Source organism: Hyperoodon ampullatus (genome assembly GCF_949752795.1).
Source record: "Hyperoodon ampullatus genome assembly, chromosome: 2".
NCBI lineage: Eukaryota > Metazoa > Chordata > Mammalia > Artiodactyla > Ziphiidae > Hyperoodon > Hyperoodon ampullatus.
Genome location: NC_136915.1, coordinates 97,727,431 through 97,797,669, shown reverse-complemented (window position 1 = coordinate 97,797,669; position 70,239 = coordinate 97,727,431). Strand labels below are relative to the sequence as shown.

Genomic DNA, 70,239 nt, shown 5'->3' with positions numbered 1-70,239 from the left:
ATGCTGCTTCCCTCTGCCCTGACCCTCTCTGGGGAAAGAGGAGCTCAGGGGCCCCAGGACAGAGGAGAGGCAGCAGACCTGCTGGGGCTGGACTTGGAGCCCTGGTCTCTGGGGTAGTGGGTGGGGGTGAGGGGAGAGCAATGGGGTCAGATCAGTTTCCCTCACAACACAACCACTCGGGCTCTGCCAAGACCTGGATGGGGCTGAGGATGGGAGCAGCATCAGTGCTGCCGCCCTGGGACATCCAAACCCTCTGGTCCAGATTCTCTGAAGGCCAACTTGTTGACCGGCTGTAGCCGGGCAGTTACAAAGTGTATGAAGCAGCCCTGCCTAAGACAGTGGGGATGGTGGGCTCTGTGGGGAGAGAACTAAAGAGGGGGGCCCATCCTCTCCTGCTCAAGACACTCAGAAGGTTTTTTATGTGCTATTTATGCTGGGCAAAAAAATGTCAGGCCTGTCCAGTTTGCAACCCTCCCAGCTGGTTTCATCTCCCAAGGATCCCAGCACCCACCACTCTCTGGCGGGTCCCAGGGGGCAGGGCTCCAACCTTCGGAGGAGCTTCCCGCTGCCTGGTGCCCTGTCTTTTTAAGGTGGGCATCAATTCTGAGATGGGTAATTTTTAACCCCTATTTAGCTAGTGAGGGAACAGAGTCTAGGTGAGAGGTGGTATCACATGAGTTGCAGAACACGAGGGTTGGATTTCGCTGTTTAGGGCTTGCTGCCTCTCTCAGGAAACCCAGGAAACCAACTTGGATTGTAGAGCAGTTATGCGTTTATGAGGGGATTTCCCATATCAAAGCACATCTAATCCCTTGGCTTAGAGAGGGGAAGTCTGGGATGCAGAGAGAGTAATGCCTCATCTCAAACCTGGGAGAATCAGGACTGGGGACCAGGTCTCCTCACTCAAGTTCTAAGCTCTGTTCATCTCAACCAGCCAGGCTGGCCCTGTGTGGGTGCAGCCAGTGTGGGCACTGGTCCTCTTCACCTCCCTGCTCAAGGTCACAGCCTTTGCAAAGCCCCAAACAGGAAGAGAAGATGGATGGCACCAAGGTAGAGAGTATGGTGGGCGCTGGCCTCTACATGCCACTGCGGCCCTGACCGTGAGAAAGCTGGATGGCTCCCCTGCTGGTGAGCCCCAAGTCTCAGCCTAAGTCCTGCCCAAGACAGCTCACTTTGCCCAGAGAAAAGGCCTTGGCCACTGGCTAGATTAGCCTCCCCACCCCGGCTCCAGCCAGCAGCATTCTATAGGAGGGGAGAGTACACATCCTGAAGCCCTTCATCCTGGGTTCAAACCCCAGCTCAGCTACCTGATAACTGTGTGACCTTGGGCAAGTTCTTAACCTCTCTGTGCCTCAGTTTTCTCATCTATAAAATGAGTACAGTAATATAGTACTTACTACATAAGATAGTCATGAGAAATACATGAGTTAATACAAGTAAGGTGCTTAAGACAATGCCTGACACATTGTAAGAGTTACATAAGCAGTTGATTTATTATTACAATTATCTTACTATCATTATTTTATATCCCAAGAGAGACTACAGATATCAGAGCAAGCAAAACCAAAATGCCCTTGGAGAGGTTCCATGGGAGGAAGGGAAGAGGCCTGTTATGCAAGGGACTGTCACCCTCCATGGGCAGATGGGTCATCAAGGGTGTTACATCAGGTGGAAATTGCCATTAATAGTAGTTCCCTCTTGGGCCAGTCACAAACCCACAGAGCATGAGGGAGTGAGAAATTTTACTATTGTGGGAGTGAGAAATGTTACTACGGGGTATAATTCCATTTTTAGAAAGTGGGAAGTTATTTTGAGCAGAGGGTTGATGTTTGTTACGTTTCTAATAGCCTCTACACTCTAACAATACAGACACAAAGGGGCTCTGAAGAGAAACCAGAGCACAGTGGGGTGTCTTGCTATGCTTCTGTGGTTGCTAGGCAAACCCTCTGGTCTCCCACCCCAGCTGAGGCCTAGTAGACAGCCAAGGGTAGGCTCCACGGAACCCCACGATTCCTCGTCCCAAGTGCCAGAGCCCCTTAGATGTCTCTGGGACTCTTTCAAGGGTATCCAGAGAAAGCAACCTTCTTTTCTTTTCAGCCTCAGCGGTGTCTAATTAGGCAGGCAAATCAGCAGTGAAGAGTATTTTGTACAGCTACACTTATGCCTCACTTTCTAAAGCTATGTTAGTTTCCTATGGCTGCTGTAACAAATTATCATGAACTTGGTGGTTTAAAACAACAGAAATTTGTTCTCTTATAGTCCTGGAGGCCAGAAGTCCAAAATCAGTATCACTGGGCCCAAATCAAGGTGTCCGTAGGGCTATCCTCCCTCCAGAGACTTTAAGAGAGAATCTGTTCTTTGCCTCTTGTAGCTCCTCATGGCTGCTGGCATTCTTTGGCTTGTGGCTGCATCACTCCAGGTCACATTGCCTTCTCCTCTTCTATCTGTGTCAAATTTCCCTCTGCCTCTCTCATGTAGGGACACTTGTGATTGCATTTAGAACCTATCTGGATAATCCAAAAGCATCCCTCCGTGTCAGGACCCCCAGCTTAACCTTACATCTGCTAAGAACTTTTTTCCATAGAAGGTAACATTTATAGTTTTCAAGGGATGAGGATCTGATATCTTTGAGGATCATTATTCAGCCTACTATCCAAGCCAATGTCTCCCTCCAACAAAATCGGACAGCAGGTCACCACTCAGCCCTGGCGTGCTACCCTATCACTCTCTCCTCGGCACCATACACCAGGGTAAGAACAATTGAAAACTCAGCACTGATCTGATGTCCTGCCCATCCTGGAGGTGTCTTGTATGGATCTACGAACAGGCCAGGCCTAGAGTTTCTGGGAGGAGTGGGGATGTTGGACTGTACACTCAGGCAATAAGAGCTCCCATAAGGCCTCCAGTTACCACCACAGAAGGAAATAGGGAACTATAGACCAGATGCCAGGGCCATAAAAACTCAATAAAGAAATGGAAAAAAATAGAAAATGCTAATCCTTCAAGAATCCCATCCTCCAGAGATAATAAAAAATTTGTTGTATAAAGTGATCTTCTTTCTAGAACTTATTCAATTCAGATAGACCCATATACTTATAATTCTAGCATGCAGAAGTGGGATTATACTACTCATCCTGTTCTTCAACCTGTTTTTTTCAATAAATGATATATTTGGGGTGCCTTTCATGGCAGTACATGTACCATTTCCTCCATATTTCTAAAGGCTGCTGAGGATGGACCATGAGTAGTTACCCTATTGATGGGCAATCGAACTGTTTCTAATTTTTCAGCTGAAACAAATATGGTGAGATAATTCAGTGAGATATTAATATCTGACTTGCCCACACTGCTACAGGAAGCTCACAAAGATGGGGAGGCATTTTTCTCTCTCCTTCGCCCACCATCCCAACTCACTCCAAAGCAATCAAGGCTTGGGTAAAAAAAAGTCAGGGCTTCCCTAACTCCTAGGAAGAATTAATAGGCCTTTGTTTTCTAAGACTGAGCCTCACAGAGACAAGGAACCAGTTGTCAGAGAGGGGGAGGGGCTCTGTGTTTGTGGGGAGCTTCCACTGCAAGCACACAAACATCTCCTATCCAACTGGCTTAGACAATAGAGAGAATGTATTGCTTCCTGTGTCAGAAAAGCCTAGGGGCTGAGTGGGGATTCAGGTGTAGTTTGATCCAGAGGTTCTTAATATCATTAGGTTCTGGTTCCATTCTTCTGTGGTTCTTTGGGCTCAGTCCTGCTCTATAGGTTAGCTTTGTCCACAGAATCATTTTCTTTTTTGTAGTGAAAAGACCTAGAGCAGTTCAGGGCCCACATTCACTCATGACACTATTCATAGAAAAAGAAAAATCTCTGTCCTAGACTCTGTCCAGCAAAACTCCTAGGATGCATGCTGACTGGACCAGCTTAGGTCATGTGCTCATCACTGAACCAATCACTGTGGTGTGGAGGCGGAATGTCCTGACAGATTTAGTCTAGGTCATATTTCCCTCCACCCCGAGCTCTGGAGTTTCCAGAGGGTTTAATCCTCTGGGGTTAGAGGAACAGATGGCTTTCCCAAAGTAGGGGGATTTTTTCCAATAAAAATTAGGAAGTTGGGAAAGGGGAAATAGGGAGGAGTGGGAACTGAGTAGGTAACCAGCAGGGGTTCATGAGCACCGTTAAGAGTGAATGGGGGCTTCCCTGGTGGCGCAGTGGTTGAGAGTCCGCCTGCCGATGCAGGGGACACGGGTTCGTGCCCCGGTCCGGGAAGATCCCACGTGCCGCGGAGCGGCTGGGCCCGTGAGCCATGGCCGCTGAGCCTGCGCGTCCGGAGCCTGTGCTCCGCAACGGGAGAGGCCACAACAGTGAGAGGCCCGCGTACCGCAAAAAAAAAAAAAAAAAAAAAAAGAGTGAATGGGCTCTAAGCGGCCTGGCTTAGGGAAAAACAGGTGGGTTTTCTGGGCTGTGTAATGCCCACACCCTGGTGCCTGTAGAGTCCCAAGGGGGCAGAGCCCAAGCACAAGTGCGTGAGGAGCAACTTCACACCAGCTCCCCCAAAACGCACCATGAGCATCCTGATGTGTGAGCACGTACCTGTATGCTAGGATAAATTCCTAGAAATAGAGCTGTTGGGACAAAGGGCTTGCATATTCAAGTTTTAAGAGACGTTGCTAAGGCACCCTCCACGAAGGATTTACCTACGTCTCCTCCCAACAATACAGCCTATGAAAAGACCCATTAACCCACCTCCTCGTCAGTACATACTAAATATTACCCATCTTTCTAATGTTTGTATCCCAGCAGAGTTAATTTCTTGCTTTAAAACTGTAAGGTAGAGTGAACATCTTTACACACACACTTATTAACTAATTATAATTCCTCTTCTATGGATTACCTGCTGGTCCTTTGTTCTTTTTTTTACTGAGTTATCTTTTGGTTGTTGACTTGTGAAAGCTCTTTGTAGATTAGGGGTATAAACCCGTGTTCAGTCTGTTGTAAATATTTTCTCCAGCTTGTTCTTTGTGTTTTGACTTTGTATATAGAGCTTTTGTTGTCAGAACTTTACAAATTTCTGTGGTTCAACATATCAGGCTTTTCTGGTTTTCTGCTTAAAACATCTCACTCACCCTAAAATAACAAAAAACAAATGGTCACCTGTGGGGTTTTTTTCATGGCATCTGTGGTGTCTTTTTATATTTAAATATTTCACCTATCTGGAGTTTTAAAAATTGCATTATATATGTGAAGCAGTGATGAATTTTCTTTTTTTTTAAATGGATTGTAGATTGGGATGTAAGAACTCTGTGAGATTCCAGAACTTTCATAACTTTCCTGCTGTTATCATTTCCATGGAGCAATTAGAAGAGATTAGAAGGAACATGGCTGGTGCTTATCTTCAAGTTCAGGGACAGCCAGGAAAGGGGGATGAAATGAGACTGGGATGCAGCCTTCAGACAATGTTGGGAGGATGCGGTGTAGTACCCAGAGGAGTGGAAGCAGCTGAGCCCTGCAGTGAAGAAGAAAGGAGGAAACTTGTCCTCATGCTCCTCTTGAGAAGAGTTCAGGGAGCAAGAGAGAGACCCCTGCGGCATCCACCACTCCCCAAACCCCATACCCCCTACCGGGGAGCATTCTGTACTTTTGCCACCTCTTTCTAAGCTTTCTGCCCAGAGGTCTGGGCTCATTAGCCCATTAGCCCTTCCATGAGTGTTTTTGGCCACCTACTCTGAGCCCAAGAAAGCATCACCATATCTGGTCCGGTGGTAAGGGGAGTTCATAATAATAACCCTGAGACAGCAAGGAGAATGCTTGTGGGGACTCTGCCAGGCTGCAGGAGATGGAATGTTGTTTTATAAAGGTTTCCTTCAGATGTGGCATTTAAAATTTTGTCCTTCAGATCTGAAAACTTTTTCCCTGACTCCTGGGAAAATGAAAAGGGCCATATTATTAACAGGCGTGCCCACCCGTGCCTTCCCTGAAAGGGTTATCCTGGCTGTGCTGCTCACCTGGTTTGGGAGAGGTCAGAGGTCAAGAACACCCTAAGGGAAGGGCACCACCATCAACAGCCATCCTGGCCTCCATTGCAGGGGTTGGAGGTAAAGGACCGCAAGCAGCCAGCCCCAGCAGCTTCCCAATAGTGTGTGTACATCTCTGTCCCTACATTGCCCTGGAATCATCTTTTAGGTGACCTTCCCCATGGGAAGGCACAGACCATGCAGCTTGGTGTGGTAGGTGCTCCATGAATGGCTGAATAAATGAATGAGTCAGTGATGGTGGAGAGCAGGGTATGGTGCTGGGGCCGCAGGGCTGCGTGTGGGCCAAGCCCAGCTGAGGACCACGCGGGGGCCGAGCCCCCAGCAGGCAAGGGAGGTCCGAGGGCAGCCTGTTGGGGGAGCATGGCCCCTTTCATCTGCTTCCTTGCACACAGGGTTGCCTGAGAAATGGCCATCATCCCCCAGTCCCCTGCCTGTAACCCTCCCTCCCCTGGAGGAGTGACTCCAGGGAGCAGCCCCTCACGATGAAGGGCAGCCGCTCCTCCCTCGGAAGCTTCAGCAACTGCAGGCCCCACTGGTCACCCACCCGCATTCCCTGAGCCCTTTCCTGCTGACTCACCGCACTCCCTTGTTGGTCCAAGCTTCCTGCCAGAAACCCAGCGGGGCGAAAGGGGAGGGAGCGAGGAGGCTGCGGACACTGCATCAGGACCCAGGAATGCCCTGCTGGGCGGGAAGTGGAGCCGACTAACTTCCCAGTTTCTGCTACTCTGAAGGGATGACCGGGAAGTGGACCATCTGGGGGGCTGAGTGAACTCCTCTGTCCCGGACTCAGTCACAGCCAGGCCCTCACCAACCCCCATTTCAGAGAACAAGGCTCCCCCAGCCCCTTGCCCCTGCTGCTTGTGTTAAAGCACCATCTGGGGCCTCCCTGTCATTCCGTGTTCCGTGGGATTGCCCGTGACGGTGTCTGGTTGTGTGCAGTTGCCTATGACTGTGTGTTCCACTTACCCATGAGTGTGCCTGAGTGTGACTGTGGGTGTGTAGGGTGGTATGAGTCTGTGCGTGACTGTGTGGATTCAGAATCCCTGTGTGTCACAGTATCCAGCTGTGTGTGATCACATGCAGGTGAACGGGTGAGTGCGGATGTGTGTGGTGAAGTCTCACTGGGCACAGTGTGCATGGTTTCACGTGCTCGGCTGTCCGGTGTGTGAGTGCGTGGTCACCTGTGGTGATGAGTGGCTCTGTGGCTGCGTGCTACTGACAGTCACAGTGTGTTTGTGGATGGTTGTGTGTGACTGGGTGGGCTTCGTATGAGTCTTCAAGACCACGTGTGTGTTCCACGGCACAGGCCCAGGGAGGTGAGGGGTCTGCAACCCATACTCCATGGTAGGTGAGGGAGAGGTGTGTGTGTGTGTGTGTGTCTGGTGTGTGCTTTCTTCTTTTCTAGGTTCTACCCCAGAGGAGGCTGAAACTTTTGAAAGGAAGTAAAACTAGGTTGCAGGATGTTCTTCCCCCGGGTCACTGACTGGTTTTAGAGTGTTTTCTTGGAACAGGCCAGGCTTCGAGGTAGTGCCAGCCTGTCTGAGCCCTCACAGCAGCTCCAGTGCTAACAGAGTCCCAGCACAGGCCTGGCTCAGGCCCAGGCAGCCTCCCCCGTGCAGAGCCACAGCCAGCTTCTCTCAGCCTGGACATCTGCCCCCAACCCTCCCCATACCTAATCTGGGTGTAAAAGGAAGACAGGCACCGAGCTCTCCTTCCCTTCCCACCCTGAAGACATGCCTTTCAAAGGGTTCACCCCAACTCCTTCAGGGAAAGCAGAGGGAGAAACAAAAGCATCCCACATTAGGGTTTGAGGAATGTTTCAATCCTCTACAGGCTCTTACAGTCCTAGCCACTGGGCTACTGCCTCTGGGTTTCTGGCCTCCACTTTTCTACTTGAGGAGGGTGGGTGAACCTCCCATCTGACTGGCCCAGGGCAGGTGACCCTGCTCCAGCAGGACCCCCACTCACCACCCACCTCCTGCAGCTGAGATGGGCCTTCTGCCTCTCTGAAGAGACTCCAGCTCTGAGGGCCGTGGCTTTGCCCAGAAATGACCCCTCTGGTTTGTCTTCTACAGATCTGAGTTGGGCAACAGCTGCTCGGATATGTGAGCCTCAAACTGCTTCTTCCCCTGCTGGGAAAGAATGCCTACGCTCAGGGTCTGGATGGGCTGCATGGCTGGTCTGGTGCCAGGCTGAGGATGAGTGAGGTGCTACCGAGTCAGCAGGAGTCTAGAGCACTCCCAGTGGAGAAAGTGCTAGAAGCAGTGGTAGAGGGAAAGAAGAATCGAGGGTGGGGAGCCAGAGCTCCATAGAGAGAACTGGGCCAGGGCCAAGGGTGCCCTAGCAACACCAGGGGACCACAGACCCTGAGGGAGGGGCACTGTTGAGAGAAAACCCTGGACCAGCAGCTCAGGATATGTAGGTTCTGTTCTAACTCTGCCACACAGCAGCTGTGTGACCAGAGGAAGCCGCTTCCCCTCTCTGGGCTTCCGTTTATCTACCTTGAAGATTGAAACAGAGGAAATGAAATACGTAAAGTGTGGAGCCCAGAGGCAGGAGTAGGCACTTGACAGACACGAGTCCTCATCCCGTATCCTAAAGATGGCTGTTGACCCCTTCCCAGGGGTCTAAGGCTCTTCCCAGCCCAGATGCTCTATGTCTCTGAAGGAATTCCTCTTTTCGTCCCCCATTAAAACCTGCAGGGCACACCACACCCAGATTCCAGGGAGACCCTGCTCGGAGTGGGCGAGGCGGGGTGGAGGTGTGGGAGGGGAGCTGAACGCTAAGAAGGGAAGAAAGCCTGGGGTGGAGGCAGGTGGGCAAACATGGCAACAGGAGCTGGGGGCTCCCCATAGCAGGGCCTGACATGTACTTACTTGTCCTTCCTGACTTGTCCATCCAACCTGCTCCTGTTTCCTCCCTCCCACCAACTACCACGTGCCCTCGGGGGCTATAGCTCGGACTCAAATCGTTCTGGTTAGTGCTGTGGCTCAACCCTTGTGAAACATTCAGACTAAACTCAACATCTTAAACCCAAAAAGCTGAGCACCAGAGGCTAGAAAAGTTAATAAGATACAGAACTTATCTTCCAAGAACTTTAAACTACAATAATAAGAACACCTATTGATCATACTAGCCAACACCACATGACAAATTCAACTGCCTTCAAGATCCAGACAGATGATATAAATGGCTGAAGCAGCCTGATGGAAGACAATAGGACATGGTGGAGCCTGGGGACCAATTATGGATCAACATTTCCTATTTCCAAGTGGGCCAAAGAAGAAACAGCTGCTTCTAGCTGCCTTTTATGGCACTTTCTGAGTTTTCACTAAGTGCCAGGCACTGTGTGAAGTTCTTTTGTGCTTTCTTTCATTTAACTCCCTCACGAATTCTGAGCAATTAATATAGTAGGAGACAGATTCTAAGGTGATCCCCATGATCCCCATATCCCCACGTTCATTCCCTTATGTAATCTCCTCCCCTCGAGTATGGGCAACACCTGGGACTTGTTTCTAATCAATGGAATAACCAGTATGCCAGTATCTAACCAATATTGGCAAAGGTGATGGGATGTCCTTTCCCTGATTACATGTTGTAAAGACCCAGTCTCGCCAGCAGACTGGTGCTAGAGACTTCCTCTCTCGCTGACTTTGAAGACGTAAGCTACCATGTTCTGAGAGGGCCTATAGAGAGGGTCATGGCAAGGAACCGTGGGTGGCCTCTAGGGATTGAGAGCAGTCCCCCCACCACCACCAACCAGCAAGATTTCAGTCTTTTACCACAAGGAGATGAATTCTGCCAACAACCTGTGTGAGCCTGGAAGTGAATCCATCCTCACTAAAATCTCCAGATGAGAATGCAGCCCTGGCAGCACCTTGACTGCAGCCTTGCAGAGGACCGAGCTAAGCTGTGCCCAGCTCCTGACCCATGGACACGGTGGATAACAAATGTGTGCTGTTTTAAGTTGGGAAGTTTGTGATAATTCGTTATGAAGCAGTAGAAAACATTAATGTCAATATTAGCCCCATCTTACAGAAAACCTAAAGCCCAGAGGCTGATCAGAGTCCCCAACTTAGTATAAGGCACAGCAGGGACCAGAGCCCCGCCTCCAGCCTCCTCGGGCTGATGTTCTCTCCAGGACCCAGCCTGCCACGCTGGTCACTGTTCTCCTAGTGTCCACCTAGATACAAGAGGAATAATCTGCATGGTATTGATTGAAATATTGTTTTTCCATTTCAATTCAACAATCTGCTGAACCCTTACTGTGTGCCCTGCACTGTGCCAGATGTTGGGGATACAGCGGTCAGCAGTGCAGACACAGGGTCTCCTTTTAGGGAGAGGATGGAGCAGTGGAGGATGTAGACAATGGACAAGGGATATCGCTGTGATGAGGGTTACAAAACGAGGAGGGATGGGATGTGCTGGGAACACGTAGTGGGACAGCCAGCCTCAGCCAAGGGCCAGGGATAGAGTCCATGAGGAAGTGACATGCAGTTCCCTTGGGGGTGGGCTTGGTAGGGAGTCAGCCTCTGTATTGCAAGTGAGTGAGTGAGTGGGTGAGCTTTCCTGATCGAGGGTCCCCAGGGAAGAGGCCTCTTCCAGCAATGTGAAGTCACCCTGTTTCTGTGCACTGGCTTCCAAGACACCTTGGCCCAAGGACTCAGGGTCTGTCTGACTGGCCTGTGACGTCCAAGACCTCAGAGCACTACTTCCTGGATGTATCATGGGTAGACAGGGTAGGCGTGAAAGTTGCTTAGCTGTCACTCTCATCCCTTAAACATCCCCAGACCTCTGACAGGGGAAGAATGACAGGTGAGGGCTGGAGGCAAAGCAAGCAGATAGGGGAGGGGGGAGGGTATGAGCAGAGGCAGAGAGAAGGAATTAGAAAGCCCCCCCCGCACCCCCCACGGGCCCAGCTGCAATCTGTGATGACTCAGCAGACCCAGGGATCCTTGCCGATGAGCTGGCAGGATGGTATGGTTCAATCAGGGTCCCGGCAGGAAGCATACTCAAACTGGACCATTTGAGGAGCATTCAATAAAGAGATTCTTTTCAAAGGTAAGGGCAAGCTGTAGGAAAGGAATGCAGGAACCTGGACCAACAGCAGCCGTCTGTTCCACTGCTAAGCCTGATGGGGCTGGGGAGGTGACCAGAAGGGGCCTGAGGGGAGAGGCTGCCTGAGAGTATCTAAGGCCTCAGTTGAGGGATACAGCCAGACAGTGGCAACCCCACAGGGGGCATTAGGGGGAGTAAGTGCCCTTGTTCTCTCCCCTCTCTGCCTTCCATAAGCTGGCGGTCCTCCCCACTGGTCAAGGCAGAGAGTAAGTGTACCACTGAAGCAGTCCCACAGGTCAGCCTCCCAGGACCCTGCAGAGCAGCGTGGAGAAGCTGGGGAGCAGACCCGGAAGTGAGGAGAGGCCCAGTCCCAACTCCACTCCTTCCCAGTGGGGGAGTCTGGACAAGCCACTCAACTTCCCTGGGCCTCAGTTTCCTTCTCTGTAAAAAGGACAGTGAGTGTGTCCCGAATTTGAAATTCAGTGATGAATTTAAGAATTCCAGATTGGAGCCCCGCATGCATTGGCTGGCTGCCAGCACTTGGTTTCTAAGAGGCAGCAAAGGGAACACAAAATCGAGGCCACTGAGGAGCCAGACACCCTGCGCATCCATCTCAGAAACCCTGGGCATCCAAACACTGCACTATGAGAGGCTTGATCAGCAGGTCTCGGAGGCCCTGCCAGGACTGGAACCCAGAAACTCTCTCTCTCTCTGCAGGGGCCTGAGTGGCACACATGCCCCCCCCCACACACACACATACACACACACACAGCAGCTGCAGGAAGGGCAGTGTCTCGCCACCTGGCCCCTCTGGAGAGAAGCAGCAGTAGGCCTGTCGCAGCCCAGGGTCTGCCCTCGGGATGGCTGAGGTCGGTGGAAGGACAGACAGCAGGACCGGGCCCCGAAGCCCTGCCCGTGGAGCCCAGCTAGAAGGGAACTTGGCAGAACAAGTGCACCTCCCTGTGTGGAAATCCTTCCAGGTACCCTAGGCACGAGTCATTTAGGTGGGACCCCGGCTGCAATGCGAGGGAGCTCACCACCTCACAGGGCACCCCGGGCAGCCACCTGCCCCTTGATGTCCAGGCCCCGTCAGGACAGTCTTCGGAGCCTCAAGGACAGACTCCAGGCCCCCACCCCACCTCTGTCTGCCTGTGACATTGCTTCTGTGCCCAGAACAAAGGCAGCTGGTGAAACCCACAGCCCTCTGCCCTTTATTTCTTTATCACCCGCAAGTTCACAGGAAGAGGGTTTTCAAAGCCTCAGACTCAGGATGGCACTGCGGTCAGTATTTTCAAAAGAAAGGAAACCAAAAAGGATCACAGAACTGCAGGTACAGCAGATTAAGGCCCAGCAGGGTGGGAAGGGACCAGGGGGCAGGGAAGGGTGTGCATGCGTGCGCGGTGAGCCCGCTGCTTTCCCAACTCTCCAGGGCAGGAGCGGGAGAAGGGACAGAGAGGGAGGCCGCTGAGGGAAAGGAGAGCAGGGCTGCCCCACTGCTTTTTAGGTTGAGGGGGCAGCTCGCGTGGCCAGGGCACTGGCCAGCTCTTGCCTCCGCTGCGACAGCTCCTAACGTTCACCCGCCTCCAGCCTCGCGCCACGGTGGCACGTTTCCTTTTGCTGAGCGACGCCATCTCTTGTGCTCCTGGCGGCTCAGGTGCATCCTGAGCTCGGCGTGGGAAATGTGTCCACATCTCCGATGAGACTGTGATTGAATCTACCACGTTGCTTATAAAAAGTGTGGGCCGTGAAGTCGTTTATTTTACGGCCTGTGTTTTCCTTTTGCTTCATTTTTCTGGTTTCTTTTTCATTGATGTTATCTTGTGTATTGAATGAATCCTTTTTAGAAAAAAAACTTTTTTAAAGTTGTGAAATGTTTTTAAAATATGGAAAAGCAGAGGGAATTATAAAATGAACCCCCTAGTACCCACCTACCAGCTTTACCAATTCTTAACAGATTGCCACAGTTTTTCCTCATTTTGTTGTGTTCAGATACACTGACACAAAATTTACCGTTTTGACCATTTCAATTTCTTTTAGAAACATAACATTATACATACAGTTAAAGGGCCCTATGACCTCTCTCCCACGCCCTTCCCTTCTTCCCTAGAGGTGCCCACTATTCTGAATTTGATTCCCCTAAAAAAGTGATATATGGGTATTGTAAAGCAATCCATATAGTGGGAAAGGGTATAAAGGAAAATGTAAAAATCTTCCTGCTACCGCCAGCCTTAAAGTCACTCCCCCCTGAAGTAACTATTGTTAAAACTTTCTATGAATATTTCCAGGTATCTTTTAATACATATGAATATATTATTTTGTTTCCTTTCTTTATACATGTGAACTTACACTATGCATAATGTTCTCCAACATGCCTTTAGTTTCCAGTTGTCACTGTTCCTTGGACATTTTTCTGTGTTAGTACTAATAAATCTACTGTGTTCTTTTTAACAGCTGCATGAGATTCTACTTTACTTGATAGTTTCCCACGGATGGGTATTTAGGTGGTTTCCAGAGACTTAGCTATTCTAAACAAGCCTACATTGAACATTTGTGACATATAGTTTTGCTCACTTGCGGGAATACTGTATATCTGTAGAATAAATACCTCAAAGTGGAGTTTCCAGGTAAAAAATACTGAACATTTGACACCTTGAAAGATAATGCCAACCCTCCGTCTAAATATGATCAACTCAAACACCAACAAACAACATGTGAGAGTTTCTGTCTCCCCACATCCTTGAGAACACGACTTTTCATACCACTATTGGCCTTTTGTTTATTTTCTCCTGTAAGCTGTCTGCTCCTACCCTTTTTGAACCCTAGCATTTTGTGGGCTTACTTTTTACATTTGAATCTTTGATCCATCTGGAATTAATTTTAGATGCTGTGTGAGACAGATACTCTTTTCGATGAACATTTTTTTATATTCCTGCTCCGTAAGTAGATTGAATTAAGTACTGACATAAAAGGAAAAGCAGATTTCTCTTCATTCCTAACAGGCCACAGCTACGTGGTTTTGCCTCCCCACTTAGAACTAGCTGACATCAAGGCTCTAGGTTAAGAAATGGACCATCCATAATGGATGGGTGAACACAGAGGCTCTGCAGACATTCAATCACTTAGTTGTTCAACAAATAGGCAACGGTGGATTCAGTCACTGGAACTTTGGTTTTTTCCTGAGGAGAGCTGTATTGCATGTGGGAAGAGGAGTACACACATATTTGGTAGCCAGAGTAGACCGTGGCCGACTACAAAGAGTCCACCCAAATCCATTTTCTCTCTTCTATTATAACGGGCTTGAAGCTGGGCGCATGGCTGCCTGACTAGGGACAGCGTTTCCCAGCCCTGTGTGTTTAGAAGGGACCATATGACTGCATTCTCACCAGGGCAATGTGAGTAAAGCTGACATTAGCCCCTCCAGATATAATGGTTTTAAAACATGACACAAAGTCTTTGACTCTCTACCTGCCAAGTGGTAGGTGTCTGTGACCCCTCTATTTGAACCTGGGCAGTCTTCACCCAAGAGGAAAGTGGGAAGCAATGTGATTTCCGAGGCTAGGGCATAGAAGGCTAGGCAGCTTCTACTTTGTGGGAACACTCGCTCTTGGCGCCCTGAGCCTCCATAAAAGAAGTCCAACTCCCCTGAGGCCACCAAGTTAGAGAGGCTCCATGTCAGTGCCCTGGAACAAGCCCTGCTGAGCCCAGTCTTCTAGCCAAGCACCAGGCAAGTGAAGGTGTCTCCTGACAGTTCAGCCCCCAACCATCTGAGTCACCCCCAGTTACCTGAGTCTTCCCAGCTGAGGCCCCAGACGTTGTAGAGCAGAGAGACAAGCCATCCTCCCTGAATTCTGTCCAAAATCCCCAGCATTCCTCTCAGACCCACAGAACCGATGAGGATAATGGAATAGTTGATATTTTATAGCACTATTTTGGTGTGGTTTGTTATTCTATAGTAGATAACTGGAGCTAAGCCAAAACCTAGAAAACTCTTCCCCCTTTCTGCTGGCTCCAACTCAGATGTGGCAATGACCCAGCCTCAACTATGCAGATGACGACTCCTAGGAATGACAGAGCCACAGGATGGAAGGAACTTGGGTCCCCAAAGGACAACGTGGAACACTGCTGCCCACTGATAAGAAACACTCACCTTGAGGGTTATATGTGAGAGAGGAATACATGTCTTTATCCCTTAAGCCAAACAAACAATACATACTGTACACCTGAAACTAACACAACATTGTTAATCAACTATACTCCAATATGAAACAAACAAACGAACAATAGCATACAAAGATATAGTAGTGAGCAAGGTACACCTGGTCTGAGGAGGAAGGTGGAGGGAGGGGTCACAACAGCAGATCAACCCCCCCAAAAAAAACAATGCGATAGGTTATTTAATGACAGTTGTAATCAGTTCTTAGCAGAGATATACAGGGAGCTGTAAAAACAATTCACAGGGGCTCTCACCCAGTGTGGATGGACATGGAAGGTAGCCCTGAGGAAGTGATGCTGCTTTGAGACCAAAAGGGTGAGTAGAAATTAAGTAGGATGATAGGGAGGGAGGAGAGGAAGAACGTGCAGCCGCTGAGGGTGGGTGGAGCATGTGCAAAGGCTCTGAGTCAGGAAGGAGATGGTGAGTTTGAGGAACTGGAAAAAATAAAAGCCAATGTGGGTCTTGTGGGTCAGGCTGAGGATCTCAGATCTGACCTCTAAGAAATAAGAATCCATGGGATAGTTCTCCAGCAAGAGAGTGACTTGATCAGGTCAGCCTCTGGAAGCTGTAGGGGGAAAAGGCCAGGGGCAGGGAGACCACCAGGAAGCTGATGAAGACCCTGTTTGTGGTGGGGGAAGTAAAGTGATTGGGTCTGAGAGATATTTGGAAGGCGGTCAATAGTATTTGGAGGGTAGGGGGAGCTTGTTGAGAGAGGGAGGAGTCAAGGATGAAATACCAGGGAGATGTCTGATCTATGAGTAAGTTATGATGTCATGGCCAGAGGAAATCTAGACATGGCCAAGTCCAAAGGTAGCTCAGAGCAGGAGAACGGAGACTGGATTTGTTGGTGGGTGCCTTTGAACAAGCCATTTCTCACATCTTTATATCTTTTCTATAATATGGAAACAACCTACTGCACAGGATGGCTCTATGTATAAGGACAATGGCTGCCTTCATTCAACCCAAAACACTTAGTGAGTGGTGCCTACGATGTGCAGTAAATAAGATAAATACATAAAGTACATGGTGTGTTAGTGAAAGTGCCAAGGAGAGCAAATAAAGTAGGGAAAGGAGACAGAAGGAAGAAGCAAACTTTTAGATAGGATGTTTAAGTTATACACTCATGAACAGGTGATCCAGGTTCTGTGGAACCTGAGGGAAGCCCTCCTCTAGAAGATAAAAATTAAAACATCTTATTTTTTCAAATTTCACAAAAATATGTGGCCATGTGAATAGATTTCTAGGGCTTGGAAGGGGCAGCTGTGAGTAAGGGGACCCAGAGCATAAGCATCAAGGGTTGCTCAGTGAATCCACCTACGCTCATGAGTAACAGAGCTGTGGGAAGGGGAGGAGGATGACTGTGGGTGTCACCAAAAGAACCTGTTTTATGAAACTTATGGTAAGTCATTCAACTACTCTGACCCTCAATTTCCTGATCTGTAAATGTCCTTATAAAGTTTTAAGGAGTGAATAGAGGCATATAAATCAAGTTCCTGGCTCAGAGTAATAAGTGGTCGCTATTACTTTAATTTGCATTCCTACCATGGAGAACCATGGTCTCAGCCTTGGGGAGGGACCAAAATAAAAAAGGGATTACGAGCCCCAATGGCAGGCAGGCCCCACACTCCCTGTGAATGCTGGGGTCAGTGGCTCCCCTATGGAACTGGTGTGCGGCAATGGCCCTCATGTGCTACACTCTGGAGAACAGCCTTATGGAGATCACACATCTCATGAAGGCCTAGCTGTCCCTATGGACTTGGATGCGTGAACAGGATGAACAGAAAGAGAGGAGGCTGGACACATGGCTGACCTTGTATCCTTTGCACGGCCGTTACAACTGTCCCCAAAGCCTTCTCTCTCCTGTGCACAATGGCATCTCTTAAGGAAAAACTGATTGCGCTGGTCGCAGAAGAAGAGGCAACAGCCCCAAATAATAAAATCATTGTAGTGGGTATTGGACATGTAGGTATGGCATGTGACATCAGCATTCTGGGAAAGTCCCTGGCTGATGAACTTGCCCTTGTGGATGCTTGCAAAGATAAACTCAAAATAGAAATGATGCAGCTGCAGCATGGGGACTTCTTTCTTCAGACACCAAATTTGTGGCTGATACTGTTTACTCTGTGATTGCCAATTCAGAGATCATGAGGGTAGCTGCAAGTGTGCACCAGTGAGAAGGAGAGAGGCATCTTAATCTGCCGCAGAGGAATGCTGTCTTCAAATTCATTGTTCCTCAGATCATCAAGTACAGTCCTGATTGCATCATAATTGTGGTTTCCAGCCCAGTGGATATTCTCACATACGTTACCTGGAAAATGGATTACTTAAGCACCGTGTGATTGAAAGTGGGTGTCAAATGTGGATTCTGATAGGTTTCACTATTTTATGGCTGAAAACTTGGCATTCATGCCGGCAGCTGTCATGGATGGATTTGGAGAGAACACGGCAACTCAAGTGTGGCTGTTTGAAGTATATGTGGCCAGCGTTTCTCTCCGGGAACTGAGTCCAGAAATGGGAAAGAACAACAATAGTGAAAATTGGAAAGAAGCATACAAGACCGTGGTGGAAAGTGCGTGTGAAATCACCAAGCTAAAAGGATAACCAGCTGGTCTATTGGATGAAATGTGACTGATCTCATTGAATCCATGGTGAAAAATCTATCCAGGATTCAACCAGTGTCAACAATGGTGAAGGGGATGCACGACATTGAGAATGAAGTCTTCCGGAGCTGTTCATATATCCTTAATGCTTGGGGGTTAACCAGTGTTATTAACCAGAAGCTGAAGGCTGATAAGTTTTCTCAACTCAAGAAAAGTACAGATACCCCGTGGGACATCCAGAATGACCTATAAGACCTGTGGCTTCTGGGTTCTAGGCTGTAGAAATTTTACAACTCCAGTGTGAGGGACATCCCTGGCAGTCCAGTGGTTAGGACTCTGCGCTTCCACTGCAGGGGGCACGGATTCCATCCCAGTTGGGAAACTAAGATCCCACTTGCTGCACGGAGGGGCCAAAAAACAAACAAACAAACAACAACAGCAAGAAAAACTCCAATGTGATTAGCCATGATCCTTTGGTTTTCATCCATGTACATGGATCACAGTTTGCTTTTCTCTTCCTAGATGTGTGAATTCAGGTTCCCAGAATCAAAGCCCATGTTTGGTTTTATGTTTGCAATAGGAGCCCTTGAACTAAGAATACTGACTATTAAAAAAAGAAAAAGAAGACATGAAGGAAGGAAGGATGGAAGGAAACAAAGAAAGGATGGAGGCTGGGGGCTTGGACAGGTCCTGATTCCAATCCTGCCTCTGCCAACCTGTGGCCATGGCTGGTGGCTTCACCTGCTTGAACTGCCGCTTCCTCGGCTGTCACACGGCAGGACAGTCCTGATACCGCTGCACAGGGGGGTTGTGAGGACATGATGTGCAGGCACGCACAGGGTGAGGGGCCACAGCCCCGCCCTCCTCCTCTTCCAAGTCAGACACACAGTCTGGGACCTGTACCCGGAGGAGACGAGGCTGTGACGACGGCCTTGGGCACCTGGTGACTGAAAGCTCTCCCGGGCCCTGGGTGTGTGGCTGCCACAGCAAATGCTCTCAGGCATATAACAAAGCAAGCTTGGCTCGTGGTGGATACTGGTGACGTTCGATGACCTAAAGCAATGAAACCCATAATCAGAGAGTGCTCGGACTTGGCTGCTGTGGGTTTGTTTGCCCACGCACGAGGTACAATCATCTCGCTTGGAGTTACATCGGCTGTTAGCCCTCAATTCTGTTGCTAAGAAATTATGAGCCAAATGATGTTTCCAAAAAATAACCACTACAGGATGTTTCAGAAGAGAACCATAATAACAGCCCAAACAGAACGGATATGTTGTTATTGATAAATCCTCATGAAGAGCCGAGGAATGGGGTGACTGGGGGGATAGCCTGCCCATACACCTTCTATGGAAATTGCCAAGGTCTTGAATATAACAAAATAAACTCAGGGATAAAACTGTAAGGGACATAATATAATGTCTTCATGATTCTGAAATCAATCAACCAAGATGTATTTGTTGGGGGCCTATTTGCCTGTTCCGTGCATGTTTATGACCATCTTAGCCACATTAAGTTGCAGGCAGTGACTAAGTCTGGCATAGCTGTAACCACCCCTGTCTGGCAGGGTGCCTGTGTGTCACAGTTGATTAAGTGATTTAACAGCCGTTTGCAGCCACCTCCTCCACTATTGCTCTGTTGCTGGGGCAACAGGAACCAGTCAACTAACAGAAGCCCACGTTAGAGCAGGACAAGAGATTCCATCAACAGGGAAGTCAGAAAACAGGGCCCTTGCAAGGAATTGATTGTCATCTGGTGCCTAGACCTGTTCTGCCCATGGGATTTTCCTGGGAAGATGCAGCCGTTCTGCTGTGGGTCCTCACCTCCAGGTGATCTCTATGAGGCAGATGAATTAATGCAAAGCAGCTGCCATCTGTTAAGAAAGGAACTCCTGATCTCTGCCCGCCTCTTTCCTGACCAGGGAGCCAAGCCGTGTGATGCCAGCCCCGCCTACCTCTTCCCCTCTGGACGCCCCAGTCAGGCCCTCTGCTTGCTGTCTGGCTGGCTCCCCTGGCTGCAGTGGCCTTATGGTCTATGGTTTATCTCACTGGGCAGGTAACGGAGGGCAAGTCGTTGTGTTCTTCCTTCTCATTTAACAGGTGAGGGAGCCAAGGTCAGAGGGACAGAGTAAAGTGTCAAAGCCGCACAGCTAGTAAGTCAAGGGCAGACTCGTGTCGTCTAGCCCCAAATCCCAGGATCCTCACTGCTCGCCAGACCCCAAGAGCCCAAGATGCTTTGCATAGGAAACTGCCAAGTGTTGCAACAGCTCCCAGAAAGGGGTCAGTGTTTCCATGGGCCAACCCTGGTGACCCTCTGTCACTGTGTGGCACCCAGGGAAGGGGGCAGAGCCATAAGCACTCTGCCTTCCTCTTTCCCCCAAGGGGCATAAGAAGGGGGTCATGAAATCAAGCCAATCATTAAGATCCCAGACTTGGAAGTTTATTCTGCCACTTAGTACCTGGGTGACCTCAGGCAAGTTAATCTTCTGCAAAGCTGTTTCCTTTCTTAAAATTAGGAGCTCAGTACATACGTACTTTATAGGGTATTTATGAGGAATGCGTGAGATTAAATAGGTAAAAATGGTTAGCAGTGTATGTGCGAAACACTTGATGAATTCTAACAGCAGCAGCGGCTGGGGCTATAACAATATCCTCATTTTCACCACTACCATCATCCATTTCTGCTCAGGACCTGGGATGCAAGTGGGCAGAAGGCTGGCACCAATTAGAGTGCCATTATACTCCCCAGTAGTGACTGGCCTGTCCCATGAAAGCTTTTGGTGACAAAGGGACACATTTCCCAGGGTTCCTGGTGATAGAGGCTTCATTTTTCAGAAGCTGGACTCAAGGAACGGAAAAGCAGCTTTGTGGGTTTCCATGCCTGTCTAAACACATGTGCTTCCAATTGGCTCTGCTGGGCTGGAATTCCCCGGTGCCTGGCCCAGGCCAGCTCCTTCCACTGCCCAGTGCCCCCCAACTTGAGTCATGCTGGGCGCCTGCCCTTGGCCAGACCTGGGGGCCTCAATGGCAGATTGCTTCCTCCCCATCATTTCTTAATTCCATCCCTTGGAGTGGGAAGAGCTGGGGGCCCCCGGTCCAGTCTGTCTGAAAGTTGTTACTCTGAGAGTCTGAAGACCGCAGCCCAGAGAAGGGCATCTAAAGGCGGGCTGGGGGGAGGGTGGAGATGAAGGCTGAGGTGGAGGGGTCATAAATTCACCAGCCCTGCCGCTTGGCATCCACCCCCAGTGCAACGGCTCCAGTTATCCTGTGGGGTCAGGATGCTGTTTCTGCCGAGTCATCCTTTCTTGCCCAGAGGGATCCTGGCCCAAAGCCACATTCCTGGTGGGGTCTGAGTGCCACAGAGCACGGAAACTTCCTTTCTCACCAGCCTCCCAGCTCTCCAGCCCGGCACACAGGTCGGTCTCTCAGCAGCCTCTGCCGGCAGCAAACATGCTCCTCCAAGTCTGTGTGTGTCCCCCCAGAAGTCCAGCCCACCCCAGAACCTGAGCTCCGGGAGCGAAGAACATCCCACAGGGAGGAAAGTAGGTAGTGTGCCAGTACCTGAGGGAAGGGAGGAGAGGCAGGGCCTAAGGGGAGGGGCCCAGAGGGGGATTGAGGAACTATTTAAAATTCCTGCCTGTCCACCTGGTGGGCCCTCCTGCCAGTGGGGGTCCAGCAGCCCCACTGAGAAGGAGACTACTGTCCCAGGACTGGCTTGGGCAGGGACCAAATCTCAAGCCAAAGAGGCAATGAGACAGTGTAGGCTTCAGCCCTGGGCCCATACTTCCCCCCACCCAGTAAGTCCAGCTTCCCCTGATCGTGCAAAATTTCAGTGTCCCCAGATAAACAAGCTGACCACACCTTCTGCAGAGCCTAGGTTTCAGGAACACCTTTGAGTACCCACAATGTGCCAGGCACCGTACTAGACGCTCGCCCTACCACAGAGGACAAGGTAGATGTGCCCAAATCCCTGACATCTTTTCCAGGCCCACTGCCTTTGCCTCCACCCATGTTCTCATCGCAGACTGCTTGGGTTACAATCTTGGTTCCCCACTTCCAGCTGTGTGATCTTGAGCAAGTTACTTTACCTCTCTGGGCCTCCATTGCCTCAGCTGTAAAATGGGGGCAAGCTAGTATCTACTTTATAGGGATATTAAGAGAGAGAAATGAGTTCATGTATGTAAAATATTTAAGACAGTGCCTGGCACAAAGAGCTCAACAGATGTGTGTGTGTGTGTTCCTGACTCTGAGCATTTGCTCAGGCTGTCCTCTACCTAGGATGCTTTTCCCCTTTTCTGTGGGAACCTGCAAATTCAGACTTGGCATTTTCCACAAGGGAGGACCAATGGGTCCTAAGGTCAGGCCACGGCCAGGTGAGGGCCACTAATACTTGCAGAGCATTTTCCTGTTTGAAAAGGGTTTTACACCCCTGTAAGGCAGATGAGGGAAGGGGGCTCGGGGAGGTAAGACACCTGCCAGAGGTCACAGCCCTAGTCTGCATTGGAGCTGAGCTTGGAGGCTGGGAATTCTGACTGCAGGTAGCACTGTCCCTGCCCCACTTCACAGTGCTGGTCCCCGGGAACCTTCAGACACCCTGAGGCCATCGCCAGAATCTCAAAGCTCCGCCAAGGCTCAGCGCCCAGAGGACAGGGCCTTCCTGGCCCTTCAGAGACCCTGGGGTCAGTAGGCTTTGTCTCTCAGAGCCAGACAAGGCCAAAGCAGCCCTCAGGACAGGGGGTGCTGGCCTGGCAGGGGTGCTGGCCTGGCAGAGCCCTGAAGAGGGCCTTGCAGGAAGAGCTCAGCTAAGGAAACTCTGAGCAATGCCAGCAGACCACAGGGCCCCCAGGCTTCCTGCTCTCTCCACACAGGCCTCCCTGTCAACGTCAACGGGTTTGTGAAACCCTGCCGGGCGGGCAGTGGAAACTCAAGGGGCCCCAGGGTTCACTGGCTGTGGTCACCCTGTTCCTTCGCGGCCCAGGAGAAGGTTGCTTTCTAGAGGAGGCCATCCACACTGTAATAGAATCCAGCTGTGGGAGACAGGCACCTGACAGTGGCCCCATCATGTTAGGTCCTGGAGCCTCCAGACCCCAGGACTCCTGCCTGCAGGCCCAGATCTCCTGGGACCCCCACAGATGGGAACCCCTAGATGCAGATGTAGGGTGGGATCTGTGGTTGAAGGATTCTGGAGTGAGAGATAATGTGGATTATAAACCCAGTTCATAGCTCTGCTAGCTGTGTGACTTTGGGCAAGTTGATTAACCTCTCTGTGCCTCAGTTTCCTCATGTGTAAAATGATGATAAAAAGCACCTCTCTTGTTTTGAGGATCAAATAGAATAATGTATATGGAAGGTTTGGCATATATGTGGCACACAGTAAGTTCTTGGAATATAGAAGCTGCTGTTTTATTTAGTAACCTTGATGAGTGGCAACAGAAAATTGGGGTACAAATACTATTGCATTTGTTTGATTTTGGAATTTTAATTAAAACCATCCAGACCCAGTCTACTATACTTGAAGGAAATCTATACCTTCCTCCTGAAGCTTCCTCTCCCTTTGAATTGTCCAAGAACCCCAAGTCTTATGTGCTCCGAAGTGGGTGGTCAACTTCCCAAAGGGGGCCAGGAGCCCTGGAACTCTGACCAGTCCCGCTGCCTGTTGACACTATTCCCACATGGTCAGAAGGAGAAGCTGGTCCTGTGCCACCCAGAGCCCCACAGGCCACATGGATCTTCCAGGGGGATAACTCCAGGTAGGGCCCAAAGCGCCCCCAGTCCTGCTCCCAGAGTTACTACCCACTCTCATGTTGTTCATGCCCATACACCACCATTCCCATGCTGAGTCTGCAGGGCTCCTGGGTCCACTCTCCACAGATTGGAGTTTAGTCCCTTTTCCTTCCCCAGGATCCGTGCTGGGGCTGGGGCTACTTCTCATTTCCAGACCCTAAAGCACAAACGATCTCGCTACTCCTCTGTGTCTGAAAGTCCCCAGAAAGCAGCACACCTTGGCCAACCTCCATGGTTAGCCTCAGTGCTGATTCACCTGCCCACAGACCACCAAGGTAACTCTCACACAGAACAAAGAAAAAAGTGGTCTCCATGGGGCATCATTTTTCTTCTCAGTATCTAGACAGCAGGGAGAAGCCAAAGCTGAGGCCAGGGAAGCAGGGGAGACTTTTCTCCTCATGCTCCAGGAGCACCAGATGTGAGCTCCTGGAACAGGGCGGGAGAGGGTTGTGTTCTGGTATCCCTGGTGGCTGGCTCCAGCACCTGAGCTCTTGTCAGTTTGTCCATATGGCTCAATGAGTGCTTGTTGACTGACTGACCGACTGATTGAGAGCAGAAAGACCTATCTGAAGGAGGGGATCCAGCAGAGATGCTGGGTTGGACAAAAGAGGGGGAAATGGACAAGGGAAACCAGGGTAATGGGGGAACAGACGGGTCCGCGGGAGGGGTGGGCAGCCTTGTGGGAGCAGAGGAAAGAGGACGCATTTCTAGGGTGGCCTAAGAGCGAGGGGCAGTCAGGGTGGCACTAGGTTTGCTGAAAGACCCACAAGGCATCTCTGGGAGATCCCTAAATTCCTCCAGGTGCACCGTAGGGACTGGGGAGTGTGATGGCAGGACCTAGCGAAGGGGACGTGTGCCAGAGGTGCTCCCAGGGGGATTCAGAAGCAACCATCAAAATTGTAACTCCCCTCTCTGAAGGGACCACTGGGCATGGTTCAAACTGAGTCAACAGCAAGCATACTGCCCTTGACAGTGCCCAGAGCTCAGGCTGCTTGAGAGAGGGGCTCCCACCGCACAGAGGCTGCTGCAACATTCTCTGGGTCCATCTCAGTGCCCTGTGCTAAGACCTCCAGGAGCCTCTGGGCCTTGAGCAGCCTGGAGCTGAGCTGGGCTCCCTCAGGAGCAGCAGACACGGGGAGTGTCTGAGGGTACAGGAACAGCCAGAGCCCACTGGACCACTGGAGTCACAGCCTTTAGAACCTAATACCTGGGTTCAAACCCCAGCTCTGCCATCTACCAGCTATGTGACAAGCACCCTCTCTGAGCCTCAGTCATGCACCTTGCCAACAGTATGGACCTCATGGAGCTGTTTGTGAGGATTTAGTAGGAGAACGTAAAGCATTTAGCCGAGAGCCTAGCCCGAGGCACATAGGAAAATGGTGCCCCAATTGGCATGACACTGGTACAGGTGTGCTGAGGAACCAGGTAAGGGTGACAGGGACCTCTCCCAGACTCGTGCCTTTCTAAGAACCTTCTTGGCATCTCTCCCTCCTCCAGCCGGGGCTCCAGGCCCAATTAGAGGAGGCTGGGCCTTGGCCCAGGAGAACAGGAGGTTTCTCACCGTGGCAGGGAAATTGCTGGGTTGGGGGTGTGGGCAGCCACAGTGACCCTCTCTGTGCAGGACGGATGCAGCTTTGCTGACAGAGAGTCTGCGGCCTGGACATGCCAGCGGTGCAGGTCTGAGGTCAGCAGTGGGGAGCCAGCCTCACCGCTGCCACCAGGGCCACACCAGGGCAAGGCATCTGCTTTCAATCAGCTGCCCCTTGGTTCAGGGAGGGGGCAGGGGCTGAGACCTCCTCCCCAAGCCCAGTTTCTCATCACACAGAGTGGACACTGAGGGCAAAGAAGGCAGGCAGCAGCTCCAGGGGCCCAGGACAAGGAGATAAGGGTTGGAGATCAGGTTTATTGTTGTTAGGTCACTTAAACTCCTTCGCTAGCTCCCTTTCGCAAGGCCATGCCTAACCCAGCTGTCAGTCCTCCCTCCCCCTCATGTCCTGTCACAAGCCTCTGGCTCACTCCCCACTCCAGGGCTTTGCATTTACACCCTGTACCTGAGGGCCCTTCCCTGCCCTGTACATGGCTGACCACCCCCATCCTTCAGCTTAAGCTTAAATCCCATTTCCTCAGGAAAACCTCCCTGACCCCACGTTTGGTCCCGGTTAAACAATCTTGTAGGGCACGATTCATTTTGTACTTACGTATTTATCTGTGCCACTACTTCACGCCCGCCTCCCCTGTAGACTCTAAGCCCCATGCAGGTAAGAACTGTGTCTGTCTTCCTGGGAACTGTATTCCTAAAATCCAGTGCACGGCCTGGCACAGAGTACGTGCTCAATAAATACCTGGTGAATCGCACCTCAAAAGATTTCTAGCAGTTTCCTTCTGTAATCTTCAAGTTTTTGATCTGTACTAAGTCCCTGCAGGATAGTCAGTACTTATGCCCATTTTACAGGCCCAGAGTCGAGGTCATGGGTGAGTTCCTGGATTAGGACCCACTGGCTCCTAATCCAGTGCTCATCCTTTGTCCGGAAGGAGAAGGGAGAGGCATGTGCCATGGACTCAGAGACCTGAGAGAGGGCTGGGCGAGAGCCTGAGGGCATTGCTGGACCCCTCCAGCAGCCAGGCTCTCCCACAAATAATGTATCAGTCAGCTTGAAGCACTCCTCATTTCCAGAAAAGTCCAGCAGATGCCACGGGGGCTGTGCCTCAGCAGCTCCCCAGCTCTCCCACCCCACCCCTGAAATAGCCTCCACCACCACCTCAGGCTGGCTCTCAGCTGACTCCCCAAGCCTCAACCCCATGAAGGAAGTGGGCTTGGCAGTCAACCACCCTGTGTTGCTGCAGCTGACAGCTGTGCCATCTCAGGCTGGTTACTCACTTCTCTGAGCCTCAGTCTCCTCACCTGTAAAATGGTAGAATAACAGGGCTGACCTTAACGGGTTGTGGTGAGATTCCATGAGCCCATGCAGGTCAAATGCCTAGCACTAAGAATTGGGTCTCTGCTCTCCCACAGCCCTCATTGGCTCATGGGGACCATCTCTCAGATATTAAGTGGTTTTTCTGTTGGTGGTGGACAGGCCTTACTCTCCTCTCCTGGGACTGCCTTGAGGACAAGGACCAGGTCTCGCGTGGGCACTCCTAGACTAGCATAGGCCCAGACTTGTTGCTCAGCTAGATGCATGAATACAGGCATTGTCTGCTCGGGTCCAGAGTAAAAGCTCTGCTACTTTCCTGCTGATGCGAAGACTGGGGAACAGGGAGAGAGGCCCCTCCCCCACCGGGATCTAGTCACTGGAGGATGAGCGTGGAGGGCAGAGCTATAGTGCAAAGGGGAGCTTTCAGAGAAACTGTGAGTTCCAAAAGAGGCAGCGATAAACTCCAAAGGGAAGGGGGGTACAACCGGAGTGGAGGCGCAATGCAGAAAATAGGCTGTGATGGAGCCTCTGCCGAGGGCGGTTTTGACCTGGGACCCAAAGTATAGCCCCAGGGCCCACAGAGACAGGAAAGGATGTCTGGGAGGGAACAGAAGAGTTAGCCTGGACCTGGGCCAGCAGGTGGGGAAATGAGGCTAAAGGAGGCATAAGAGTCCAGAAAACAAAGACACCAGCGTGCAACCTTGAAGGCTGGAGCCCTCTGGGTGCCTGTAGTACTCTTAACTAGGACGGAGCTCCACCTCTGGGCGTCCCCTTAGCAGCACCGCCCAGAAGGGTGCCTGCCCTGAACACGTGCCCAATCAGCATTCGGTAAATGTATGAATAGAGAGGAAGGAGATTTTTCTCTCAGCTTCTCAGCTGGTCTCTCGGCTTACCTGCACCCTGCCCTCCTTACGGCCGTCTCCAAGATGCCTCCACAGCAAAAACAGGCTCTGACCCCATCGCTCCCACTCAGGACCTCGGGTGCTTCCCCTCCCACTGCGGGCTGGGGTCACACTAGCGGCCTCTGAGCCACATCAGGATCACAGACCTTTCCTGTTTGACCTGCATGTGTGTTTTTGTTTCGTTATGTGTTACATCTGAATTAATTACTAACATCTAAAAATAAAAGTGCCACATAAAAATATGGGTTTCCAGCTTCTCTGAAGACTGAGCTGGGCGACACATCGACTGGGTGTGCCGGCCCACCTTGGGGAGAAGACCTGCCCTCCGCAGAGCAGCCTCTTGCACGGGCATCTTCACACACCCCGCCCCCAATCCCCCGCCCTGCAGGCCGCTGAGCAGGTGACCCCTGCCGTGGACTAAAGTCCAGACTCCTCCGCCAGGCCCCAGAAAACTCAGAGAAGTAACCCTCAAGATGAGCATCTTCATCTGTCTGTCTCCACGCTCTCTGTCCCCAAGGTCTGGCCACACCACACTACTTCTAGTTCTCTGACAGCCCAGGCTCTTTCACAACCTCTGGCACAAGTGGGACCTCAGGCCAAGGAGCCTGTCTGCACCATGGGGACCTCGCTGATGCTCATCCATTCTTCACTGTAGGCTCAAGGCCACCTTGGAGGTGGCGCCTCCAGCTGCCCATCCCAGGCAGAACGAGCAGCCCTCTGTGCCCCTGCAGCCCGTGGCCCAAGCTATCCCAGCGAGCCTCCCTGCTCTCTGCAGTGCACCTCTGGCTGTGGGCTCAGGGGCCACAGGAGCCACGTCTTATTATCCCTCTATCTCTGGGACCCTCAGGCCCAGTCTCTGACCTAGGGTACAGTCTCCTGGGCCTTGCTCAATACATTCCTTGAGGAAATGAATTAAATAGAAGCTCTTGATTTCACGGGTGGCAGAGGCATAAAAAAATTCCCAAAACAACACCAAAGAAATTGAGAGGCCTTTGTTGTGGCTTTATCGAGAGCCACATTTAATCACATCCAGCCCAATACACACACATACTGCCCTGACAGTTCCAGGACAGACCCTGCCCCAATCAGGCCTGCTCTAGAAAAACAGGAAAATGCGACAAATGTTGTTTTTAAAGATATACACACACAAAACCACACACAAACACATACATGTACACATGCACGCACACCACTACACACATGCACACACATGTCCCGTGTTAACTACCCTCAAGCACCTCCTCCCTCACCTCCAGCTGGGGGCCCCATGTCTCCTTCACGTTCTAGGCCTTTTCTGACACCCCAAAGGATCCACCTTTCTTCCCCGCAAACGGCTGTGTCCTGAGTTCCCAGCCTAGGCCTACTCTTTGAACCTGGCCCACTAAACTGATCGTGGAGTTGGACAGCCCAGACCTGGAGCTAGTGGTAGTTTCGGGTATCAGACTTAAGAGCTGAAACGGATTTCAAGACCCGTTCATGTTCTGGATGAGATCAACCAGCCTAGAGTCAGACTCCTTCTCCCAGCCAGCTTAGGTGGGCAGGGCCTGGCTGGGACAAGGAGAAGGGCCCCTCAGCCCTCCGCTGAGCACTGCACACCAGGGTGACCTGACCCTCACAGGAGCAGTGGATCCTGCCAGGCCCCATGTGTAGATGTGGAACCAGCCCACAAAGCCTGCTCCGGTGAGGCAGGCCCTCTCCTCATCTGTCTGGTTCTGGCTCTGGTTCTGAAGCTGCATTCTTCACCACCATGTTCTGAATGTCATTGTTATCCGAAAACTGGGTTCACCTCTCAGTAGGTGTTGAACCAAAAGACACAACCAAGCCAAAGGTCAGGAGAAGGAAGGATTTATTGTTACTTGCCGCAACTAAGGAGAACACCGGGGACCTTTCCCAAAGCCGTGTCCCCACCGAACAGCAAATTAGGGAAGTTTTAAGCTAGGGGTGCATGCATATTCATGAAGGGGCTTGAGCAGAGGAGAATTCAGCATAGAATTGGGGCAAAGGTCAACAGAGTCCAGGCTTTAGTTGACTGAAGTCAGGAGGGTCAACATCAATCTGTCCTCCGCCTGCGTGGGGGGCCTTAATTCCTGCAGAATTAAAGACAGGTATCAGATTGTAATGTATATCCTCGAGGAGGAAGTAGGACTTTGTTGTATTCCTGAACTATTATTTCTTGACTGCTTTCCCTTTGTTCCTGCATTCCCTCACTTCCCTTAAGATCATTAGTTAGGGCTTCCCTGGTGGCGCAGTGGTTGAGAGTCCACCTGCTGATGCAGGGGACACGGGTTCGTGCCCCGGTCCAGGAAGATCCCACATGCCGCGGAGCAGCTGGGCCCATGAGCCATGGCCGCTGAGCCTGTGCGTCCAGAGCCTGTGCTCCACAACGGGAGAGGCCACAACAGTGAGAGGCCCGCGTACCGTAAATAAATAAATAAATAAATAAATAAATAAAACAGGTTCAAATGATTAAAAAAAAAAAAAAAAGATGATTAGTTACTGAGAACTGTTCCAGGGCAAGCATCATGGCCAGACTTAGATCCCAAAATGCCTTAGGCCAAAAATGGCTTCTCTTATGTCAAGAAAGCCATGCCTGGTTCTCTTTCTCCAGGACCCCCTACCCTACCTGCTTACATCATCACTGGCTCTGACAGACACGAAAGGGAAACAGAAGCTAATACACCTACCAAGTCGCACTGTACACGGGAGCAGTGTTCAAATTCGTCGTCGTGGTAGATTTGTGTATTTACTCAGTGAGGTAAACTTCTGCAGAACCAAAGTAAACCATGTGGAAGATGTGGTGGTGCTTTCTCACTGCCTCCTCAGAGACTCCGTGTGGGCCCAGGCCTCATCGGCTGAGGGAGCCCACGAGATAAGGAGGTATCAGGAGAGCAGAGCCAGGCGCTATCTATAAGCTACCTCCTGGCCCTGTTTTCCAGAGGAAGCTCAGGCTCCGGGGATGAGTCACATGCCTCAGGCGCGGTTCCAGGACAGAACCCTGGTGGACTTGCTTCTGACCCTGCCCTGGCTCTGCCCCCGCCCAGCCTCGGGTCTGCTCACCAGGCAGAGAAGCGCTCTCACCCTGGAAGAGGCAGGAGAACCTCTCCTTCTCCAGCCCTGGAGCAGGGGGATGCGGGGTTTCACAGGACCACAAGTCCCTTCCACCCCAGCACCTGCCACAGCTCTGGGAATCTGGGGCTTCGGGGTGTCAACTCAGGTTCTTCTGGGCTTCCTCCGCCTCTGCTTCCTGCTGCTCCGGCTACCATAGCCAGCCCCATTAATCACTTTCACTCGCCAATCCCCAGGAATGTAGCGGTCTCATAAAAGTCAGCACTGGGTTCAACGAACAAACCAAACTGGAGGCTTCTAAGTCCGTTGCAAGGCTCCACCAGGGTTCTCCTCCTCCCGCCACCCCTGCCCACCCCAGTCCCTGCTCCCACCGGGATATCAGAGCCACCCTCCCACACACACCCCAGGACTAGGAGGGAGCAGTGCCTCCCCCAGTGGAACCACCTTTAGATTGGGGGGTGCCCAGAAGACTGGAAACCACCTCGCCCTGCCCTCAACCCCCCAAATCTGTGCCCCCCCACTCCTCCATATTTGGTGTCTAGCACCCCACTCCCCAATTGGAGGCTCTGCAAACCAGCTCTCATCCTGCCTGGGGCTCTATACACCCCACCTTAAGGGAATGGGATGTGGCTCTGAGGAGATTCTCCTGAGGAAGTGGAGAGGCCAGAGGGGTTGGGGCCACCTGGGAGCTTCTTCCTGCCACCCCTCCTGCCCTCCTCCATCTCCTCCTCCATTCCCAGGACTCAGCACCAGTAAAGTCCCACTGGGCCTGGCCTGGGGACAGGCTCAGTCCTGCCTCAGGGACTTTCTACTGACAAAAAGAGGGACCCACATCACTAAGTGTCTATAAACAAAGGAAAAATATGCAAACACTCAGCCCACTCACCAGAACATAAGAATCCACAGCTGCACCGAGGGACACACACAGGTGCAGACTACACTGCTGCTCAAGAGAGCCGCGCTAAAGGGGCCAAAGCTGTGGCTGCAGCTCCCACGCAAGGGCCCCAGAACCTAGGGTTCCTCAAGCCACTTAAAGTATTTCGGAAAGCCAACAGACAGCCTACATTTAGCCACAGTGAGGCTTCTGGGATCAACAGAAAGTCTAAGGCTTTGCTTTTGGGTGGAATTACATCAGCTCAATGCAGACCATCTCACGCTGATAAGCATTCTGAGGGTCTGTGTACCAGAATCAGATTGAGAAAATGGAGAAAGAAGTAATAACTTAACAATCTCTATTTAACAAATTTTTTCCAAACATGGAGTGTATAGCGGATAATAAAATGGATCTTAGATGCTTATTTCCTTAATATACAAAGAGCTCCTACAAATCAATGAGAAAAAGATGCATAGCCCTCCCTCAAAACGATCAAAGGCCAGTAACATGGGATTCACAAAAAGAGAAGAAAGTAATTAAAATAGTCAACAAATATAGGAAAATATGCTCAACCTCACTCTTAAAGACACTTAACAACTTTTAATGAGATATCACTTTTTACCTATCACATCAGCAAAGATTTAAAAGTTTGATAATACTCATATTAGTGCAGATGCAAGAAAATGGACTTTCTCATACACTACTGGTGGAACTGTAAATTGTTATAGTGTTTTTGGAAGGCAATTTGGTAACATATATTCAGATTTTAATCAGCTGACAATTAATCTGCAAATATAGTTGTTCATCTCAGCACTGTCTGCAATAGTAAAAACTGGAAGCAGCTTAAATGTCCAGCAAAAAAAGGAACTGGTTACTCAAGTCTTTACAATGGACTTTGCAGTCAATACAAAGAATGGGTAGATCTACAGGTGTCAACGTGAAAAGGATGCCCAAATATGACATTAAATGAAAAAAGTAAGCTGTAAAATCATATAGTTATGATATAGTTCATCTGTATTAAAAAAATAACATACAATGACGTGTAGCTAGATATGCTTGTTTATAAGGAATATGTCTTAGGGATAAAAAAGAAATTGTTAAGAGTGGTTCCCTGGGGAACAGGATGGGGCAAGGAGCAAGGGCGGATAGAATGCTTTTAATTTTTGTTTATTTTTTTAAATAAATTTATTTATTTATTTATTTATTTATTTTTGGCTGTGTTGGGTCTTTGTTGCCGTGCGCCGGCGTTCTCTAGTTGCGGCGAGTGGGGGTTACTCTTTGTTGTGGTGCACGGGCTTCTCATTGCGGTGACTTCTCTTGTTGCGGAGCATGGGCTCTAGGCGCGCGGGCTTCTGTAGTTGTGGAGCGCAGGCCCTGGAGCGCAGGTTCAGTAGTTGTGGTGCACGGACTTAGTTTCTCTGCAGCATGTGGGATCTTCCCGGACCAGGGCTCAAACCCGTGTCCCCTGCATTGGCAGGCAGATTCCCAACCACTGTGTCACCAGGGAAGTACCTGCTTTTAATTTTCATATGCCTTCCTCTGATCTTATATTATTTATCAAGATTTTAATGGTTTTTCATGATTTTTATTAAGTGTAATTGACATACCATATATTGGCTTTGGGTATACAACATAATGATTCAATATATGTATATAAATTGATTTTTTAAGGGGCCCTTGGCAAGGAAAAGATGACAGCCCCCAGTTTGGAAGCACTGGGTGATTTCTAAGAAGGGGCCATTGGAGGATGTGGGGATGGCTGTCCCAAGGCCTAGAGGGGAGGCTTGGACAGTCCATTGCAGAGGAGGGAAGCCCTGTAGGAGCAGGCCTCTCTCTCATCTGCAAGAGGAGGTCCATGGAGGGAGGTCTGCTCTCTCAGCACTTCCATCCCACTCGGGCAGGGGAGACAAAGGGAGCCTAAGGAGAGAAGCCAGTCCTTAGATATCAGCACAAGAGTTGGAGGGGCAGGCTGACTTACCCTGGGGTCTGGTCCAGCCCCTCCTCCTCTCCCTATACCCCAGGATTCCTCCTTGTCTTTCTGTCTGACCCAGGCCTGACAAAATCTCTGGCCCACAAAAACAGAATTTGCACAAAAACTTTTCTGAAAGGAAAAGAAAAAGTGAAAAGGCCGGCAAATAGATGGCTGTTTGAGAACAAGTTTTTGATCGAAAGATGTCACAGCCTAGCCAGAGATGCTGGGGCCAAGGGTGAGGTCCTCTGGAGGAGGAGGACTTTTCTGGTCTTTGTGATATTCTTCCAACCCACCCATCCCCACCTTAACTCCAGTGCTATGGAGGCAGAGCAGGGTCACATGGTCCTTGACTGGGATGTCAGCTCCTAAGTTTCTTTCCAGGGCTGTCACTTTGCTTCCCTGACCATCTGTCTCTTTATCCATAAAGTGGAGATCATGGCACCTTGAGGGTTGATGTGAGAATTAGAAACATAATATAAATAAATGTTACAGCACAATGATTGCCACATAAGAAGCATATAGTTAACTACCCTTTTTTGGTAATCACTTTGCAATATATACATATATCAATTTATTACGTTGTACACATTAAATTTACACAGTGTTACATGTCAATTATATCTCCATAAAGTTGGGGGGTGAGGATCATATATAACCATATCTGTTCCTCAGTGTTCTCTGAACACAGCCTTACCTCTGTGCCTTCGCTCTGCTCGTTCCCCCATCCAGGATGCCTTTCCTTTTCCTCCATCTGGCAAAATCTTATTCATGTTTCAAGGCCTAGCTTCAGTATCACCTCCTTTGTCAAAACTTCTGCAGCCCTCAATGAGCAGAAGCATCCTCTCCTCCTCAGGGCTTCTGGGCACTTTGTTCATAGCCCCTCAACCCTTACCAGCTAAGTCATGGGAGTCTTTGGCCCTGTGCACTGGGGGGGTCTGGGCCAGGATGCTGCCTTGGCGGGATGCTGCCCTCCCATCTTTGTGTCCCTCTCTCCAGCACAGAAGCCACTGAGTAAAATCTTTGTCAAATGCCCACGTGAACGACTTCTGCTTGTCCTGACAACCTTCCCTCCTCCACTTTGGGGAAGAGAGTGAGCAGGGGAATGGACTTCCTTCTCCCTAGCTGCTTTCCTGGATTTGGTTTGATTCCAAAGGAGCTGGGGTGCCCTCAGTTGCCCAGTTCAGATGCTTCATGATGCTGGGGCTCCTTCATTAGGGGGAGGGGCTGGGGATACCAAAAGCAAGGAGCACAGCTGGAGAGCTGGACTCGGGTGGGGCATATGCCCTAGAAGGGTGGGTGCCCAGCCCAGGGCTGTCCCATCAGGTCACCCGACCTGGCAACTTCAATGGCCGCACACTGGCCTTTTAAGGAAAGGAGCCGGCCTGCCTCCATCCCTACCCCAACACACACACACACACACACACACACACACACACACACACACACACACACGGAGCTGTAAGCAGCTGGCCTGTTTCCTCTGGGCCTAGTGTTCCTCCCCACTCCCAGAAGGGCCACCCCACCCCAGACCTGGGCTAAGGAAACATCGTGGGTCTGTCCTGCCCCCTGCTGGCCGCAGAGAAAATGGCCCCTCAGCCGACGAAGCTGGGGAAAGTGTTGGGGGATGCCTGGTCACCCTGCGTGGCATTGTTCCCGAAGACAAAGACCACCCCAGGACCAACCTTCCCACTGCCCTGTGGGTCTCACCATTTGACCTTACTTACTGTTCAAGTCCAAACTCCTTAGCCGGGCAAAGTCCTCCAGGACCTGGTTCCAATGTCCCTTTCCAAACTGATTGCTCACCACTCCCTCCCCAAACCTCGGCCCCAGGTAAAGCATCTGTTCTTTGTCCCTAGAGTACACTTGCCAGTGTGTCCTGACCTCCAGCCTCAATGCAGACTATCCCCCTCCTAGCAATGCCCTTGCCTTTTCTCTCTGCTTCAAGATCTGGTCAAGTCTCACCTCCTGGCTGACTGCCCCAGCTTCAGACGTCCTCAACCTGCAGAATCTGTCCTCTAGCACTCGGCCAGAGCTCATTCCTCTCCCCTGTGGCTTGTGCTCACCCTAGTCTCATCTGCAACTAGACCAAAGGATGCTCACATTGGAATGTGCACAAGCTCAGAGTTTCAGCACAGGGCCCTGCAAACAGTCGGTGCATAATCAGTGCTGGGTGGGGCAGGTGATCAATCCCAGCACCTCATACTTCCATCTCTCCCATCAGCCCCCAAAGCCTTGAGGAGGCTGGCACGGTCCCTCGGGAGGGGAAGGATGGTCTCAGTTTAAACTGCAGGCCCCTAGGGCTTCCCCGGTGGCGCAGTGGTTGAGAGTCCGCCTGCCGATACAGGGAACACGGGTTCGTGCCCCGGTCTGGGAAGATCCCACATGCCGCGGAGCGGCTAGGCCCGTGAGCCATGGCCGCTGAGCCTGCGCGTCCGGAGCCTGTGCCCCGCAACGGGAGAGGCCACAACAGTGAGAGGCCCGCGTACCGCAAAAAAATAAAAATAAAAAATAAAATAAAATAAATAAATAAACCGCAGGTCCCTGATCATCCTCCAGGCCCCTTACCCTCACAGAACTAGTATTCTGGCAGCGCCAGTGTCAGGGAGAGGTGGGAAAGAGGGGGAGGCCCCCTGACATGCAGCTGGACTTGGGAGGAATATGTGCCCAAGGGACACCGGCTCCTTCCTCAGAGCAGGATCCAGGGCACTCCCTCCACTCACAGCCACTTCTGCTTTCCTAACTTCTGGTTCCTGTCTACCTTCATTCATTCATTCACTCACTCATTCATTCACTCAGTGATCCTCTGTTAGGTGGCGGGCACTGGCTTGGTTGTGGGTATTACACGTAAAGGACACAAAACCCTGTCCTCAAGTATTTCCTTGCCTAGTAGAAGAGAAAATTAAGGTCTTCACCAATATCTTGGACTAAGGTTTCAGACAGAGATATAAGAAGCAGCATGTCCTCTCAGACCACAACCCCTGAACCGGCTGAGAGGCAAGGGAAATCCAGGGAGCCTTGCAGGATGAGGGCATGTTGGAGGTGAGATGGGAAGAAGGAATAGGCATTAATCAGGCTAGAAAGATGGGGTGACAGAAGGTGAAGCAAGGTCTGGATTTCCAGGTACTTCTGTGCAGATGGCTTTAGGGTGGGACGGGTGTGAATGGGAGAGAAGGCAGAAAGCAGATCTCAAGAGCCATGGGCGAAGCTAAAAATTTTTTTTTTCCCCTTAAAGCAATGGGAGTAACTGAAGGATTTATAAGCAGGGAAGTGATGTGTATAGATCTGAAGTTTAGGAAGATCTGTTGGGCAGAGGTGGGGAAGCAGCAGAAGGGAGAATCCCTGGGGAGGAGACACGTGGGAGGTTTGGGAAGCTGCGGTGGAATAAGGGGCGAGGTGCAGGGGCGTGGGGAATGTCTGAATTAAGGCAGTAACAGCAGGGATGCAAAACCGTGAGCATATTCTGGACTTTTAAACAAGAAAAACCCAGGACTCAGTGACTGGATGTGGGGAGTGGATGGTGGGAGCACAGACTGAGATGAGGACACATGAGGAGGAACAGACTCAGTCTGCAGCATGGTGAGCCCGAAATGTTTGGGGGACATTGGCCAAGGCCGACCGAGAGATGGCCAGAGCTGGGTCAGAGGTGCCGAGAGACTGGGCCTGAGCCATCAGTGGAGGCATCTCCCAGACCATGGCTGAAGCCTCGAGAGTGGCTGCACTCGCCCAGGGACAGTGGGCAAGAGAGAGGAGGGAGGTGGAGATGGAAGGTCCTGCTCATTTTAGAGGTGCTATAGCCAATCACTGAGGGACAGGGAGGAGAGAACAAACTAGAGGCAGTGTGGTTAGTGGAAAGGCATTCACATCAGAGGACATGGATTCATATTCTAGCTCTTCCAGATACATGACCATTTCCTTACCTCTCCAAGCCTCAGTTTCCCCAATTGTGAGATGGCCTTCATAATACCTACTTTGTAGCATTATTGAAAGGTAAAATAATAATACCCGTAAAGCACATCACACAGCTCCTGGCAAAGAGATGTTCAATAAATGAAAGCCACTATTGTAAATGGCAAACATGGAGAAGCTGCAAAGTTTCCAGAATCTTCCAAGTCTGCTAGTGCGCCTAACTGGGAGCCCCTTTGAGCCTCACCTGCCAATTTTGTTAACAGGTAGATAAGTGAATCCAGGCAGGACATAGATGTCCCTGGAGCTCCCACTTGTGTCCCTGAGGGGCACAGGCTGGGAGACCCAGCCCTCTGGGGCCCCTGTTCTCCCCAGGGATGGTGTTCTCGGGATGGACACCACAACCCACCCCTCCTGACCCCTGCCTTGCCCTTCAGGACCTTCCCTGGAACTGCAGCTTGCTGGTGGAAGGGCATAACTGGGGCCTCAGCCTCTGCCCTGTGTCTGTGCCCAGCTGTGTCCTCCCCACCACACAAGCTCCTGCGCTACCTCTGGGCAGCCCCAGACCGAGTGAGGAGGATGGGATAAAAAGGTGCGGGATAGTGGAGGAGTCAGAGAGCCCATTAGGACTGAACTGCCCAGCTTCCCTGCGGGGGACAGGCGGGGGAGCTCCCCAAGCCAGAGGCCATGCAGGCAAACTTCACTCAATGAGGTGGCAGCCCTGGCCTCAGTTTCCTCATCTGTAAGATACCAGGCGGGGCCAGGCCACCTTTGAGGTCCCACTCACCAAGACTGCCTATGATTCCACCGTGTCCTCGCCTTTCCTGTCTGCCATTCACCTACTGACCAGCAGAGGGAGCCCACACCTCTTGCCAGCCAGCGCGGAGCTCGGCCTGGGAGGCTGGCCAAGGGTGAGGAAAACTTCTTACTAAATCACTGCTGTTCGGGGCGTGGGACATGCTTAGTGCAGTGTCAGGCCAGGGCAAGCGTTCAATAAGTAGTAGCCATGGTTGTCTCCATTTTTCAGATGAGGAAACTGAGGTTCCAAGAGTTAAATTTGCCCCCAGGGGTTCAGGCACCGATGACTATTTAGGCAGCTCCGGGAGAACATGATACTATCTCTTAACATGTGAAGAGCTTTCCTTAAAAGAGAAGACACACTAGGTGATTGTTCCATGAATGCAGGCCTGACACTGGCCTAAGGAAGAATGTTCTAACGGTCAGGGCTGGCTGGCTGGAACAGGGACTGCCTTGACTGTGAGCACATTCTCCAAGGGAGTGTTTCAGGGGGCCAGGAATTAAGGGGTGGTGGGTCTCCCTAAGGCCCCCTCCAGCCCAGGGGACCACATTCTGAGAGGACTGAAGGGCCTGGTACAGTGGGTGCCTGCCCTGAGTCACAGACACCACTGCCCTTCTGGGGCTCAGCTCCCCCCGGGGCCTTGCAGCTGTCCACACTCTCCCTGGGACACAGTCAGCCTCAGGGCTGGAGAAGCCCAGCATCTTCTCTGCAGGCCTCTGGATCCCAGTCCCAGGCCAAGGGGCAGCCCCCCACTGACTGTTCAGCAGCTGGCTCCTCCCTCTGAGGCTTGTTCTGGAATCCAGGGAAGGCCTCTCAGGGCAGGGTCTTTGGTGGCCTGAGTTCTGTGCTCTTTTCACAAGGCTACGGCCCTGCCAGCCTGCTGGGGAGGGCAGTGCAGCCACAGATCAGGCTCATCAGGCTCATTCTGGGAGCCCGGTGAGGCTTGCGCTCAGGCCTCTCTTTGGACAAATATTCTGGGTCAGAGTTGGGCAGGCTGGGGTTCTGGCCTGAGCTGCTGTCCAGTTTCAGAGCAGAACATGGTGGGACTCTTCTCTGGAAGGATGCTGGCTGTCTGTGGCACAAGCGCACCCCACGGGGCACACCCTGGGGGGGGACTGAGTGGGGAGGGTGGGAAGCGGCCAGAAGGACAGCCTCTCAGGTCCAAGCTGGTCAGGCAGCAGCCTAGCACTGGTCTCTTCTGGCTGACACACTTAAGGCAGGACATTGCCCCCTGGCTCCCATCGAACCACTGGAGAGACTGTAAAACTTTGGATTCTGGGACTCTTTCCTGGACTTTCCATGGGTGGAGTCTAGGACTCTGTATGTTCAACCAGGCTTCCGAGGGATTCCCACGGAGCCAGGTACTTGAGACAGTGCTCTAGAGAGACCAAGGTGGCAGCCTACCTGGCACCGTTCTATGCTGGTGTTGCTGAGGGAGCTGTGGAAGGCCTGCCAGGGAAGAGACATCTTGGAGGTATCGGGTCTGCTCTGTGTGACTCTGCAGGGAGAGCTGGGAGCAGCAAGAAGGACTTACAGGGAGGCCAGTGCTGGGGAGCATATTTACAGAGCCCCGCCCCTGCTCCAGACACGTGACCTATGTTGCCTTGCGTAATCCTCCCAGTCATCATCAGCCCTTTTGATGAACCATGAACCTGAAGCTCAGCGAACTCAGGTTCCAGGCCACACAGCTAAGAGCCAGAGCTAGGGTTCACACTGAGTGTTTCTGGCTCTGCAGCCCTTGCTCTGGACTGTGGAGGGTCCCACACGGCCTGCATTGCTGGGGAGGTAGTGAGGCCCTGGTCACTAAGAGGGTCCCAATAGCAGCTGGATGCTGCAGGATGGCACCTTGCTTCTTGTGGAGGAGCCATGTGGGGTGGGACTATGTGGCGGGGGTGTGAGGGCCAAGAAACCACGGAGACTGCTCAGCTGGCCCTAGGCTCCCACCCATCCCCCCACCAAGGCTCAGGAGGGGCAGCACAGCATGTCCAGCACCTCTCAAGGCCAACCAGGGTATAGCCTGGCCCCAGCCCAAGCGTTGGGTGGCCTCCGTGGAGAGACCTGAGATTCCTCAGGGGCACAGTCCAAGGCCTTCAGGACCCTCGGGGACCACACGGAGCAGAGGGGAGGGCTGAGCCCTCCCGCTGGCCCTCCTGGGGCCCCAGGCTACTGAGCTCACCCACCAGCAGCCACCCCTGGGCAGGACTGAGTCCCAGGGCTACAGGAGGAGCACCTTCCTGTACATTTTTGTGTTGTTTTGTTACTTTAAAAATTCCCATTTATTTTGCGTGGGGTGGAGAAGGAATGGAGAGATAATGATTACAAAAGTAACATGCTCTTTGGGGAAAAGTTGGAAAATACAGAAAAGCACAAAGAAGAAACCACATAGAAGCCCCCCTGCAAAAAAGCCCTAAAGATAACTGGCATTGTTTCTTTTAGTACCTTTTCTTCAAGCCAAGTTGCGTAAGTTCCAATGGCACTCCTGCCATCTCTGGGCTGTGACCCAGGATAAATTACCTCTCGTCTCTTTGTGCCTCAGTTTCATCCTATCTAACTTGGAGATGAAAATAACAGAACCTACTTCAAAGGGTCATTGTGAGCATTCAACAGCTAGGTGCGTGTCACAGAATGGATGCCGAATAAATGTTTAGATTCACATGCTGACGTTTATTTCTACATTTAGATTTTCGTGATTACAATTCTTTTTTTTACAAAATTGAGTATTACTATTTTGTAACAAGCTTTTTATCACCTAATACAAAATCATGAACATTTTCTATATTTAGACTTACGATTGCAATGTTTTCTGTTTCGATTTACATGATTACAAGTTTTGTTTAGATTTTTTCTATGTTTTCATTTATATGATTTCAATTTATGTACTTTTTTGTTTATTTCACAAAACTAGGATCTTACAGTATCTACCATCGTGTGGCCTGCTGTTTCCATCTAATGCTGCACCGTGAACTTTCCCACACATCACTGAGTAGACTTTTACACGCGGTTTTGAATGGCTGCATTGTGCTCACCTTGGGCAGTGGATTGACATGGAGACAGGAGAAGAAGTGCATGACAGAGGCGCTGGGTGAGCCCGCTCCCCTGCACACCCATGACAGGCGGCCAGGCCAGGTCCAGGGAGGGTGACCCAGGCTGCTGTCCCTCTTGGGACAGTGAGCTGGGCCCATGTCCATCCCCTCCCTTGAGATCATCAAGGACAGGCCCTTCTTAGAGACTGCCCCTTCCTAAGCAGCCCTCCCTGGCCTGACCCATGGTTCCTCTTTACGCTAGCTTTTCTGGAAGCCTGCTCTGAATCACAGTCCTAGGTTCAGGCCTCTGGTGAAGAGCTTTCCAGACGTCCCTGAGGGCCTTTCCACCAGGGCTGTCTGGGTAAGGGGAGGCTGGATGAATCTGGGCCCCTGGGACCACCTACCTCCCTGGATGAGGGGTGGCATGCAAGATGGAAGGGAGGGAAGAGGAGGCATGTGTGGGAGTGTCACCCAACAGATCCAAGGCTGGATATGGAGGCGGAACCAATTGCCCAGAAGTGGGGTGAGGGTTACTGAGAATGTCATCTAGAAGAACATCCTGCTGCCATGGACAGTTAGGAGAAGGAAAGAGAAACAAGGCCTGAGAACTGGCTTTGGGCTTGTGGGGTTAGGAGACTGAGGAACTCAGGGTGAGCTATGCAAATGGGGCCAGGCCTGAGATTCTAAGCCCAGTCTCCCAGTCCCTGGATGGGGCTATTTCTAGGAGCGCCTAAGGCCCAGCCTTTCTTCCTGAAAACTGAATCCTCCGACACCACACAGGCCCCACAGAGTTAACCATTTGCCCTCAGATCACCCCCTCCCAGCCTCCTCCTGCTGCCAGACCCCTTTCCTTCCTCGGCCTCTGCTGGGAGGGAGGTGGAGGCCCCAGTGAACCAGGGCAGAGGCCGTGCGCACGGGAGCCCCCGCTGGCTCAGGCCCCTTCTCTCCCAGCGAGGCTGGCCCGTCCAGCTACTCCCTGGACCCCACTCTATATCTGTCTGCTTCTTCTGCCCCTGGAATGTAAGCTCCAAGTGCAGGGATGTCATCGCCCTTATTTACTCTGTCTGGCTCATAGAAGTAATTTGCCCTGCATGCCAGCACTGGGGGCAGCAGAGATGGGGTCTGTCTCTGTGACTCCCAGCAGCCCCGGGGCCAGGCACCAGCCCCTGGCCATGACCACCATGACTTAGGCCCCAGGCCCCCAATCTGACGTGGAGGCCGTGCCTCGTCTGTGCAGGATGCCAGCCAGAGCTCGGGCTGGACGCTGCTCTGGCATTCAGTTCCACAAGCCTGAGGTGCTCCTAGCTGGCACCCCACCACTGGAGGCCTTTCAGCCACAAATAGGCCTCTCTCTCCAAATAACCAGAGCCCTGGCCTATCTCCCTCACTGTTCTTCATGAAAGCAGAGCTCTCTTTCCCCAGAGCCCTCCAGAGATCCCCACTACCGATCAGGGTCTGCTCTGGAATTTCCGAGAAGCCCAGGCCTGCTTCCCGGGCCAGGCCAGGGTAGCCTGGAGGGGCTCCTTGGCCCCTTCAGTCTAAAACCTGTGCACCTGGTTCCATCCCTACCCCCCATTCCTCAGCAGCCTCTCTCTATGCCCTGAGAACCAGCAAGTGGCAGGGTCCTCCTGGGAGGCAGGGACCAACGACATCCTTGTCACACCTTTGTGCAAAAGCTTTCAATGAGGGGCTTCCCTGGTGGTGCAGTGGTTAAGAATCCGCCTGCCAATGCAGGCGACATGGGTTCCAGCCCCGGTCCAGGAAGATCCCAACATGCCGTGGAGCAGCTAAGCCCGTGCGCCACAACTACTAAGGCTGCGCTCTAGAGCCTGCAAGCCACAACTACTGAAGCCCGTGCACCTAGAGCCTGTGCTCTGCAACAAGAGAAACCACTGCAATGTGAAGCCCGCAGACCGCAACGAAGAGTAGCCCCCGTTCACCGCAACTAGAGAAAGCCCACGCGCAGTAACGAAGACCCAAAGCAGCCTAATTAATTAATTAATTATTTTTTTAAAAAAAGCGTTCAGTGACTCCACTTACCACCAGATGATAAAGACACGCTTATCCCCTGTCACCTGCCACCACCTGCCTGCCATACTCAAACACACATGCATGCACACATACACACACACACACACACACTCTGGCCATTCCCGGTTTCTAATACTCCATTTCACCCATCCATCCAACAGGATTTTTACTCCTTCCACCTGGCATTCCCTTCCCACTTCATTGCTGGGCCAAACTCCTACATGATTTTTAAGCACTGACCCCAGCATCCCCTTCTCTGGGAAGTTTTCTCTGATGCCCCCAAACAGAGTATGGTCCTTTGTGCCTGGGATGCCACAGTGTATGTATTTGTCCACAAGTCCTCCTCTCCTCTATAGACTGTGGTAATAAACTACCCTGGGGTCTCAGGCATTCCAGTCTGTTGGGGACATACCCCTCAAGGTGACACCTGCAGTAGTGGAGGGACGTGTGTACAAGGCATCTGGGAACCCAGGGCCAGAGTCCCCACCAGTCTTGGGCAGTGGGAAGGCTTCCAGAAGAGGCAGAGCTTACGGGTAGACATGAAGGATAGTGGGCTTTTCCCATGGGCAGAGAGAACGGCAGGTAGCTAGGTACCAAGGCATGACGTGTCTAGGAATCACAAATCATTCTCTAAGCTGAGTGTAAAGTGCAAGCGTCAGGAAGTAGGGGGAGATAAGGCCATAATCAGAGGCAGGAGCCTCAAGTTCATGAAGTTCCTATTCCATTAAGTAGGACCTATGGGGCTGTTTGCTACATTTGGGTAAGAGAGAATACGAGTCTCTCATCTAGCCACCATTTCATGCACTCCTGCTGACTAATTTATCAAGGCGATGGTTCAGGGGCTAAATGATGCCCAGAGTGATCCAAGTCCCAGTTTAACAAAGAATGTAATAGTGAAAGCTTTTAGAAGGAATTCTTTCTAAATCCTTTGAAATTGAATTCCTGGACCTTCTAGGTTTCCTAGAATTAATAAGAATTTATCCAATAAATTGTTAGATATCTTCAAGTTTTAATAAATTTGTGCATCTTTTTTTCTTTTTTTTTTTTTTTTTTTTTTGCGGTACGCAGGCCTCTCACTGTTGTGACCTCTCCCGTTGCGGAGCACAGGCTCTGGACATGCAGGCTCAGCGGTCATGGCTCACGGGCCCAGCCGCTCCGCGGCATGTGGGATCTTCCCGGACCGGGGCACAAACCCGCGTCCCCTGCATCGGCAGGCGGACTCTCAACCACTGCGCCACCAGGGAAGCCCTGTGCATCTTTTTTAAGTGCCATGATAAGGCATTTGGATTTTATCCTGAGATGAGCGAGGAGTTAGTGATGGGTTTTAGACAGAGGTGTGAATGATCAAATTTCCAGTTAAGGAAGATCCCCTGTCTGCAAGGAGGAGGGGAACTAATAACATGACTGGAGGCAGGGAGGGTAGGAGACTCCAGCACCGTCACAGGCAGACAATTTGACAAGTGGCGGGGACTCAGGCCTCGGCAGTGGGGTGGGAGAAAGATGGATCTGTACGAACTTGCTAAGGAGATGGGACCCACAGGATTGGTGATGGGCCAGGTACAGGGGCTGAGGGAGGACTTGGGGTGGCCCCAGTGCCCTGCTTGGATGCTTGGCTGGTGTTGGTGCCTTTGCTGAGCTGGGAACATGGGAGGAGAGGCTGGGCGGTTTGGAGGGAGACAGTGAACTCAAGCTGAGTTCCAAGGTGTCCCTAGCACGTAGCACAGTGCCTGGCAGAGAGGAAGCCCTCGGTATATAGCTGTGGAGTGAATGTATAAGTGAATGAATGAATGAATGAAATGAGTCCCTAATCCCTTCCCCTCCCACCTGTGTCCTGGCTCCTGATGCCCCAGCCAGGATTACTTTGCCAAAGAATTGCTTTGACACTTGGAGCTTTCTTTGTGCAGAAGCATCAGTTTGGTCCCCCAGTCCCCAGGGATGAGGGGCCTGGCCTCTCCATCTCTCCTAATGCCCCTCTTCCCTGGAGTGGTTCCACAGTGCCTGGCACTGAAGAAGCCCCAGGCCCAGCCCCACTCAAGCTGCAAAGGGCTCCTGTCTGAGGATACCCACACTGCTCCCAAGGGCACTCCTATAGGCCCCTGCAGATGCAAGATGCTGAGGATGCAGATGGAGCTCTTTGTTTCTCCACCTGAAGATTTCACACGATTTCTGCAGTGGGCTGTGCCCCTCCCCCAGCCCCCTCCCCCATCCTCCATGAGAGTGACAGCTGTGCTGGCCCCTGAATGCGAAAACGGGGAGGAGCCTGTGGGAAGGACAGGGGGAGGGTAAGATAAGAGACACAGTCTTGGCTGGGCACCTGGGCCGGGGCTGGGGCCGGGACTGGGGGAGGCAACGAAGGGACAGGCTGTCCTATCTGGAAAGAAGCTGAAGGACCAAGAGGCTGAGACCCAGGGAACAGAACAGCCAGGGAGGTCAGGAGAGCTGGTCCCATGTGGCCATGGCTGGGGGCTGGCTCAGCAGCCACCTGATCCCTGGGCCCCTAAAGCTGGCTGCCCAGTGGACTCTCTTAGGTGGGGAAGGCCCCCGGCCAGGATCCCCTTCCTGGACTCCAGGCCACCCAGGGCGGTGTTGGCTGGAGCGGGGGCAGGGGAGGAGGCTGAGATCTCCTGGAATGGACCCAAGGAAGCGAAGGGTGGGCGTGCTGGCTCTGCCCCCAGACCACAGGGCTCTCCAGCACAGATCCTAACCCGACAGGTCCCGGGTCTCTGCCCACGAGACCCACCACCGCATGGACACGGGCATTTCCCTCCCTCCTCTCCCCTCCTGCCTTGCTCCCTGTTTACACGCTACCTCCCTTGTTAGACTGTGAGCCCCCAGAGGGCAGGCAGCCTGGGTGCCAAGGAAGGCTTTTAAATACCATGAAGCACGAGGACTGGGTAAGTTCATGAATAGGCACAGAGGCAGACCTCAGTTTCCTATCTCTGCTGAAGCCGCCCAGGCTCAACCAGAGGTCTGAGGGCATGGGGTAGGGTAAGGCAGGAAAGAGCGGAAGAGCAAGCATGATGAGGGAGAGGGCTCCCTGCTGGGTCAGAGGGGAAAGAAGAAAGCGCAGGATGAGGTGGGCCCTGCCAGGAAGAAGTCTTAGCCCTCCACCTAATGCCCATGGTGGTCCCAGCCCCCAGCCTTCATCTGCTCTCACAAACTCCACACCCTGCTCGCAGGCACCACCTGGGCACACACGATCACGAACACACATGAACCCACATGCGCAGCACACACAGGCACACGTGCCAGCCCACAGCTGCCCCCAAGGCTGGGGCCCACCTCCAGCCGCCTGTGCCCTGACCACAGAAGCCAGACTCTCCCGAGCCATGGACGCCCTCTCCTTCTGGTCCCAGCCCTGGTGCCTGTTGCTGACCTGGGGCCTCAGAGGAGGTACGCAAAGGGGGAGGGAAGAGGGGGCCACACACTAATGGCAGAGGCAAGCAGAGGAGGAAGCTGGGAAGCAGGAGTCTGGCTAAGCTTGGGACACATGTCGGCGCAGGCATTGCCACAGGCCCAGGCTTTGGTGCTGGGCAGGTGGTGGCCTAGGAGGCCTTCCCACCCATCAGAGTCCAAAGGGCACAGGTGTGGCTGCCTCATGGCCTCACCAGCGTTAAGACCTGTCTGCACCGTCAGCGTTCGCCAGATCATAGGGCCTCTGCCTGTGGCTGCGCCTCTAGCAGAGAAGCCACTGCCTTCCCACCACCAGCGCCGGACCAGCAGCTCAAACAAATGCCCCTTCGGGGGGACCAGCCACCAGGCCTCACTGGGACCCAGGTAAGGGACTGGCCCTCGGGGAGATCAGGGCCCAGCCAAGCCGTGGGGGACGCTGGGGCAGTGGACGCAACTCAGTGAGGCTTCCCAGGCCAGGGTCTCCTGCCCATTGTCAGATGTAGCCAGGACAAGCAGCCCTAAGAAGAGCTTGGGACTCAGCCAAGGCCTAGCCGGCCAGGAAGCAGGGCAGAGGGGGCAGGGCTCCAGCCGTATCTCTGGGCTGCTTCTCCCAGGGTCCGTGATGCAGACACGAACTCCTTCCCTGCTCCAGGTCCCTAAATTTGGGGGATAAATGGGGAAACTGGGCTGCCAGAGATCCCCCCTTCCCAGGGGCAAGGAGGCCCCTGCTCCTCCGCCCCCCACCTTTCATCCCCCCACCCCCACGCCCCACCTTGAGGATCCCCCCACCCCCTGCCTGTGTTATCAGGATCTTGAGCAGCAGATGTTTCCCTGGACCTGCCCACAGAGAACCACAGGGACCATCCTTGTGCGAGGCGGCTTGTGGGGAGCTAACCGAAACGCCGTTCATTTTCTCTTCTTTGTCTTCTGGATCTAGAAGCAGGAAGTGTTGCAGCCTGAGAGGTGCAGCTGGGGAGAGGGAGAGCAGACTTTTAGTACCTACCCCCTTACCCTTGGAGAGGAAAGGGTTCCTCCCAAACAAGGAAAACAGAGACCCAGCCACAATCCCTTAATTGTTTACTAGCAACCATTTCCCCAGCACTGAGTCATCGTATCAGATCTTCTGCTATTTTCGTAACAGTCCTAGTAACAGGGGTGTGGGCTGCTCTCTGACACTTTGCCCAGGATATTCCAGGGTTTCTGAACAACTCAGAGGCACCATGCAGATGCACGGACACCCACGGAACTGACACCCTATTCCTACATACCTACACCCATACCTACATCATTAAAGTAACACATTACCTTGACCCACACATTACTCAGCTAACTCCCGCCCCACACTGCCTGTACGCACGCATCTCATTTACTTCCATTCCGTTTCAACATATACATATTCTAGACCCCCTCTATGCCAGGAGGGCGTTGTGTGGACAGCAGTGACAAGATAAGTCCGTCCTCAGGAGGTCACAGCCCAGTGACAGAGGCGCATATACAGACAGTTAAAGTATGGAGTTTGCAGTCAGACACAGCTGGGTTCATTCTCTATCAAATACTTACTTGAGATCTCAGGCCTCTTACCTTCTTTGAACCTCAGCATCCTCATCTGGTAAATGGCATAATAACAGAACCCACACAGCAAGGTTGTTCTGAGGATTAAATGAGTTAAGGGGGTAACATCTGTAGAACAGTGCTCAGCACATAGGGCCAAGGAAGTATAAACGATGGTAGTGAAAATTAAATGATATAAGGTTCATAAGGCTCTTGGCATTAGGCTCACAGCGCTAACCAGGGTGGCTGCTCTTGTTAGAGAGGAACGTACAAGGTTTGGTGTGACATTAGGATGATGGGCAGGGTGGAGTGGGGTGGTCAAGGAGGGCTTCACTGAGGAGGTGATCCTTAACCTGGAATCTATTTATTTATTTAGATTTTTTTTTTATTTAACCTTGGTTTATAACATTATATGTTTCATGTGCACAACATTATATTTCTTCTTCCGTGTACACTATAGCATGCTCATCACCAAAAATTTAATTCCTATCCATCACCACACAGTGACCCCGTTTACCCATTTCCCCCTCCCTCCTGCCCCTTTTCTTCTGGTAACTGCTACTCTGTTCTCTGTATCTACATTTTCGTTTGGTTTGGTCTGTTTATATATTTTGTTTTGTTTGTTTGTTTCTTATATTCCACAAAAGAGTGGAATCATACGTTATTTATCTTTCTCTCTCTGTCGTATTTCATGTAGCATAACACCCTCAAGGTCCATGCAAATGGCAAGATTTCATCTTTTTTATGGTTAATTCCATTGTATATACAACATCTCCTTTATCTCGCATCTGTTGATGGTCACTCAGGTTGTTTCCATATCTTGGCTATTGTAAATGCCATGATGAACACAGGGGTGAGTATTTCATATTCTTCGGATAAATACCCAGAAGTGAGATTGCTGGATCATATGGTAGTTCTATTCTTCATTTTTTGAGGAGTCTCCATATCCTTTTACACAGTGGCTGCACCATTTTACATTCCTACCAACAGCGCACGAGGGTTCCCTTTTCTTCACTTCTTTACCAACTTTTTTTTCTCTCTTGCCTTTTTGTTAATAGCCATTCTGACAGGTGTGAGGTGATGCCTCATTGTGATTTTGACTTGCATTTCTCTAATAATTAGTGATGTTAAACATCTTTTCATGTGCCTGTTGGCTAACTGTATGTCTTCTTTGGAAAAATATCTATTCCCTTGAGCTGGAATTTAAAGGGTTGTGTGGGAAGGGACTCTGAGAAGAGGGTTCAGAGAATGGAAAGGCAAAGAGACAGAAGATTTAGTAAGACATTCAGGAAAGTGCAGATCACTGACACATCCTACAGAGCCCCATCATAAACGTGCATACAAATGCATGTGCATACACACTCGCATACACCCCTCCTGAGCGGGTCCCCAGCATAAGAGCCAACATTGGCGTCCTCCTAATTTGAGGAATTGAAACAGGCTTGGACAAGAGGCTTGCTTTGGCAGGGAAGGCTGCTGACCCTAATTCCTTCCCTCCAGAAGCTAGGCACACCCATCTGGCATCTTTTACACTCAGGCCCAGAATGGGATCTGGTCCCAAGTTCCTGTCCACCCAGCTTTCCTGAGCCCATTGGAATGAGCTTTACTGGCCAAATAATGGGAAGCTGGGAGCCTGCCTGGGGGCCTCCAAGGCCCAGCCAAGACGGAGGGCTCCTCAGCAGAGGGTACGTCTGGAGAAGGATCCAGAAAGACCTGTGGTCCAAGCCTCAGACCCGGGTCAGGGATGGGCTGCAACAGCTGTCCCACCGAGCTCTGCCCCGGTATCCCTCTCCCCAGCCCTGATTGCTGTCTCTTCCGTTCATTTTGGCTTCTAGGGAGTCATCTCAGCAGCATCAACATGTCCCGGCCCAGCAGCAGAGCCATTTACTGTAAGCTGTCCCTCCAGTGCCCTCTCCCCTTCCCTCCCACTGAGCTCCCTGAACCCCCTGCCTTCCATTGCCTCCCTCGCCATGCTGACCAACCCCTATTGCTGTATATGTCTCACCTCCTTCTTCTGCCCCCACGCCCTTGCTTTGGGCCACGGCAGTGCACCGGAAGGAGTACTTGCAGAATCTCACCTCAGAGCCCACCCACCTGCAGCTCAGGGTGGAGGTGAGTAAACAGGGGGCCCCAGACAGTTTCCTGATTCAACCCAAGTTTTCCCATGTGTCCACCACCCTGACAAAAAAACAGACATCTGAGATAAGTCTCTGCCACAGAAGCCAATGGCCTGACCCAGTCAGAGCAGGTGGGCTCGGGTCCAGCAAGCCTAACTGAGCATCTGCTAAATGTGGGGAAGGAAGATGGGCAGGGAAGGCCAGGCTAGAGGTTGAGGTGGTGGACGTCCTATCCCCGGGCAGGAACGAGCAGCAGACAGATGGGTCAGGAGGCACCTGCCACCACCCCATCCCTGCCTGTCTCCCAGTCCACCCCCTGCCCCAGGAAACTGCTCTTTGCCCAGGATCTGACACAGCTGGAGGAAGGAATGTGTGAGGTTAGCAGTCCCTGTGTGAGGACTTGAAAGGACCACTGTCTGAGAGTGGACCTTTCTGGGCTTGAGCTCTCCGGGCAGGCCTGCGCAGCTTAGAGCCTACAATGGAAGCTCTGGCCCTGCGTGGGAAGACAACACTGGCTCTGCCACATCTAATTGCCTGGAGAGTTGCTGACACCACAGCAAAAGCTCAGACTGGAAGGGTGTGGCAGAGAAGAGAAGACACCAGGTCAGGTTGAAGGTCTGGGGTAGAAACCACCCCTGGGCAGCAGCAGATTTAGGGGCCCCCGGAGAAGAAGCAGCGAAGGATGCTGGAGCAACCTTGTGGAGGCTCCAGAAGGTGGCAGAGGTCAGGGCCCCCAAGCCAGCTGGGTTGGGCCCAGGAGCACTGGGCTTCATGGAGGGATGGGGGTTAGGAACTGGCTTCGGTTAGGTCTAGCAGGCAAGAGGAGGCATGTCCAGGATGCCAGGGCATTTGCTCATGATGTCAGAGCTCCTGAATATGCCAGCCGTGTGAACTGGGAGAGGAGCTGGGAGCTATGCAGAGGGCAGCGTGGTAGGATCAAGGGGCAGGAGGCAGACAACCTCCCCCAAACAAGGGCCTGGAGAGGAGGGTGAGGGGCAGGACTGTGACTTGTGAAGGCAATGTTTGGATAGGAGAAGGGAGGGGTCTCCTCAAGGATAAAAACACTGCTGGAATGATCAGACTAGCAGGGGGGCAAGGGCCTGAGTGGAGACAGAGGTCAGTATGGACCTCTCTGGGCAAGAATCAGGGAGAAGGGGGGCTTGACTTCTTCCTGAGAGACTGGGAGGTGATGGATTAGCAGAAGTGGAACGTGCCTTCTGGGCATGAGGAACAGCATGAGAAAAGGCATGGAGACAGGAACGCTAGGTCAGGGAGGAGATGGACCAGGCTGGGATGGTGATTTCAAAAACGGCAAAGGAAGCCGGGGACAGAATTTGAGCATCCTATATATATCCCACCCAGAGAAGTCCAGACTTATTTGTTGGGTAGCTGAAGCCCACATCTACCACAATCTAGCCCCCTCAGCTGGCCTGGACTGTTAAAGGCCATGACTGTCCTTCCTCCAGAGTCCTAAACCCCCTCCTACAGCCCATCAGACCCTGACTTGGGGGCCCCATCCTAGCCTGACTGCCTCTGGCCATCACACTGGCCCTTGAAGTTTGCTTTATAGGGATTGCCTGGCACTCCCCAACAAGGAGGCCAGGGACATGTCTTCCCCCTCTGCTGCCTTTCCCCCACACCCCAGCCCTGCACATTCCCACCTGTGATCCCCTTCTCCAAACCTTCTCCCAGTCCTGCATCTCCTCCTCTCCCCTCAGCACCTGCTGACATGTAAGCTGGGGACGCAGAGAGTCCAGGAGCCCAAGGATGTCCTGCAAAAGCTGCAGGAAATGGATGCTCAGGGCCAGGTGTGGAGCCAGGACTTGCTCCTGCAGGTCAGGGATGGCTGGCTCCAGCTGTTGGACATCGAGACAAAGGTCAGCCTCCCACCATTCCCCGCAAGGGATCATAGCTGACCCAGGCCATGGGAAAGCAAGCACCAGGCATGAACACCATCGATGCATGTCCCACATGGCAACCACCCCTCCCCATACACAATACATACCCAGAACTAGGAAGAAATGGGGGACAGAGGCATAGGGATCAGGGGAGACGATCCCCATCCCAGACCACTAGAAGGGTGGAGCAACCCAGGTCAGGAACTCCCAGGAGTCAGCCTGGTTCTCAGTGACCTCACAGCTGACCTCTCTGCCTGGCCCAGGAGGAACTGGAATCTTACCGCCTGGACAGAATCAAGGCCATGGACGTGGCACTCAACACCTGCTCCTACAACTCTGTCCTGTCCATCACTGCACAGGATTCAGGCCTGCGAGTCACTAGCACTCTGCTTTTCCAGTGCCAGGAAGTGGGGGTGAGTAGGTGTGGAATCCAACAACCATCACCCACCTCCCACTCCTCCCCGACCCCCCATCCCCAGCCTGTCTGACTGCTGCTTCCTGCAGGCAGAGCGACTGAAGACCAGCCTGCAGAAGGCTCTGGAGGAGGAGCTAGAGCAAAGGTAGGCAGCCTCTGCCCCAGCCCACCTGCAGGACCTCAGAGCTCAGGTCTGGGTGGGCCAGGCCCTGCCCCACATCTGGGGGACCCCAGGAGCCTGTGGCCCAATAACATAGGCATTGACCTGGGGAGGGGCCAGGCTGAAATAGGGCACAGATGGGCATGGGGAAAGGGCTGGGGCGGGGCCCAGTGAACACTGGAGGCTGGCCTCGGAGGCTGACGTGGGACGAACTGGTCCCAGAGAGCAGGCAGATGAGGCAGGGGAGAGTCAGGGAAGTGTTCAGCTGGAGACCAAGGAGCAGGGCTGGTCGGGCTCCTGGAGAGAGGGAGTGGTACCCTCGGGTCCTGGGGCAGAAGGGTGGGCAGTGCTTCTGTCCCAAGAACCTGGTCAAAGCTGTGTCCCCACCATGTGCTCACAGACCCCGATGCGGAGCCCTTCTCCCAGGTCAGGACAGATGCAGGGGGTCTCTTCTGGAAAGGCCGATCCCTAAGGAGCAGGTACCTCCTCTGGAGTGCAGACCCCCTCCAGAACAGCACCACTGGATGACCCCAGAGCACAGTAAGTTTGGGCGTGGGGGCCAGTGGGAGGAGAGGATTCCCATCAAAGATCAAAGAAGTTCTGGGCCATGGTTCCCATCCATTGCAGATACACCACCATCCCCAAGGCCCCTGCCACACCACTCCAGCATCCAAAAGTCAAGTGCCTTCACTTTGCCTCCTTCGAGAAGGTCCCCATCCCCCGGGGACCCAGAATGGGATAAGGTAACTGCAGATTGTCTTGGGCTCGTTGAGGATTTTTGGTCCTGGCCCAAGGGAGGACACCAGTCGTCTCCCTCACCCCAAGGAGCCAGATGCCGGGATGACCAAGGCAGGGCCTGGGCTGAGGAGGGACACGGAGCCTTGGTCAGAACCTGGGCTGGGCCTGAGGCTCAGGCTTGTGGTAGGAGGGGGCAGGGGGGTCAGGGTTGGGAGTTCCAGGGTGGGCCTAACTGCCCACTCAGGCCATGGGTTGTTTGGGGTCCAGGAGGTGCTGAACCACGTCCTAAGAGACATCGAGCTATTCATGGGAAAGCTGAAGGAGGCCCAGTCAAACACCAGTCATAAGAAGAAGAGACAGGGGAAGAAAAAGATAAAGCATCAGGGGGGTGAGTGCTGAGGGCCAGGGGAGAGGAGTGAGGGGAGAGTCTTGGAATGATCTGCGACCCGCCACCTTCCCACTTCTCTCTATAGGGATAACAGAGGCACATTACATCGACTGCTTCCAGAAGATCAAGTACAGCTTCAACCTCCTGGTATGTGGCTCCCCACAGGTTCCCCAGCCCTTCCCCCCACCCCACCTCAGCAGTCCCCTCCTCTCTTGTCTCATGGACATCCCAAGCTTCTCCAGCGTCTCCCCACTCTTGGGACTTCTGGAGAAATACCAGGCTCCCCATCAAGGCCCAGAACAATGGGGCCCTGGGGTCCTGGTGAAGGTAGGGTGGGAGGAAGGGTGGTAACAGGCTTCGCCCTGTGTCCTCAGGGAAAGCTGGCCATGATGCTGCAGGATACAAGCGCCCCTGATTTCGTACACCTCCTCTTCCAAACTCTGAACTCCGTGAGTCGGGGGAGGACAGGGTGGTGCACAGGGACATGCTGAAGTTAAGATGAGACAGAGGCCAGGGTGGGAGGTAGGGGGCAGAGGGAGTCTGTGGATCTGCCCCTTGCTCACCCCAGCACGTTCTTCTCCTTGACCCCAAGACACCATCCCCACTATGCACTGTCCTTGACCCCAAGGACACCAGTGGGGGCAGGAAGGAGCAGGCCTGGGGCAACGTGGTATTGCAAAAGTGGGAAGCCAGGGACCCCGGGCCCTTCCCCACTCCCGTCTGGCCCTGCAAGAGCCCAGGCTTCCTGAAACCTCCTGTCCCTCCCCAGATCCTGAAGCAGTGCCCTGAGCCTGGCCTAGCAGCCCAAGTGATCTCACCCCTCCTCACCACCAAGGCCATTGATCTGCTGCAGTCCTGTCTAAGCCCACCTGAGAGTAACCTCTGGAAGGGGCTGGGCATAGCCTGGACCACCAGCCAGTAAGTGACGACAAAGCCTGAATGAATCAGAGGCAAGGGACGTGGAGGCATAGGGCAGGACACACAGGGCAGGAGGTGGCAGGCTCTACGTCGTGTCTTAAAACAAACAGAAATTCTGTACCCATTAAACAATTAAACAAAACTCTGTACCCATTCTTCCCACTCCCCAGGCCCTGGTAACCTCTATTCTATGAAATATCTCAAAACAAATTGAAGACTCTACCTGGAGTGTCCAACTTTTAATTAGGCTAAGTACAAACAATGAAAACAAAACAAAACCACCACTTACCATCACCCACCACTGAAGGAAAGCATTATTTCAGAAAAAAGAACAATTCTTCCCAAGGAAAGAGAGTTGGCAACCTTCTACTAAAATTTTTCTCATTTTTGTCAAGGACAAAATGAAAACTCTGTCTCAATTCCTGCCCAGATTTTAACAATTACTGACGTAAGACATGCTGCAAATGTAACATCAATAAAAGTTGCAACCCACCAGCCAAGGAGCTAAGAGAGAAAGAGATATTCCACGCATGTGGAACCGTGAGATGGGCAGTTGGGCGACAAGGCCAAATTGATGAGAGCTGTGGGGAGGGGAGGATGAAACCAGCTTGGATATGCTGAGCTGAGGTGTCAGTGGAACCTTCACAGAGACAGGGTGGCCTGGGCTTTGGGGGAGAGGTCTGACCTGGCTACAAGAGTTTGAGAACAGTCAGTACAGAAGTGATAGTTGGGGCCACCTGGAGGTAAGCACTGCAGTGGGAGCCCCAGAGCTCACCTTAACAAGCATGGTCTGCTCTCCCCATGAGAGAAGGGCCTGAGGAAACTTCAAGGTGGTGAAAGGAAACAGGGTTAAGGAGGCAAAGAGAAATTCCAGAGAGTTAAAAGGAGAAACAAAAAAGCAGAAACATGAAATCCAAGAGAGAAGAGGGTTGGGTTTTTTAATATAAATTTATTTATTTATTTTTGTCTGCATTGGGTCTTCCTTGCTGCATGGGCTTTCTCTAGTTGCGGCAAGCAGGGGATACACTTCGTTGTGGTGCACGGGCTTCTCATTGTGGTGGCTTCTTTTGTTGCGCAGCACGGGCTCTAGGCACACGGGCTCAGTAGTTGTGGCTTGCAGGCTCTAGGGTGCAGGCTCAGTAGTTGTGGTGCACGGGCTTAGTTGCTCCGCGGCATGTGGGATCTTTCCGGACCAGGGATCGAACCCGTGTCCCCTGCATTGGCAGGCAGATTCTTAACCACTGTGCCAACAGGGAAGTCCAAGAAGAGGGTTTTAGAAAGAGAAATCAACTGGGGAAAAAAACAGTGGTTCTAGGATTCTTTTTGCCTAATGAGCTGGGGTTTTTTTTCCAATTCAGCCCCATTAAAGGATTTTTGTGTCCAATTCATCTAAAGACATAAATTATAACTTAATGTAATCAATTTCTTTTATTGTGGTAGAATATACATAGGATAAAAGTTAGTTAAACTATTTTTAAGTGTATAATTCAATGCCATTAAGTACATTAACAATGTTGTACAACCATCACCACTATCCATTTCCAGAAATTTTTCAGCAGCCCAAACAGAAACTCTGTACCCATTAAACAATCAACCAAAACTGTACCCATTCCTCTCTTTTCCCAGCCCCTGGTAACCCCTATTCTATTTTCTGTCTCTGTTTATTATTTTAAATATAAAATTAAGTCAGATGTGGCCTAAGATATTTTCTCATTTCTTTAAGTAACCAGAAATGGACGAATGAATGAAATGAAAGACAGAAACACAGAAAATAGAATAACTAAAGAGTTGTAAAAACTCTCAAAATAGTTAAATTTCAGGTAAATTCTATTCAGGTTATTTGATTTTAGGCAAATTGACCCAAAACTATAAATAACACTAAATTGTGTGGTAATCCAGAAGGATATAGACCATACAAGGCCACTGGATCTGGCAGTCAGGAGATTATCAGGACTTTAGAAGAACTAGTTTCAACAGAGCAATGGCACAGGTAAAAGTCAGGTTGCAAGGCATAATGAAAGAACCAGAGGTAAGAAAATGTAGGCAGGGCATATGGACACATCCTCAAAAAACTGGACAAAGATAAGATAATAGAATGACAGCTTAAAAGGCACAGTAACAGAGTCAAGGGAAGACTTGAGCATGTTTTTAGGACAAAGAAAAGGAGCCAATAAAAAAGATTCAGAAGGGGGAATAATTTACTTGTCCCCGTTGAATAAATTAGCTGCCTCCTGTGTCCCATGCACTGTACTATGGACACAGCTCTCAAGGAGTTCAATGTAAGTAAGAAACACAGACACGTGAGAATCATGTGCAATTCAGCATGAGAGGAGCAATTATCCAGGGTGTCTGGAGTTCAGCAGCAGTGCAAAGAGGAAGCATTCACCTCTGCCTCCGAGAGGTAGGGAGGGGACTTCCTCGAAGAGGGGACTTGGCATTCCCCAGGCCGGCAAGCAGAGCATGACTGGAGACCACCAACAGCGCTGCTCCTCCTGCATGCTAGGCAAAATGGGGGAGGGGGAGGCTGAGCGGCTAGTACCAGCTCCCACCCTAGAGCCAGCCAGAGTGCTGTGCTGTGATCACAAGGCAGAGTTCCACATACTAACCTGCTAGAAAGAAAGAGATCTGCTGCTGGGAACTATAACCAGTTAGACCCCGCGGGGGTCTTCCAGCCCTAACGCTCTGTGGTTCTACCACTTTCATTCAAAACCCCCATCAGTGAGATAAAGTACTCATCTCTTCTGGTGTTGTTGATATGCCTGCACTTTCACGGGCAGAGGTGAGGCTGGCCCATGGATACCTGCACTGTGGGATTTGTACATGCTTAGCTGTTCGCTCCTATGTGGGTGTCCTGAGGCCTTTGATCAGTGCACGTGGGCCACATCCTCCACTACCTAGAAGATTCCCCAGGCTAGGCCCTGTCATCTCCGCCCTCTCCACATCCCACAGCCTGGCACAGAGTGGACTCAGCCTTGTTCTTTCCCCAGGGCCAACTGGACAGGCAGTGAGCCCCTGCCCTACCAACCCACATTCTATGATGGTTGGCAGCTTCCAGAACCTTCCTACCAGGTAAGGGGAGCTTGGCACAGAGTCCTATTCAAAGCCCTAGTCTCTGGCTGGTTTCCACTATCTCAGTCCAAACCATGGTCACGTGACACCTAAGTGGTAGGTGGGTTCTGTGTGGTGGGCAGACAGGTGAGGGGATATGAGGCAGCTGTGTGCAGGTGGGTCTGTGGTCTGTGGTCTGTGGTCTCACACCCCACCTCCCTACCACCACTCTGGCTGACATCCTGCTCTTACTCTGTTCTGCCCCTACAGGCACCTTCAAGAAACCAAGACTCTACTTCCCTTCGGTATGCCCTGGGTTTAGTCAGGACCATATGGTTCTGGGGTGGGATCTGTGGATTCTACATGTCACTGACCTCTGGGTTCTCTTTTAGCCAGGCACGTACATGTACAGGCACATCCCTCCCCTACCTTGGGTGAAGAGGCAGTTTTTTACCTTCCTAGGCTCCAACCCCTTCTTCTTTCAATACTCCCCACACATACCTCTGATTTCCCAGAGCTTGAGTATTAAGTGCTCAAAGGAGAGCTCAGATACAGAAAATTGCAATGCTGGAAGAGTCTTGAGAAATCAACATTTCAGACCCCTTCTGCTTATAGAAAACCACACCCCAAGCCCACTTAACAAAGACCTGCCCTCAAAATCTGTGGAAGCCCAAAATTCACCATTAGACTCCAAGGGGGAGATATCTGGGGCTCTGGGGCTGAGACAGGGGCCCAGTCTCTGAGGCCCCACTCTCCAGCCATCCTGACTCTGTCTCCGGGGGTAGTGAGGGAAGCCCTAGGTTAGGGAGTAACTCGCACTTTGCTCAAGAGGAGACACACAACCACGGACCCCACCCTGTGCCCTCCAGACCCGGACCTGTCGAGCCAGCCCTGAAAATGCAAGTCCTATATGAGTTTGAAGCTAGGAACCCACGGGAACTGACTGTGGTCCAGGGAGAGGTACTGGAGGTGAGGCATGGGCTTGAGCTGATAAAAGGAGGTGGTGGTTGGTGGGAGCTACTGGGAGCGTGGCGTGGGTGGCCTAGAGAGGGAGAGGGAAGGTGGGGAAGGGCCAGAAGGGAGAAAGCCTGGTGGGGGAGGGGCAAGGCTGGTCGGACAGAGGCTCAGGTCACCACTGGGGTGACTCTTGGCAGGTTCTGGACCAGAGTAAGCGGTGGTGGCTGGTGAAGAATGAAGTGGGACAGAGCGGCTACATCCCCAGCAACATCCTGGAGCCCCTGCAGTCGGGGTTCCCTGGAAGCAAGAGCAAGTCGCCCCCTTGGGTACTACGCAGCCTAGACTATTCAGAAGCTATAAAGCCTGAGTCAGAGGTGGGGGCAGGGAGGATCCAGTGACAAGTGGAGGAGATGGTCCTGGTTCAACTTAATCAGTATTATCACACGCTTACTGTATCCTGAGTTTATTCGTGGGACCAGAGCAGAGAACAAGCCTTGTGCCTATCAGACAAGCGAACCATGGAGTGAGACAAGTGATCTGATGGAAGCCCAGAGAAGGGAACCAGATGATGGTGGCTGTAGGTGGCTCTGAGATGAGATGGCCTCTGACCCCCACTTCCCCTGATTCTAGGCTCCAGGGCTTCAACTTAGCTCAAGGCCTGAGGAGGTCACAGCCTGGTTGCAGGCAGAGAACTTCTCCACTGTGTGAGTGCCAAGTCCCATGGTTTTACCTGTATAAAGGGCTCAGATAATAATCAGGCACCCCTCCCCATCACAAGAGTCTCTTCCAGGGCACTTCTCCCTTCAACCTCAGGAGCTATGATATTAGTTTCAGCCAATATGTTTATCTTACTCCCTGGCCTCCAGATACCCTTTCTTTGAATTCTTCTGTCACCCCAGTCTCCAAACCCAAACAGCCCCTCCTCCACACAGACACCCAGGCCCAGTCCTTCCGCCCCACCACTGGCAATTTCTGCTGTTTCTGTTTCCAGCACAGTGAAGACTCTCGGGTGCATGACGGGGCGCCAGCTGCTTCACATGAGACCTGGGGAGCTACAGATGCTGTGTCCCCAGGAGGCCCCACAGGTCCTGGCACGGCTGGAGGCTGTCAGAAGGATGCTGGGGGTGAGGCCACCCTGGGATCCTGACCCCCGCTGGAAATGTGGGATGATCCCTGAGTGAGAGTGTCAGGTGGACAAGCCAGCAGCCCCAACCCTGGGGTGGCACTCAATGTGTCAGGTCTGGCCACAGGACAGTCCCCCAGGGGCTTGATTTCACGTGCTCAGGCATGCCTTGAAGCTCCTAGCTGATTGTTGGCATCAGCTCTGGGGTCCCTCACCTGCCACCAGCCTCACCTCAACCTTTTCTTTCCTCAGATGAACCCTTAGGCGCAACTCAAACACCTCCAAGACCGAGACTTTCTCACAAGCAAGATGGTGGATCTGATAACTCTTTAGAGCCCCAAGAATTCTTCTTTCAGGCCCCCAGGTTGCAGCGAACCCCACACCCCAGCTCACACAGCAAAGAAGATGAGCAAGCCCAGAGGTTGAGACAAATGGTGCCCCTTCTTGCTGTGTTGAGAGCTCTCCCCAGTTGCCACCTATTTATTGCATCTCTTTCCTGAGCCTGGAGCACTTAAGCCTAGGTTTGTCAGGACTCTGTTTAGCTCCCCTCCTCCCCAATAAAAGTATCTTCAAGCTTGTCATGCACCTCTCTTGCAGCTTCCTCTGGCCCTGACGGAGGCCAAAGGCAGAGAGTCAGGAAGAGCTGGGACACTGGGCATGAAACAGCAGCAGCCCTACATCCATCACTGGGCCAGACTGTTTGAATGTGAGTGGGAATTCACCGGAGCTGAGCCAGAATTTGAGAATTATGGTCCAAGTTCTCCTTACTTTCTAAACAAACTCCAAAATAAGGCTATCCTTGACATCTTTATCCTTCTGTGTACATTTCTTCCAGTATATTCCAAGGCACCCAGCACAGTTGAGGGCACAACACTTCACAGGAGCAAGGAGTACCGGGGCTGACAGTGGTAGGTTTTGATCAACCATATTGGCTGATAATCCAGAGACGCACTAAAAAAGCATGTCAGGTGGTCCACGCTCTACTTGGCAACCTTCTCTTCTAATACTTTTGTCCCCTCCTGTTGGGTGAGCTGACTTTGAGCCCCCTCCCCAGCTTGTCTCTTTAGTGGCAGAGCATAGGGAACACTGGACTGGAACATCGGACTGCCTGTGTGAACTCTGGCAAGTCGTTTCACTCTCTGGCTTCCTTTTCTCTCAAACGTTAAGTGAAGAGCCTGGACTGTCTGTGGCTTCTAATATTTAGTATACATAGCCTTCTTTAATCTCAGAACTGTCACAGACTGCCCTCCCTACAAAACAGAGGTTGTACTTTCATTGATTTAGTCTACAAGCCTTTAGATAAGGCTTGATGTACTTATGGATTAAGGGTCCTTAAGATGTTCCCTTAGTCTCTCTTAATTGAATTTGTCCATGACCCTAACCCTGCCAGAATATTGTATTTTTCGACTGCCTATGTCATCCCCTCAAGTTCCTGGCCTCCGAAAATCATCTCTCTTAGCTGGTAACACTGAATAAGAATGCAAACATTTTCCCTCACAAAATAGAACAAAAGTGAGACCCTTAAGGTTTGACTTTCAAGGGCAAAAGTCAACCAGAAAAGTTAATTTGGGGGAACGGGGAGAGGAGATATTGACACATTGCCTTCTGGGGTTTCATGGAGCTGAAGGAGTCCTAGAAACAGGGAAACCCTCCAGAACCAGATTTAAAAAGTATGCTCCCCACATTTCCCAGCAAGGACTGAGATGAGGTGAGACTGTCTGGACATCCAAGCACAAAGGAACTAGCACAAATTGGGCTGACAGACCTAGGTTTGAATCCCAGGCCACCCATGGAAACTTGAACCTAGGAAGGCAACTCACCCAACCTCTCCAGGCCTCGATAATCTTAATGGGCATGAAACCTACTTCACAAAGTTGTTGTGAAGCTTAAATTGCAATAAATTAGTAACATACGTGAAATACCTAGACTATTGATTAGCATATCATAGGTGCTCCCTAAGTGTTAGTCTTACACCCAAGTTAATTTGTGACTGGCCTGTTACCTTAGGAGGAGAAATCCAGGCATTATAAATGCGTCTGTCCCAATGTGTTTGTACTTTTTTCCTTTCTTCTTTTAGTGAACTGTCCTTTTAAAAAGTCTCATCTTTGCTTCAGCCAAATGAAGGGGGAAATGTTGAGTTCCCAAACCCAGGCTAGGGGTTCTTAGAACACAGGGGCTCTGTGTTCTAAGTGGCTGTGCTGTAGACGCCAGGCCAGACACCTAACGAGCAGCTCTGAACTCCTCCCCATCCACCCTCAATGCACACGCCAAAGATAGAGATTCCCTGGTGGTCAGTCTCAGTCGCCTCCTGGCTCTTGCCCACCTCCCCCCAAACCCCCATACCCGCTAGATAAATATTTATGGCATGAATCGCACTCTCCCGGCGTAACCAGGGCCCTCACCGCCTAGGCTGTTAGGGCTCCTCCCACCCTAATTGGCACTAGTAAACAAACACAGTTCGGCTTCACGCGTGGAGAATGCAGAGACCCAAACCCAGGTCCGGGTCACGCTCCGCCCCTGCCTAGCTCGGGGATGGTCCGCCCCCAACCCCAGGGCCTGCAGAAGTCGCGCCTGCGCACGGGCAGGCGGACACTCGGAGGGAGGGGAAGACGACGGTGGGGGCGGAGTCAGGCGCGCACGTTGGTGCCACCTACTTACGTCGGGTATAAAGCCCCTCCCGTTGGCCATCTACCCCCAGTCCGCGAAGGCACGCACGCAGTATCGCAATGTCGTCGAAGTCGGCCATGATTCTGGGTTACTGGGATATTCGCGGGGTGAGTGCCGTCTCAATTGCCAAGCCGCTCGGTCTGGTAGACGGACGCGGAGGTGGCCGTGGGCTCACGGTCAGTGGTCTCCGAGAGAAGGGGTTCTACTCGGGGGCCAAACCTCCTACGCCGCGACGCTTAACGCAGCGCGGCCGGCCCCAGCCGAGCTCCCGGGCCGCGGAGGCCGACCCCTGCCCCGCCTCTGGACACGCTGGCGTGGGGGAGAGGGGCTGAGGGCAGCAAGCCCAGTGGGGTAGGTCTCAGGAGCCGCTAAACTACTCCCTCGGCGGGATGCAGCGTCTGGGCAACCCGGAGGCGGGGGCATTGGCGGGCGGGGTTTGGGGGGTGCCGCTGGGAGCTGTGCAGATGCTGACGGGGAGCTTTTTTACTCCCCAGCTGGCGCATGCCATCCGCATGCTCCTGGAGTTCACGGATACAGCCTATGAAGAGAAAAGATACACGTGCGGGGAAGGTAATGCCCCTCTGGGTGCCAGTGCGACGCCGCGCTAAGCCGAGCAGGCCCTCCAACTGTCCCTGTATTCTTCTGCCCTGAGGTTGGCATCACGACGAGGTCGGGTGGGACTTCTGCCCCAATCACCTGGGAACTCTCTGCTGTGTCCTGTGTGAGGAGAGAGCTGGGGATTCTCCCTCTGCCATAGCCCAACCATGTCTTAACACTTTATGAGTAATGGTTAAGCTTTGGGGGCCTAGGTATGTGAGGTATTGGAATTAGGGTGTGTCTTTAGATCTTTCCACTCTCCTCAAGTCGGATATTAAGGAGGTTGGATCCCACTTCATTCTCTCTCTTACAGCTCCGGACTATGATAAAAGCCAGTGGCTGGATATGAAATTCAAACTAGACCTGGACTTTCCTAACGTAGGTGGCTTTAAGAGAAGAGGGGACAGAAACAGAAGGGAAGGCCTTCAAGTATATCCTTGCTCCTTTCCTCTCTATTCTAGGGGGATCTAGAATATGGGCTCTTAACCTGGATAGAATTGATAGAATTCAGGGGTCCTTGAACTTAGATGGAGAAAAAATTACATTTTCATTGCCACTAACTACTAACTAAAAGTTAACAATTCCTTCTGTTATGAGTATAGGCAATCAGTGACCTTGATTATTAGCCATACCTGTGACTTTGTCACTAGTAGAAAATGGATATTTTTGTATTATATTAATGTGTTGCAGATATTATAATTAAATATTATTTACACTTATCATATTTTGAAAGTATGATAGTTATTACCTCTTGTTATTTAATGCATTCATAGGCACATATTACTCTTACAGTTTTGTTCTTTTAATATTATATAAATCGTGTAAATATATGTAATTTGCTTTATGCATTTAAAAACCTTATTCTAAGAAAGGGTCCAGGGCTTCCCAGGTGGCGCAGTGGTTAAGAATCCGACTGTCAATGCAGGAGACATGGGTTCGAGCCCTGGTCTGGGAAGATCCCACATGCCACAGAGCAAGTAAGCCCGTGGGCCACAACTACTGAGGCTGTGCTCTAGAGCCCATGTGCCACAACTACTGAAGCCCACACGCCTAGAGCCTGTGCTCCACAGCAAGAGAAGTCACCGCAATGAGAAACCCACACACTGCAACGAAGAGTAGCCCCCTCTAGACACAACTAAGGAAAGTCCGCGTGCAGCAATGAAGACCCAATGCAGCCAAAAATAAATAATAAAGGAAAAAAAAAGGGTCCTTGGCGTGCACATACACACGCACACACACGCACACGCACACACACACACAGATTAAGCACCCCTGTCTAGAATCAGGTGCGGACCCAGTTACTAACTTTTACTTACTCTCTTCTTTCTCCTGACACAGCATCTTCTCTCTACTGTTCACTTCCCTGCAAGTCTTATCTTTCCCAGGAGAGAGAGGCAGGTAGGCAAGAGAGAGTCGGGTTGTTCATTTGGGCTTTCCTTTTCCTTCCAGCTGCCCTATCTCATAGACGGTAAGAACAAGATCACCCAGAGCAACGCCATCTTGCGCTATATCGCCCGCAAGCACAATATGTGTGAGTGGGGTAGGGCTGGTGAGGTGAGGGCTGCTCACCTGGGGGTGGATAAGGCCAAATGACAGTTTGGCCTACAGGTGGTGAGACTGAAGAAGAAAAGATTCGAGTGGACATGATGGAGAACCAAATAATGGATTTTCGCATGCAACTGTTACAACTCTGCTACAACCCTGACCATGTGAGTTTCCTTAGCAGGAAGGCATCAAGAAAAAGTGAATTGGTACAGCCACTATGGAGAACAGTATGGAGGTTCCTTAAAAAACTACAAATAGAACTACCATATGACCCAGCAATCCCACTACTGGGCATATACCCTGAGAAAACCATAATTCAAAAAGAGTCATGTACCAAAATGTTCCTTGCAGCTCTATTTACAGTAGCCCAGAGATGGAAACAACCTAAGTGTCCATCATCGGATGAATGGATAAAGAAGATGTGGCACATATATACAATGGAATATTACTCAGCCATAAAAAGAAACGAAATTGAGCTATTTGTAATGAGGTGGATGGACCTAGAGTCTGTCATACAGAGTGAAGTAAGTCAGAAAGAGAAAGACAAATACCGTATGCTAACACGTATATATGGAATTTAAGAAAAAAAATGTCATGAAGAACCTAGAGGTAAGACAGGAATAAAGACACAGACCTCCTAGAGAATGGACTTGAGGATATGGGGAGGGGGAAGGGTAAGCTGTGACAAAGCGAGAGAGTGGCATGGACATACATACACTACCAAACGTAAAATAGATAGCTAGTGGGAAGCAGCCACATAGCACAGGGAGATCAGCTCTGTGCTTTGTGACCACCTAGAAGGGTGGGATAGGGAGGGTGGGAGGGAGGGACACGCAAGAGGGAAGAGATGTGGGAATATATGTATATGTATAGCTGATTCACTTTGTTATAAAGCAGAAACTAACACACCATTGTAAAGCAATTATACTCCAATAAAGATGTAAAAAAAAAAAAAAAGGAGCATTGAGGAACCCAAATGTTAATTCTGCTCCATTCGCATGCAGATGATGACAGCTATTCTCACTTTCCCTTTTACTTCTCTCCCAGGAAAAACTGAAGCCTCAGTACTTGGAACAGCTACCTGGACAACTGAAACAGTTCTCCTTGTTCCTGGGGGAATACTCATGGTTTGCAGGAGAAAAGGTAGGAAGAAAGGAAAAGGAGGGTATCCCTTTCTATCTCTGCAGGTGTTAATGAACTCCCCAGACCTGATGATCTTATCATCCCTCTAGCTCACCTTTGTGGATTTCCTCACCTATGATGTGTTAGATCAGAACCGTATCTTTGAGCCCAAGTGCCTGGATGAATTTCCAAATCTGAAGGCTTTCATGTGCCGTTTTGAGGTGATGCTCCCTGCACCTTTCTCTTACAAAAACAGGCTCCCCCGGGCCCCGAGGGACCCCATTGTGGTAGATTCTTACCCAACATCAGCTTTTGCCTAAAGGGATCAAGGTTGGACACCTCTAAGCCTTTAAGTCTTGGGAAGGCCCTGGCTTCTATACCTTGAAGGCACTGTCTACAAGAAATGGCAGGGGTGAGGGGCTTGTGGGTGGAGTCAGGCAGCATGTGAGTGTTGCTGTTTTGGAATGGGTCTTTTGGCTGGGTTAGAGTCTTTATAAGGTTTGGTGTGCTTTCCCTTCAGGCCTTGGAGAAAATAGCTGCCTACATGCAGTCTGACCGCTTCCTTAAGATGCCCATCAACAACAAGATGGCCCAGTGGGGCAACAAGAGAATATGCTGAGCAGGAGGCATACTTGCACTGGTTGTTTTGTTCCATCCTGTCCCTAGGGGACCTGTACTTTCTCTTCTCTGCTCTTTTCAATAAATAGCACTGAGGCTACTGGTGTCCAGCTGGATGTCTCTTGGGAGTAAAGGCCAAAGGAGAGTAAGGACATGTTATTTCAATCACTGCAATGTTGACATTCCCCCACCCCACACCTGAGTTCAAGGGCTAGAGGTTCTTGACTAGCCCTTCAAAGTACTAGAAATAAAGGTGAGATTGCACAGCTGTAGATGACAAGTGTGTTAAATGAGACTAGAGCCCCTGTGAAGACCTGGTGAAGAAAAGTAAAACTGTCGGGTACTATGAACTCAACAGAACTGGAGTTCAGAAACAGACCCTTATATATGTGATAAAGATGATATTTCAAACTGGTAGACTAACCAATATGTAGGAGTGGGACAGTTACTTAGCAATTAAAAATAATAGACCCTGGCTTCCCTGGTGGCGCAGTGGTTGAGAGTCCGCCTGCCAATGCAGGGGACACGGGTTAGTGCCCTGGTCCAGGAAGATCCCACATGCCGCGGAGCGGCTGGGCCCGTGAGCCATGGCCGCTGAGCCTGCGCGTCCGGAGCCTGTGCTCTGCAACGGGAGAGGCCACAACAGTGAGAGGCCCGCGTACCGCAAAAAAAAAAAAAAAAATAGACCCTGGGCTTCCCTGGTGGTGCAGTGGTTAAGAATCCGCCTGCCAATGCAGGGGACATGGATCCGAGCCCTGGTCCGGGAAGATCCCACACTCCGCGGAGCAACTAAGCCCGTGTGCCACAACTACTGAGCCTGCTCTCTAGAGCCCGTGAGCCACAACTACTGAGCTCACACGCTGCATCTCTTGAAGCCCGTGCATTCTAGAGCCTGTGCTCCGCAACAAGAGAAGCCACCGCAATGAGAACCCTGAGCACCGCAACAAAGAGTAGCCCCCACTCGCCACAGCTAGAGAAAGGTCGCGCGCAGCAACGAAGACCCAACGCAGCCAAAAATAATATATAAATAAAAATAAATTTATTAAAAATAATAATAATAGACCCATACTTCATACCATTCACTGAAATTAAGTCATCTGGAGTTTAAGGCCCAATGTTAAACACAAAGCTCTAGAAGTATTAATGAAAATGTATGAACGTTTGTGATCATAGGGTAGGAAACATTTCTCTAAGACATTTTAAAAAGCTATAAAGGGAAAGATTTACAAATTCAACATTATTCCACATAAAAATTTTTTGTTACAAAATGAAATGACAAGTGAGATAAAGAACCAGTATAAAGACTATGTAAAGAACTCTTATTAAGGCAACTCAGGTTTTTTTTTTAATTGAATATAGTTCCCTATGCTATGCAGTAAGTCCTTACTGCTTATTTTATATATACTAGTGAGTGTCTGTTAATGCCAAACTCCTAATTTATCCCCTGCCACCACCTTTCCCTTTTGGTAACCATAAGTTTATTTACTATGTCTGTGAGTCTGTTTCTGTTTTGTAAACATGTTCATTTGTATCTTTTTTAGATTCTACGTATAAATGATACATGTCTTTGACTGACTTGCTTTACTTCGTATGATAATCTCTAGGTCCATCCATGTTGCTGCACATGGTATTATTTCATTCTTTTTTATGGCTGAGTAATATTCTATTGTGTCTATATATGACATCTTCTTTATCCATTCATCTTTCAGTGGACATTTAGGTTGCTTCCATGTCTTAGCTGTTGTAAATAGTGCTGCTATGAACATTGGGGTACATCTATCTTTTTGAGTTAGAGTTTTCATCTTTTCTGGATATATGCCCAGGAGTGGGATTGCTGGATCATATGGTAACTTTATTTTTAGTTTTTTGAGGAACCTTCGTACTGTTCTCTATAGAGGCTGCACCAATTTACATTCCCACCTTCAGTGTAGGAGGGTTCCCTCTTCTCCACATCCTCGCCAGCATTTATTATTTGTGGACTTTTTGAAGATGGCCATTATGACTGGTGTGAGGTGATACCTCATTGTGGAGGCAACTCAGTTTTTTAGAAATGGACAAATATCTATGAACAGATGATTTATGGAAATAGAAATATTGATGGCCAAAGAAAGTTTAAAAAATATTTATAATCCAAGAAACTTTAAATTATACCAGTAAGAGGACCATTTTTCAGATGAACAAATTTAAAGTTTGTGAAGTGTTGGCAAAGCTTGGGAAATTGGTAAGGATTTCTTGCTGGTGAACTTGTGAATTGGTATAGCTACTTTGGAGGACAATTTGTCAATATCTTCTAAAATTCAAATCATATCCTGTGGCCCAACAAAGATGACCTTGCTTCCCCAAACCCAGTAAGGTAGAAAGAGTCTCCTGGAAAGAGGAACACTACAGTCCTATGTAATATAATCAAGGAAATGACATCCCATTACTTCTGTTGCAGTTTATTAGAAGAAATCATAGGTCCTGCCTACACTCAGGGGGAGAGGATTTCACAAGATCGTGAGTTCCAGAAGGTGGGATTATGAGGGCCATTTTATAGTCTGGTCACCACAGGGAAGAGGCAAGGAAATGGGAAACTGGCCTTGCAGTCCCCTGAGAAAAGAATCCTGGGATGACAGAAGTGATGACAGAAGAGAGCACCATGGCAATTGTAAAGGAGAGGTTTTAAAAACATAGGTCCATATTGCACCTGAATTCCAGATAGACTGTAGAAAAATCACACGTTCCAAATTTTTCTAGTTATTATGTTTGTTAGGGAAAATCCATTTAATGGTTATCCAAAACCAAGAAAGCAGAGAAGGTCACTGAGGAACAGATCCATTCCACAGGAGCTGTGGCTCCCCCAGGTCCCAACTGCCCCTAACTCTAATTCTAAGATGGACAAGAAGAGAACACTCTTACAGTGGTTCCCTTCAAGCAAAGAAGGGAAGTGGATGCCCTATCATCCCAGAGGCACAGAGATCGCACAAGTGTGAAACTAGTAGACTAGTGATGGGTTTGTGCAAGTAGCATCAATAAGAACTTTTTAAAACAAAAAACTTGTGATAGCTGAATTGAATTTGGTGGAGGAGTTCCCCAAAAAGTATTAGGGAAATTCATTTGTATTCATTGTTGAGCAGCTGGATTAAGGCATTTCCAGTTCAGAAGGAAATAACTTACGTGATTCAAGAAAAATTTGTAGAGTTATTTCATTGATGGGATGGGTGGAGTGAGGGACTCTGATGTGTATGGGCATGGATCTGCCTTTAAAGACAGTTTAAGGGCTTATGAAAACACCTGGACTTGGTACAGAAATTGCTGCAGGACTAGGTGGCACAATAAGCCATGTGGGTACAAAGGGATTTAAGGAGTTCAGGTGGATGAATGGTAGGGGAGAGGGAAGGAAGTGACATTTAGCCAGTGATTTTTCTAATGTGCAGGCTTGCTCATGTCACTCCCCTGCTTGAATATGGCTAATGGCTTCTTAGGCCTCAGGAAAAAGACAGTCTCCTCCAGTTCACAAAATTCTTCATAATCTGACCTCTGCTTCCTTTCCAGCTCCATCTCTTGGCAGGCGCCCCCCTCTTTCCCTGCCCTGGAGCACTGGGTTCTAGCTTTTCTGAATTCCCTAGACTCTAGAGTCAGGCTCCCTGGGTTCAGGTCCTGGCTCTGCTACAGTAAACTCTGGCCTCCTGTGCCTCTGTACCTTCTCTGACAAATGAACCCTCCCTCACTGGGACCTTGTAAGGAGTAAGCCAGTGTTTTAAAAACATTTAGAATGGATGGATGCTATATAAATTTGTAAATATAAATTATCCAGAAGCACCATGTTGTGTTTTATCTTCACG

At 51.0% G+C, this 70,239-nt stretch overlaps 2 protein-coding genes and 1 pseudogene across 4 annotated transcripts; all 3 read left to right on the top strand.

The window, feature by feature from the left end:
* Positions 1-17,164: 17,164 nt before the first annotated feature.
* Positions 17,165-18,147, top strand: LOC307069452 (L-lactate dehydrogenase B chain-like; annotated as a pseudogene). The gene has a single exon. The product of its transcript is annotated as an L-lactate dehydrogenase B chain-like (transcript).
* A 31,815-nt stretch (positions 18,148-49,962) lies between these two features.
* EPS8L3 (EPS8 signaling adaptor L3) lies at positions 49,963-60,245 on the top strand (the record flags this gene model as incomplete). 2 transcript variants are annotated; one of them, XM_079727755.1, is made up of 18 exons in its annotated part: positions 49,963-49,993; positions 50,152-50,216; positions 51,940-52,098; positions 52,383-52,532; positions 52,624-52,679; positions 53,095-53,234; positions 53,322-53,437; positions 53,700-53,820; positions 53,906-53,967; positions 54,195-54,269; positions 54,590-54,738; positions 57,726-57,807; positions 58,057-58,091; positions 58,572-58,755; positions 58,941-59,069; positions 59,374-59,447; positions 59,735-59,867; positions 60,119-60,245. In XM_079727755.1, 18 exons carry the CDS (start codon positions 49,963-49,965, stop codon positions 60,128-60,130), a joined length of 1,773 nt encoding a protein of 590 aa, XP_079583881.1. The 2 variants fall into 2 exon arrangements, with proteins under 2 accessions (XP_079583881.1, XP_079583882.1); XM_079727756.1 differs by lacking the exons at positions 59,374-59,447; positions 59,735-59,867; positions 60,119-60,245 and adding an exon at positions 59,999-60,052 and having other exon boundaries at positions 58,941-59,114.
* Positions 60,246-62,576: 2,331 nt separating this feature from the next.
* On the top strand, positions 62,577-66,515 carry LOC307070155 (glutathione S-transferase Mu 3). Its single transcript, XM_079728388.1, has 8 exons — positions 62,577-62,640; positions 63,028-63,103; positions 63,444-63,508; positions 64,580-64,661; positions 64,739-64,839; positions 65,723-65,818; positions 65,908-66,018; positions 66,318-66,515. The coding sequence occupies exons 1-8, from the start codon at positions 62,593-62,595 to the stop codon at positions 66,414-66,416; spliced, it is 678 nt and encodes a 225-aa protein (XP_079584514.1). The 5' UTR covers positions 62,577-62,592; the 3' UTR covers positions 66,417-66,515.
* The last annotated feature ends 3,724 nt before the right edge of the window (positions 66,516-70,239 follow it).

Coding starts and splice junctions, on each gene's coding strand:
- LOC307070155 (XM_079728388.1), top strand. CDS start 62,593: ATGTCGTCGAAGTCGGCCATGATTCTGGGTTACTGGGATATTCGCGGG. Junction 62,641..63,027: donor GTTACTGGGATATTCGCGGG/GTGAGTGCCGTC, acceptor TTTACTCCCCAG/CTGGCGCATGCCATCCGCAT. Junction 63,104..63,443: donor AAGATACACGTGCGGGGAAG/GTAATGCCCCTC, acceptor TCTCTCTTACAG/CTCCGGACTATGATAAAAGC.